At 41.8% G+C, this 72089-nt stretch overlaps 1 protein-coding gene across 2 annotated transcripts; it reads left to right on the top strand.

Moving 5' to 3' along the window:
* The first annotated feature begins 33219 nt into the window (after nt 1-33219).
* Nucleotides 33220-63310, top strand: TMEM196 (transmembrane protein 196). 2 transcript variants are annotated; one of them, XM_069960476.1, is made up of 4 exons: nt 33220-33366; nt 54286-54342; nt 58528-58770; nt 63223-63310. In XM_069960476.1, exons 1-4 carry the CDS (start codon nt 33220-33222, stop codon nt 63280-63282), a joined length of 507 nt encoding a protein of 168 aa, XP_069816577.1. In that variant the 3' UTR covers nt 63283-63310. The 2 variants fall into 2 exon arrangements, with proteins under 2 accessions (XP_069816577.1, XP_069816576.1); XM_069960475.1 differs by having other exon boundaries at nt 33220-33384.
* The last annotated feature ends 8779 nt before the right edge of the window (nt 63311-72089 follow it).

The raw sequence follows: 72089 nt of genomic DNA, 5'->3' as shown, positions 1-72089 counted from the left end.
TACCCCACATGTGGACATAATTTGCCATATGGGCACAGGGCAAGTCACTAAAAGGACAGAGCGCCATTTAGAGGCTGGAATGGGGGATGGAGGCCATGTCGCAATTACAAAGCTCCTGTGCTGCCAGAACAGTAGAAACCCCCCACAAGTGACCCAATTCTGGAAACTACACCCCATAAGGAATCTAACAAGGGGTGCAGTGAGCATATGGACCCCACTAGTGATGGGCACATGTGTAGAACATGTGCCGTGAAAATAAAAAATACCATTTTTTTCATTTTCACGTCCCAAATGTGGCCGTCACCAGGGGGCCATATACCCGCTGCCCCACTTGTTAGATTCCTTATGGGGTGTAGTTTCCAGAATGGGGTCACTTGTGGGGGGTTTCTACTGTCCTGGCCGCACAGAGGCTTTGTAATTGCATCATGGCATCCTCTAATGGGAATGGCGGCCATACCTACTTAGCTGGGGAAAAAGGGACAATTCTAATTTATTTGGGGGTATTAGGGCAATTATTAGTTTATAAGGTTGAAAATGACAGGTGTCCATCAAATTCAACCTGTGTTGATCCAGAGGAAGGCAAAAAACCCTCGTGAGGCAGACGACAGTAGCCTCATCACAGGGGAAAAATTCCTTCCCGACTCCATAATGGCGATCAGAACAATCCCTGGATCAACGTGACCCCTGAAATAGGAATAAGGGACAGAATTTAGATAATGTAGAACCCCAATGACGTGTGGTGCGCCTTGGAGCGATCCAGTATGCAGAGGCCGGGGGGATCAGGACAGGTGTCACACTGGAAAATGGTGTCCTTCCTGATCCCCCTGTTACCCCACACTCTGCACTTCTTCTGGGGTCTCCCTTTCTCCAGTGTGGGGGACGTCACCTGGAGAATGTTGTCCTGGTGCGATACGGGGTCCTTCATATCCAGAAGCGCTGGGTCCGCTCCATGGCTGCTAAATATTAGGGCTCTATTACTACTTCTGATATGTTCGGATCGTGCCGCAAGCTACAGTAGCTCAGGCAGCGAGGGACCGGAAGAGGGGGTGCTGGTATAAAAGTTATCCCCGTACAGGTGGTAACCTTTATCCAGCAGTGGGAAGATCAGTTCCCGGACGATCTCCCCACTAACTCCGAGGATGGGGGGGGAGTGGGCATCTGGGGGCTGGATTCGAGTGTCCCTTCCTTCATACACTCTAAGGGTACGTGCACACTGCGGAATCGCGAAGGATAACCCTTTGTGCATTCTGCAGTTGGCACCCGCTGGCGGACTGATGCAGGCGCACGTCTCCGTCCGTGTCGTAGACTCCATTCTATGCACGGGCGGATTCCGCTCTGCGTCCAACGTGTTGATGGAATGACGGATGATGGAATCCGCCCGTGCATAGGATAGAGTCTATGACACGGGCGGAGACGCACCCCTGCATCAGTCCGCCGGCGGGTGCCAGCTGCGGAATGCACGAAGGGTTATTCTTCGCCATTCCGCAGTGTGCACGTACCCGGGTAAGTCTGTAAGTGTACCCTGAGGTACTCTCACAGAGTTTGTAGAATTTCACGCCATACCGTCATCTCTTATTGGGACGGTACTGGCAGAAAAGACGTGTCTGGGGGGCAGCGTACGCTACGCTACTCCCAGACACGTCACTGGATGATGAGGAGGATGAGGATGAATGGAGGAACAAAGGACCCCCCATTCATCCTCACTGGCTGTTTCGGTGTCGGAGGCAATAATAACGTATGCGTCCGATACCGAAAACACCCTGGGGGTCATCTTTATATGGGGATTGGTATATGGGGTATGTAGTGGTGTAGTGTAAAACTTTATTCAATGTAGTGTGGTGTAATGTAGTGGTTTTTTTACGTGTTTTTTACAGTAAGTATACAAAAAAAACCTACGCCAAAAATGGTGTTGCTGACAAATGCCGCACTTATGTTCGGCACTTATCAGCAGACCGTGGCAGTAGGATATAAAAAAAAACCACCCTACGCCAAAAAGGAGGAGTTGCTGATTAGCAGCGCACTTTCGTGCGATGCTGATCAACACTCAGCGGCGATAGGGTGCGGAAAATAGAAAAAAAAAAAAATTGGGAAAATTTTTTTTTTTTTTACTACATTCTGAACATCCCTGTAGTGGCTGATACGTGTATTACACTTATCAGCCGCTAGGGGGCAGCAGAGCGCAAGATCCGAAAATAGACGACGCTGGAGCCGGAAAAAGACGAAAAAAGACGACGCTGGAGCCGGAAGAAGCCGATCGGGACTCACGGAAGAAGCCGAAGTCCCGACAAGATGGAGAGGACGCCGGGAACCCGGAAGACGCCGATCAGGACCCCGGGACAGGTGAGTAATGTACAAATACCTGCTCCGGACCCCTCAGCTACCTAGCTGAGGGGTCCGGAGCAGGTATTTATTACTTGTGGGGACTTTGATCGCCGTGAACGGCCGGCCGGCCGTTCACGGCGATCGGGACGGTGGTACCGTGACCACCATTACTTTTTACAGTAATGGCGGTCGGTGCCGTCCTCGGACAGCACCGACCGCCATTTTTTTTCGGGTCATCGGGCCACCGATGGCCCGGAAAGGTTCCGATCGCCGCTATGGGCTTATCAGCCAATAGCGGCGATCGTCGGCATGGGGGGGGTTAACAACCCTCCATGCCGACAGGGAGAGATGGCCTGCTATGTATTATAGCAGGCTATCTCCCCCGATCGGGACCCGGCCGGCCGCGGCGCCCGTTTAAAGGGCTGACGTACCGGTACGTCATGGGTCCTTAAGTGACAGTGATCCATGACGTGCCGGTACGTCATGGGTCCTTAAGAGGTTAAGAGGTTAACCCCTGAAAAATCTTCTTAGAAGTCTGGGGTCATCTTATACTTATACAGTTTAGTCGCCCCATACAGTGGGGGAGCTCAAAAATAGCCCCATCCCCACCGTATGGGGTGACCACTATAAAAAAAAAAACAAATATTTAACTCACCTGGGGCCCGTTCCCGGCACTTCCGGTGCCTTGTTCCGAAGCTCTCCTGGCAGCCGAGATAACCCTTTAAAGGGGTTATCTAGTGATATAAATCATTCATATCATTGAACTACTCCTTCAAAGAGGAAATCCATGATTACAAAAACACAGATACTTTCTTGCAAAAACAGCACCACCCCTGTCCTCAGGTTGTGAGTGGTATTACACTTTAGCTCTATTTACTTAATTGGAACTGTGCTGCAATACCACACCAAAAATGAGGACAGGCAAGGTGCTGTTTTTGGACAGCAGGCAGGTTTTTGTAAACCTCAATAGGGCCATGAAAGGGCAACTTTTTTCTCCATTTAAATCAACTGGTGTCAAAAAGTGTCAAGAGATTTGTAATTTACTTTGTAATCTCAAGTCTTCCAGCACTTATCAGCTGCTGTATGTCCTACATATCTATGTCTATTTCTATTACATACAGCAGCTGACAAGTACTAGAAGATTGAGATTTTTAATAGAAGTAAATAACAAATGTCTAGAACTTTCTGACACCAGTTGATCTGAAATAAAAAAAAATTTTTGCTGGAGTTGCCCTTTAAGTTTTCCGGAGATGACATGATTCTCAGCCTCTCATTCTGTATCACCCTGTAGCTAAGCTGTAGTTGTTTGCAGAATCCCACTCAGCAAAGTGGAGAAAGATACAAAGACAGAAAATGCAATTAAATATGATTTATATAACATAATACAGACGGAATTGCTGAATATGCAGAGAATTATTTTAATTTACATTTTTCATCATTTTATAATTTTAGTAAAAGTGCTAGAAATTATAAAAGTTAGGAAATAGATCTACAGTAAGAATGTTAATCACAAGTAAAATAATGTAAAGGAAAGGTAGGACAGATAGTTCTTTTTTTCTGTAAAAAGTTGTGGAATATCCTAATGCAATTAAAGCGGTTTCCGATTTAAACGTACTTGTCCCTTGTTCACAGAATAGGGGACAGGTATGAAATTGCAGGGGAGGTCCAATCCCTTTTCCCCCCAGGGTTCTCTAGATCAGCGCCCTGACTTCTTTGTTATGAATGGACCTGCGGATTGGCCTGTGACCCGCAGCTCCATTCATTCTCTTTGAAGCCACCAAAAGGAGCTGAGTGCTGTACACAGATATCTCTCTATAAAGAATGAATGGAGCTGCGGGTCACTCATACTTGGCCCCTATCCTGTGGATAGGGAAGAAGTAAATTTACATTGGGATATCCCTTTAAGAAATGCAATTAAATGTTTGGGAGAATAAAGCACATGACAGAAGCACCATATGGTGGAATATAGAGTAATTGTGTGCTGCCATAAGCGTCAATGTCCACGACTATGCCGTGTGTTGAAACCCTCAGATTAAGGACATTGAAGGGATTATCCCATAACCTTGGTCAATTCTGGGTAAATGGGCAAGCACAAGGCTCTGAACAACAGAGGTCCAATGTGGTCCAAGGAAAGATGGTCTTATTCTATAGATGATCTACCGTGGCACAAATGGCTAAATAACATTAGAGGGGGTATCCAAGTTACAGTGGTGCCCTGGATTATGAGCATAATTCATTCTGGGACGGTGCTTGTAATGCAAATCCACTCTTAAACCAAAGCAAATTTTCCCATAACAAATAATTGAAATGCAGACAATTGGTTCCACACTCCAAAAATAATGTTTTTTTTTTATTCTGAATAACAGGTAAAACAAATGAAACAAACATTTAGAAACAGCTGGATATGTCTTATTATAAGTTACTGTACAGTATAGCAATTGGCATGTGGAATATAATGTATAGTAAGTCCACAAACCTTAAAAAACAGCATCAATGGGGACGGGGCGTGTGTTCAGCATGGATTTATTAGGAAGTGAGCAATTAGGAAGTGAGAATCACAGAGCTGTGCAGGAGGACAGTAACAGAAACGTTTCTTTACAGCAGTGTGAATGGCTGAGTGTAAATGCAGGCACATTATAGCAGCAGTGTGTATAGCTGAGTGTAAGTTCAGGCACATTATAGCAGCAGTGTGTATAGCTGAGTGTAAGTGCAGGCACATTATAGTAGGAGTGGGAGTGGATGAAGAACACAAGGGCTGACAGAGACTGCAGGGAGGAGTGAACAGGGCATCTGTGGGCACAGTATAGCAGCACTCTCTGTCCAGGGAGAGAGGGGTTACAGCTAGAGATTACCTCCACAGTCCTATGCCCCGATGAAAGCCTGAAGTGGATCTGCCATGATTTGGAAGGTGAGGGAGACTTCCTGGGTCAGAGTACAGAGCTGTAGACCCTGCTATGCAGACCATGCCCCTCCCTAATCCCCCTCCCACCCAGTACTGGGAGCTCATAAAGAGGATGTACCACTAGGTACAGCCTCTTTAATCTGAACCCACAGATCAAATGGCACCGTCATGGGGAAGCCGGTGCCGCGGTCTGTTTTTGGACCGCGGCCCGGTTCCCGTGCACGGCGCCGTTCTATGCACCGGCCGGTGCTCAAGCACTGGGGGTAGGCCGGTCCGCCCCCAGTGGGAGGGAATTCCCTCTCCTGTATGATGCGGCTCCATTAGAATTAGAACGGCTTCCCCGTGACGGCGCCGTTCGATCCGTGGGTTCAGATTAAAGAGGATGCACCTGGTGGTACATCCTCTTTAAACCAAGTTACAATTTTGAAAAACTGTGAGCTCTTCTTGCAAAGCGCTGTCAATCCAAGTTACTCTTAAACCAAGGGACAACTGTATTTATAATTTTCTCAGCTCTTTGGATTACAAGAAAATATATTCACTAAAATAATCCTTACCTGGTCCAGCACCACCACTTTGGGGGGGGGGGGGGAAAGGCTCTACATTGCATCTGTGAATATATATATATATATATATATATATATATATGAGTCTTGCAATATGTAAAACGCTCTATAGGTCTATCCATTACAAAAATCCTAAGAATGCAAATATTAGTCAGCTTCTCTGTCGCTGGCTAAAAACGACACAGCAGTGGAGCAGCTGACTCGGCCTCCACAAGTAAGGGAGTAAGCATTTTTGACTTTTTGCAGCCCCAGGCGTCTTCTTTTTTCCATGAGATTTGTATAAATCAGCCACGTAAGGATCTGTCTGTTCTCTCTTTTTTTTTTTTTTTTTTTTTAGAAGCAGATGGTCAATTTTGCACTCTAAGCAATTGTATGTCCTTTTAATTGAATTGCCATTGATTGTGCCGGACGAGTTCAAAATGACAGCATACAGGATGTCCCAAAGGTCAGACAAGTGATAGACTTGATGGTTGATTTAGAATAATTCCGATGAATACAACATACTAGTATATGAACCAGAGGCCTAATGCACCTAGCTGAGCTGTGTACAGGACCTTGTACAACTGCACCCAGAAGCTCAGTGTCTTATTCCCACTTGCAAGGTTAAAGGACGCTAATACAAAATGGGCAGTATTTTCTGGGAGATGAGATGGTCATAAAATTTTCAAGTCACTTGACAGCAGTGAGGGAAGGGATTTAGTGAATTAAAGGGGTTATCCAGCGCTACAAAAACATGACATCTGGAGACAAGAGTGGGGCAAAAGTGGCCATATTTTTGAAGCATTGGATAACGCCTTTAATTCATGGATCACTCTCTGATAAAATTTCCTTTGGGTGCCCCTCCTATGTCAGAAGTCAATGCAATCTAAGGTCTAACAGCTTAGGTCCTTGGGTGGACATTTGGTTGTAGCAAAAGGCATACCAGGGGATGAGGAGAAGACCCTATTATATTCTTATTGTTATACAAATATAGCTATTATAGACTAGGGCTAACCACTTACTGAAATGTATCGCTGTATGGCAAGTGAATAAATTTGCAGTATGTACTGATCATTTTCCAGCAATCTCCCATTTATCCAGACAGGGCTACAGAGTAAGGTGTGTCGATAAGACAGGATCTTCACAATAGCTGATACTCAGCGCTCTAGGAGGAATGTTCTCTGCAAAGGTCACAGACCATACCCAGAAACCTTTTCATTTCATATAGATAGGGTATACCCCAGACCACTGTGTCTATGTTCATGAGGGGTAACTCTGAAGCATACTTCTAAATAGAGTTAAAAACAGCCCTCACTCTAATCAGTTGAAAAAGCAGTATATAAGGTATAGTCTTAAAGGGGTACTACATTCAAAAATAACTTTTCGTATGTTGCTGTCCATTGTGAGGCTAACAATTTATTCCATACTTGTTATTATCTATTCACTCTCCTTTCCCCAGTTCTAAGCTGCTGCTGAAGACACAGAAGACAAAAGTTTTCTCTCCCCCTCCCTTCTGAGATGGCTCATGTAAACCCTTTCTGCAACTTGGTAACAACTTTGCAATGCCGGAGGATTAAAAACAGTGAGTTCATCAGCAATTTGACCTCGGATTAACCTTCCCAGTATTACAAAGAAGCTACAAAGTTGCAGATACAGCCTGCCACAGACTTGTTTATATGAGCCAACTCAGAAGGGAGTGGGGCGATGGAGAGAAAAGTCCACACACAGTTTTTTGCCTCTTCAGCAGAAATCAGCTCAGAACTGGGGGAAGAAGTCTGAATAGATAATAACAAGTATGGAAGGAATTGTTAGTCTCACTATGGGCAGCAACACATGAAAAGTTATGTTTGAGTTGAATACCCCTTTAAAGGGGAACTACAGGTAGAAGTTAAAAAAAGGAAACTTCTGCAGAAGCATAGTGCCTTAGTGTCTGTCCCAGTTTTGAAACTACCAAAATTCCATTTGTTTCGGGGGGTGGGGTGGGGTGGGGGGGGGGTTGTTCTGTTCTGTGTTTCTGTCCTTCCCGGTTGATGAGTTCCCAGAATGCAATGCTTTCCCTCAGCTGATCATCACAGCCCCCGCCCCATCACAATCACTAAAATTAGTGCAGCACCTGCTTCTGGACGGACAGAGATGGTGAATCACTCAGGGGATTGGGGGATCCAGCCAAGCCTCCTGCGACATCACAACCTGCCCCCTGTCTGCATCATCAGCCTGTCCTCAGCAGACACACACAATGTGATTGCCTGAAACATTTGTCTCCTAAGGGGGTAGAACAAAAGGAACAGGAGACAATGTGGATTGGCACAGAGGCCATTTTTTTCACTTCCTGGATTTTTATCAGCTACCAGTGTGGCAGAACCGCACAGATACGGTAATACATTGTATAGACACATCTATATAACTTTTAATGTACTTTTAATAGAAAACAAGTTTTACTTATCCGGAGTTCCCCTTTAAATAGAAGAAGGATTGCTGCCCATGTATGAGTAGAAAACCTACCTACCTAGTCAGACAGATATCTGCCATAAATCTGCTGTACCTAAGTTGGGAAAAGTGTTATGAGTTATCTCCCTAATTGAGGTCTTGGGGTTAGCAGAATATCTTTAGGATAGAGCAGTTTAGAAGGATGTACTGTATATAATAGCCTTTTAATTAACAAAACTTATATCTGCATTTTTTATTTCTCCTTTTAATTTCTACTATTCTGTATATTATTTTCAGTAAATGATTATAAGGGTAGCCATCTTGCCTGAGCTCTATTAAGCTCTAGCTCTATTAAGATCATTTAGAGATATGCCTTACAGCAGCCACATGGCCCTGTAGTCTAAAATATGGAAAAAAACATAAAAGATTCTTGGCAGAAAAATTCCATCTTGGTCCGGCCTTCTATTATTTCCTTTCTTATTATCTTAGGATGGATATATGTGTGGTGGTGCTTGTGATCCCCAGTGATGTTGTGTCGGAGGATCGTCCGGTCACTTTCTAGGTGGTGGTTGGCCGAGATACAGCCAAACCTTAAGATGTTACTTCGTGACCCAAGTAGTACTGTACTCTGCCGGGATGTTGAACGATGAGGTAGAAGAATACTTAGAAGAAGAAGAAAATACTTGTGCCCGTGTATTGACTTTTTAGTCTTCACACCACCTAATGCCCACCAGTGTCGGGTGACCCATCCTATGAGGGTGACACAAGGCCCAGGCCTTGTTACCTGGGAAAAGGCGGAATGCTGAGGGTTCCATGCTGACAACCGCGCTGTTAGATAGAGTTCCTAGGCCTTAGCAACTTTGCTATATCCGGATCAGTTCCTAGCCCTCTGCTGTCTGTGGATACTATCCTGCTCTGTCACTCTCCTAGTCCACGGCGTGAGTTGAGGTTATCTCTGACCTGTCCTCTCTTGAAAGGGGTTAAACACTGCATAGTGTTGTGTAGCATTACTGAGAAGAAAACTGTTAGCTGTGTCCTGTGTTGCTTCCTACCCATATGAGGTTCTGACTAAGACTGACTTATACTTCCTGTCTCCCACGTGACTTCTTTCCTCAGCTTATCTAAGGTGCGCTGTGAGTGGGTGAAGAGTGCAACAGAAGAAGTAGAGAGAGAGGTGATAGGAGAGGAGAAGAACAGATTCCCATAGGTTCACAGATCCATGTGACATACAAATAAACAATAACCCTTTACATACTTCAGCCGTGCAGCATCTAAATACACATATCTAATACAGCGACATCTAGTGGCGAAACTTTATCACTTCCTTCATCACCACTTTTGCACAATAAGTACAGGCTTTTTTGAAGGGTGTAACCAATAGCAACACCCGTAGTAGGATACCACATATGTTTATCCTAGGCATGCTTAGATCTAGTTACTGGGGTTTTACCTATCACATCTGCTGAATATTTGTTCCAAATATCTGCTACTCTTTAAGTAATATTTTATCTTGCTCCTGATCTTTCCCCCAATTAAATCTAGATTGTGTCCCTGTTCTTGTGTTCAGTTTCTTATTTTAAACATTCCTCTCCTCAACTATATTTAGGTCATTAACAATGAAGAATACAAGATGAATATTTGGCTTCAACAGGAGAGTGTTGTGGGCATGCTTTATGACTTGTGCAGAGGTCTGTGTGCAGGGAGCAGGGGGTGAGCTTTAACCATCACCAACGATAAATGGTGAATTCGGTGATATCTGCCTCCAGTTTTATAACAAAGGGGTTACCTTGTATGAATAGGAGTGATCTTTACAGAACAGGATTTGTCATCCTATTATTAGGTTTAGTGGCCAAAATGAAAACTTCAAGTTTTCTGTCTGACTTAACACAGATATTGACATGATTCATGCAAAAAAATATGTTTTACATAAAAACTTTATAAAAGTATGGAACAAAGCATGTGTAACTTATGTCACCTGTAAATTTCTATAAACTGCAGATTTAGGCTATGTTCACACACTGTATCAGACCGGCCGTTCCGTGACCCCGGCCAAGTCACGGAACGGCCGGTCTGTGGCCGGATGATCCGTCCGGCCGCGGAGCTCTGATGCGGGCGCATCAGTGCGCGCCCACATCAGAGCTTCCCATAGCCCACAGTGAAACAAGCGGCCGGAGCCGGATGAATTTGTGGGCATCCGCTTTGATCCATTTTTCCATTGACTTTCATTTTTAACCCTTAGGGGACACAGCCAGTTTTCATTTTTGCGTTTTCGTTTCTCCCTCCTCGTGTCTATAAGGCCATAGCACCTGCATTTTTCCACCTAGAGACCCAAATGAGCCCTTATTTTTTGCGCAACTAATTGTACTTTGCTATGGCAGATGTAATTTTTGCCTAAAATGTGCCGGGAAACAAGAAAAAAATTATATGTGTGGTGAAATTGAAAAAAAAAATGTTTTTTTTTTTTATTTGAGGGGGTTTGTTTTTACTCCGTTCGCCCTAGGGTAAAAGTGACTTGTTATATATGTTCCTTAAGTTGTTACAATTACAACGATATGTAACATGTATAACTTTTATTTGATTTGATGGCGTGTAAAAAATTAAAACCTTTTAAAGAAAATATATGTTCCTTAAAATCGCTCCATTCCCAGGCTTATAGCGCTTTTATCCTTTGGTCTTTGGTCTATGAGGTGTCATTTTTTGCGCCATGATGTGATCTTTCTATTGGTACCTTGATTGCGCATATACGACTTTTTGATCGCTTTTTATTACAATTATTCTGGATTTGATGCGACCAAAAATGCGCAATTTTGCACTTTAGGATTTTTTTGTGCTGACGCTGTTTACCGTGTGAGATCAGGAATGTGATTAATTAATAGTTCGGGCGATTACGCACGCAGCGATAGCAAACATGTTTGTTTATTTATTTATTTATTTTTATTTATAAAATGGGGAAAGGGGGGTGATTCAGACTTTTATTAGGGGAGGGGATTTTGTGTTATTAAAAATACATTTTTCTTTTACTTTACACATATACTAGAAGCCCCCTGGGGGACTTCTAGTATATGCACTCTGATCTCTCATAGAGATCCATGCAGTATAGTTATACTGCATGAATCCATGAGATCGGTGTTCTATTGCTTTTGGCTGCTGCAGCCAAAAGTAATAGAATTCGAGCCGGGATCAGCGCCATTACGGCGCAGACCCCGGCCCGGGATGGATGCGGGGATCGCCCCCCCCCCCCCCCGCAATCGCGCCGCAGGGGGGCGATCCCCCCACTAGACCACCAGGTATGGAGATTAGCAAGTATTTAGAAGCAGCTGTCAACTTTGACAGCTGCTTCTAAGTACTTAATTAGCGGGCACGGCGATCGGACCGTGCCCGCTAATAGCCGCGATCCCGGGCTACATGCGGCACCCGGGATCGCGGCAGTTCAGAGGGGGGTCGCCGCGCGACCCCCCTCTGAACTCCCATAGCGGCACGAGGACGTTCAGTAACGTCCTGGTGCAGCTATGGGTTAAAAAAAAAAAAAAAAGGATCAAAACTGATTTTTATTATTATTATTTTTATCCATTTCTTTTTATAATGGAAGTCAATGGAGAAACGGATCAAAACAGATGCACACAAATGCATCAGTTTTTTTGCAAAAAACGGACTGCAAAAACACAGTGTGCACCAAACCTTACATGGAACTCAGTGAGGGTGTATTTTTGCAAAACATTATTTCAATGCAATTTTAATATCATTTTTAAATAATACAAATTAATATGTTAACCCATTTAATTTCTCCAAGCTATGTACTGTATTGTGCCGAGCTATGTGAGCCCACTGTCCTGCTTACTGAAACGCCACTATTACACCATCAGCACTTTTATTTTAGTCTGGCTTTTAAAACCTGATCATGTTCTGTCCTTCAGCGCTCTCCAGTAGTAATAAACACCATGATTGCTAAACAGTAGAACTGTAACCCTGAGTGGTTCAGGGCACGTACTAAAAAATAATATGAGAAACACTAAGCAAAGCTTGGGAGCACAGATTAGCGGCGTTCAAAGCTTTTGCAAGAGAAAAGTGTTTCATTGAGGCTCAAGATACAAAGCGATGTGAGGCCACGAGCGATTAGTAGTGACAGTACAATGATATAAAAATCATATGGAAGCAAAACATTATACAACCTGATAGTAACACTCTATTTCTACCACCATCATTATTAGTGGCAAAATGATGTACTGAGTATTTTCTTAACCACTGAATGACTCAAAATGTCCAACATATCTGCAAGTAATGTCCTGGAACATTGTAAAGTCTTCTGTAGTGCAGAAATGATAGAGGAGGAGTAAACAGCTCTACCCATTTAGAAGACAGGGATGTTTTGCCTTTCCAACTGCTGTATGCACAGCATTAGGCCCCGTTCCCACTGAGCAAAGCTAGCGGAATTCCGCGACGGAATTGTCCGCCGCGGAATGCCATTAGCCTCCCGCTCATAATGGGAGTCTATGGGAGGCGCGCGCTGCTGCTCTGTACGCGCTAAAGAATGAACATGTTCATTCTTCAGCGCGGACAGGGCAGGAGCGCGCGCCTCCCATAGAGTCCCATTATGAGCGGGAGGCTAACGGCATTCCGCGGCGGACAATTCCGTCGCGGAATTCCGCTACCTTTGCTCAGTGGGAACGGAGCCTTAGAGGGGTTATCAAGCAAAAATATTTTTCTTTCAAATCAACTGGTGTCAGAAAGTTATATAGGTTTGTAATATACTTCTATTTAAAAATCTCAAGTCTTCCATATCAGCTGCTGTATGTCCTGCAGGAAGTGGTGTATTGTTTCCAGTCTGACACACTGCCCCCTTTGTCTGTGTCAGGAGCTGTGCAGAGCAGGAGAGGTTTTCTATGGGGATTTGGTACTGCTCTGGATAGTTCCTGACACGGCCAGAGATGGCAGCAGAGAGCACTGTGTCAGAGTGGATAGAATATACCACTTAGGGGGACATTTATCAAACCAATTGCGCCTGTTTTTAGTCTAATATATCTAGTTTGCGCTCGAAATAAATCGAATACGAATGTATGAAGCTTTTTTAGACAAGACTATCCAAATTAGATGCGACTTTTTGAATTAGTTTTTTTGTTGTTAATTAGATCGAAAGTGCGCCAGAATTGTTTTTTAGCTAAATTTATTAACTGCGCAATTTTTTAAAAAGTCGCATATATTGGCGCATCGCTACGTCTGCTCCGAACCAGGTGAATTTATTAGACTAATTAAAAGACCATTATTTTTAAGACACATTTACTATGCTATTAGACTGTTTACAAAAATTTGACTAAACACATTAGACTGGAAATTATGCCAAAACATCTTTGACAAAATCATGTTTTTAGATTTGTTAGTAAATATCCCCCATAGTGCTCTCTGCTATGTTATACAGGTATGTATAACATTTAACAAATTATTATCCATTCATCAGCTGTCGGCCACGCATCGCTATTACACGTAGGGATGTGCGCCCGGTGGCCTCTGATTTATAGGCAGGATTAACACATGATCAGACGGTGATCATTTTCATTGCCTTTATTATTCAGAGCCATAATCTGCTGAATCGGCCCTTGCTGTATAAAACTGCTGAATTGTAAATATTAAGGAGGAGATTTAGCAAACTGGTATAAAGTATAAACTGGCTCAGTCGCCCCTAGCAACCAATCAGATTCCACTTTCCATTCCTCACAGAGTCTTTGAAAAGTGAAAGGTGGAATCTGATTGGTTGCTAGGGGCAACTGAACCCGAGTGTTTAGTACTGTGTAAAAAAATAAATAAATAAATAAATAAATAAATAAAAGATCACCTAACATTAGAAACATCGGTAACTATTTCCCCATCCCCATCTGAATCCTGAGAAGAGACAGAAAAAAAAACTAAAAAAAAATGAAGTAGGTCATAAATGTCATAGATAAAAACATGTTGCATTTTTGTTTTTCAAACATAAAAAAATCACAACTCACAATTGATAGCCTAAGTGTTACCAAATTAAAAAGGCCATAAAGACTTGTATAAAAAACACCATGAACAGAGCTTAACACACATGACTTTTCCTTACAAGTGTTTATAAACACTGTAAAATCTGTGAAGGAGGCCTAAATAAAATTCTCCACATATGAAATTAACTTTGTATTGCGCTTAAGTTGAGGCTGTAATTACGTACATGATAGTTAAATTTTTCATGACTCTTAGCCCTTAATTTCCACTTTAAGATCAAATATTTATGACTAGAATATTCAGCAAAGAAACTGCATTATCTAGAGAATTGTTAAGAAGGCTACAATAGCTTTAAGAAGCCATCTTAACATGACAACTGGTTTATGGATCTCGGCTTAGCTTCAGTAGAACAATAAAGAATGACTGCAAAACCAACAAATGTTCAGCCCTGGAAATAACTGTGTACTGAATCTTGTTGTTAGTAAATTTCATTAAAATAAACTTTATTTTATTGGTTTAAAATGTAATTATCAGTAATTTAAACCTGTATAACAGTCACTGAGATAATTACTGATTTAATGGACAATAATTTATAATACAGTTATTGACATGTACTGTATTGACTTGTGGTCTCTACTGATATGTTTATTTTCAGTCTATAGTATAAGGTAAAAAATAAAAATTATATATATATATATATATATATATATATATATATATATATATATATATTTATATATGAAAATTTCACCATAGCAATCCTAAACAAAACCCTCTATCCACAAACTGATAATACCACCATACATTGATCATCTAATGGTTGATACTAGTCCTACACAGGCTTTCTGCAGACTGTATAAGTTAACTTGTATACATTGACTCGATGTTCTAAGGCTATGTTCAAACATAGTATTTAAAGGAGAAGTCCAGCGAGGAAGTAAGAAATTATTTAGGGCTGGGCGTTGAGGGAAAATAAAAAACAAGTTATAGTCACCTGCGCAGAGCCGCGTCCCGCTCCTGGACCCCACCAGCTGTCTTCTGAGGTCCTACCGGCTATGTCAAGACTTGGCTGACGGATGCCCCGCTCAGCCAGTCATTGACTGAGGTGGGACACCACTACAGTGACTGATTGGCTGAGCAGGCTAAATCCCACCCGTCTATGACATGGAAACCAGGTCATGAAGTATCCGGAACCCAGGAGAACATGACAGCCGGCGGGGTTCGGGAACTCCGTGATGTAGCGCGCCATGGGCTCCTGGGATGGTAAGCTTAGTGTCTTTTTTATTTCCCCCCACCCCTTACCCGTAATGATTTTTTACTTTCCAGCTAAACTTCTCCTTTAATGCACATTTAATTAGCAGTAATTAGTGCTATTTTGACGCAAATTCCCAATTTCGCAGTAAAATGGTGCTATTTTTGCCGTGATTTTGAAGTGCGGCAAAAAATGTCTTCATTTTATTGTGAATTGTGCTAATAAAAGGAGCAATAAAAGCTATGTATGAACATAGCCTTATTAACATAATTTTTTCGTCAGGGTTCATGTTAACCATCGCTACATAGTTACATCCAGTTACATCCAGTCATTACAGTTGACGTCTTCTTCAAATCAATCTTTCCTTTTGTTCTCTATGTAGCCCAGAACACTATAAAGTCTTCCCCCAGTAATGACTTGTCTCTGCCGAATAGGCCAATCTTATCCTTCTCATTTTTAAAGCACCCTCCTCACCCCATCCATTGTACCCCAAAGGGTAATAATGGCCTTCCTTGGTGCTCTGCACAGTAAGAGCAGGGGAATGCCTGTTTTAAGATAGCGAGTGAGTTAGGAAGGTTGCTGTACCCACACCAACCCAGGTAGTTTCCCCTATGTAGGTGGCCCCTAGTAGGTAGACAGGTCCCCCGATTGTTAATTTCATCATTAAGTTGGTGTTTTTTCTAATTAAGCAGACAGATTTCGCCAGTAGGAAGGTAGGACTCCTAATAAACAGGTAGGTGCCCAGAGTAGATAGGTACTTTTCTCTATTATTTAGGCCCCTCCAGTGGATAGCTTCCCCCCCCCCCCCCCCCCCCCCAGTAGGCGGACAGTTTCCTCCATTAGGCAGGTAAGTCTACCCTCCCCAACATAAAAAAAAATGAAACTTATCTTACCCCTCACTCCCACACCAAGCAGCAGGGTTTGCTTCCCCTCCACTCTGAAACAGATGTGATTCAGGGTCCAGTTACACAGAAAGATTATCTGACATATTATCTGCCAAAGAATTGAAGCCAAAGCCAGAAACAGACTATATACAGAGATCAGGTCATAAAGTAAAGCCTGAGATTTCTCCTCTTTTCAAATCCATTCCTGGTTTTGGCTTCAAATCTTTGGCAGATAATCTGTCAGATAATCTTTCTGTGTAAATTGACCCTAATGCTACACTTACACGGAACGATTATCGGGCGAATTTTCGAATTCGAACGATAATCGTACGTGTAAACGTGGCGAACGATCAAAAAATCGTTTATTTTGATCTTTTAACATGTTCTTAAATCGTCGTTCGCAAAAAATTCGCCGATCGTTCCGTGTAAACAGTCGTTCACTGATTTTACCTATGTGTGAGATAGGCTTAAGCGATCGCAAAACGATCGCAAAACGAATTTTCTGTACGATATATCGTTCCATCTAAACGCTGATCGTTATAAAAAAAATCGTTACTTCGAAATCGTTAATCGTACGATCGGGCCAATAATCGCCTCGTGTAAACGTAGCATTATGGTGCGTTCACACAGGCAGATTTATCTGACAGATTTTGGAAGCCAAAGCCAGGAATGGATTTGAAAAGAGAAGAAATCTCAGTCTTTCCTTTATGACCCATTCCCTGTTTATGGTCTGTTCCTGTCTTTGGCTTCCAAAATCTGTCAGATAAATCTGCCTGTGTAAACACACCATAAGTCATGCCACTGTGTACTGTGTATTTTCCATAAAACACCAATTCTGGAGAATCTTTTCTCACACCTTTGTGTTACCCCCTGTTATTTATCTACCTGATTAAGGGAATGGAAATAAACACAGTGGTATATACAAAAATATTCTATACAATTGTTATATTATGAGGATTGCAAGTTTTTACAAGTATAGACATATCAGGGGAGCTGACAGGGTGTAGAACAGATGGAACAGAAGATGAATTATCCACCAGCATATGTTAGGCTAAATTCACTTGAAGCTGTCCAGCTTGTGCTTTTAAATACAGTTGTGGCTGCAGGATCCTAAAGTACACTGATTGAACATATGCCAAAAGGTCTTTTTGAACTTGTACTTAGATATGATTCCATTACTCATATAACATTTGAAGACAAAAAGAACAAGTATATCCACCAAATACTGTAGCCATTTCAAAAAACCTTGGAGGTGCTGGAAAAACAGGTCTGTTTTTTTTGTCCAAAAACAACTTTTTGTTAAACAATTCTTATGACAATGAAGCTCAACAATATACAGTTTTTATCATCTATAATACACTCTGCTATTAGAAAGTTTTGTAATGGTAATTAAAGGCAATGGTATGGACACCTTTTGAAAGCATTTTATTTTACTTTCTTGCGTTTCTTTTTTATTTTCGTTTTCAAATTAAAAAAAACAAAAAACTTTCCCTATAGGTTTTTATGACAGATAAGCGAACTTTTCACAAACCCGCATTTGAATCCTATAGGCCTAAAGAAGATGGATATAGCCCTAGGGCTGTCTGGGAAAAATGGATAAAGCCTTACTGTAAATCTTTTTTTTTTTTTTTTGCTTAGCTTCTCTTCTACAACCGCTATGGTTTGTTCAATTTTTTTCCGCAGCTCATGTGCTTTCCTCCCTATGTACAGCCAGAGCTGCCCTACAAGATCAGAAAAAAAAACTTTGTAAAAACCTTGCATTTATACTTTATGGTTTTGTGACGCAGTGTATTTATGGCACAGCTTTTTTTAATTTTATTTTTAATTTTTTTTTTTTATTATACACATTAAAACCATGCTGGCAATAACTGCAGTACATTGCAAAATTGGAGAGGTTCACAGCAAAAGTGCAATTTTTTTCAAGCACGCTCAAGTTCGTCCGAAGCAAACGCTCTGGATTTGATTACTGGTGGCTAAAGTTGGATGCAGTCCTAGGGAGTCCCGGAAATGGCCTATGGCCGTATCCATGTTTTTCAGGCAGTGTTAGAGCTTCATCCAACTTCTTCAGCCACCGGTAATTAAATCCAGAGTGTTTGCCTGAGGTTCCTTCTTCTCTAATCATGATCCTTTATATGTTCTTTCATTGTTGTGACATGTGTAGTACATGCTTTACAGTGAAAGGGATAGTAGTGTTTACTAACCCTAGACCCAAGGCTTTTTACTACTCCTGTGAAAAAGACATATTGGTGATAGAAGGATCAGGAAGCATCTTGTTAACTGCATTCAGCATCTCATTTTCACCAGGCATTATGTCAGTGCTCACCACTAAAGAGTCAGTTCCTATATTGTCAGAAGAGACATAATTGCTGTCTGTCATAGTTCTTAGCCCGGTCTATGTAATGGAAACACTTAACAAAACAATTTCACTTACTCTGCTTTGTATACACAGAACGCAGTGACAACATAATGATGTATATATGAACAATTATTTTTATTCTAAATGTATTAAGAAAGGAATGAGTCAATCTATATTGTCAGGTTTGGAATGCATACAGAATTGCGGATTTGAAAGATGTATATACAAATAGGATAAGTAGAGGGATATATGTTAAAAATATATACTAAAAACTATAAGAGGAAGGCATGATGTCAAGAGTGCAATATGTGTGGTTCATATATAACATACTCATACTTTTCCGAATAAGATATTGTGTGTGTCTAGATGAGGAGTTAGACTATATATGCCCATTATACAATTTGCACTTGCCCTTTTACCAGGCTCCTTCTCTAAGAGACAGATAGGAGGAAAGTTTGCCCACACTTAGAAGCAGTCACTGTCAGGAGCTGGCAATCCTGGCTCCTGACATGAGCATGCTGCAGTGGTGGAGAACGTCCTTAGCTACCAGCCCCATTGGCTGGAGGACGTGTCGACGACATCCTTAGTAACGGGGCCGCATCATTTCCTGACCACAGCGCTCAGCTGTTTCTCCTCAGTGTTATGGCTGACTGACAGATGTCGCTGCCAGTAAGCTCTGGTCCAGAAGGAGGGGCTGGAGTCCCTGCCCCAATGCTGTCCTGGGGCTTGGACTACTACCCCCACAATGTATCAGTGCCTGCTATAAAGCCTTCTCCGGAGTGCCTTCACTAGCTATTCCCTGTTACCTTATATTTGCGGGTATCTGAATCTTGGCTTAGTTTCCTAGACTTCCTCTCTGCTTTCTGACTTGGTACCTCGTAGCCCAACTGTTATTGACCCGGATTGCTGACTCTTCTTTTATTGTGTTCTGTCTGTCTTGTCTTTGTCTTGTGTGTTGCACTTAGCCAGTGTAGCTTGTAGTCTTCAGGTTGGGGCTGGCCTGTTAGGGATTCAGGTGTTCCAAACGGAAGGGACAGTTTGTCTGGAGCAGCGTCTGGGTCTCACCTTGTCCTTGTGTCTGTGGGTGCCTGAGCTATCATCACAGCCACATTATGGATGACATTATAGAACAGTATCGAGCAGTGTAGATTGTCCATTAAGCACTGGGATGTCTATTTCTACCCCTGTCACAAGTTTATTTCTATATACTTATATTATTGATTTATAAAAAAAAAAGTTTGTTGAAGGGTTAGTGACCATTTAAAGCCTTACTTGGTAGGATTCTGAACAATCCCCAAGTTAATACAATCCCCAAGTTAATCCCCAATAATACAGCACTCATACCATGTTATCACGAAAATAAGACAGATTTTTATTTTTTACTCTGAAGAAAAGGTTAAGGCTGTTTTCAGGCTAGGTCATATTTTCCAAAGAAACACAGTATGCCCCTCCCTACACTGCAGCCCTAATCTATGCGCTAGTTAGCTGCCATACTCTTTCTCACTGCTGTTAAGCTCATATACTTTAAGTTCCCCTGTAGTTAGGCCTCCACACTATATACTTCTCTACCACCTCTGTATTTCTTCCGCCATACTGTATACATCTCTTTTGCAGCATGGCTCCCATACTGTATACCTCCTTCCTCTGCAGGTAGTCCACATACTGTATATCTTCCTCCCCCTTTATAGTTGGCCCATGTAACCTTTTTCATCCATATTAAATGTCCCCTACTGTGCATCTTCTTACCCCTCCTGCCTCCTCTGTAGCTTGTGTTGAGCAGGTGGGGACGGACCATAACAAGTCTGGCTCTGATTGGCTGATGCTCAACCACTTAGTGTCAGGAATCTGGTCAGCTGACTGTAACTAAGGTTTATATTTGGAGTAGGGCTTATATTTTAAGCCTACTCCATAAAGCCTGAAAATGAAGCTAGCTTGTGTTCGGGTAGGTCTTATTTTTCTAGAAACGTGTGGGTCTCTATTATACCTTAATATGTGTCTGATTTCACATAGCAGCATAAGGAAGCCTTTCCTGATGGAATAATTCAAAATAAAAAAGAATATATAAATCATAAATAGAATGAAATGGCTCCATGCACAGGGGGACAACACTGAGAATTATTCTGGCCTAGAGGCATTGCTTCTATGGCAGGATATCTCTCTGCTACTGCACCATACAGTGGCACCATACGGCCTACTTGTTATGCTTACACGCCAGGCAACAAACAGTTACTGGCCTCTGTAATGACTTATTTACATACTGTAACACCTTTATATATTTACATATAATAACTCAGATGCCCCAAGCCATTTTTTTCCAGACTAGGTGCTTTTTTTTTTTCTTCACACAAAGCTATTTTTGTTACAAATGATTGAAATGGTAATTGTCAAGTCAATCGTGTTGTTTATCATTTATGAATACTGAATGTTCTTGCTTATAAAATATTATTGTGGGACATAGGCAGTGAATAGTTTTTTATGTTTCTCATACAATGTTGTATATTTGCCTGGGATAGGTCTAACATAGTTACATATAGTTACATAGTTAGTAAGATTTAAAAAAAAAAAAGAGGAGGGGGGTAAAGGATACAGGGGAAGGGTATGAATGACGGATAAATTCTCTATATTCTATGCTATGCATTCTATACATATGCATTTTAGCTCTAAGAACTTGTCTTGTTGTGAAGCCCTCCCCTGATTTTGCTGTGACGGTTCCTGAGGGGACGGCTCCACAGATTCACAGTTCCCATGGTAAAGAAGGCTTGTCACCTCCGGAGAGGAGGCAGTGCCCCCTTGTCTATCGAGGGGGGTTTACCTGGAACATCTTTACCCCATATTTCTTATACTGGCCATTTATATACTTGAATAAGTTAGTCATATCTCCTCTTTAACTCCTGAAGACTAAAAATTTTTTAGTCTAGACTATCTATGGGAATCACAATCTCTTCCCCTCTTTTTCCTCAGTTTAATCTAGTCTGGTTGTGACACCTGGAGGTGGTCAGAAACCTAAAAAAACAGCGGAGCTAGTTGTATTCACTTTGTGTAACTTCCATTAAGGATAATGGGAGTTGCCTAAACAGTATAATATATAATAAACAGTTCACATTCCTCCATAGATACAAAAACAACATAGATCATTCTACTACACCCAGACTTATTACCGCATCAGTGCAAATACACCAACACTGCAAACATTTACACAACGTCCATTGCCTTAAGTGTGGTGGAAAAAATGATGACACTCTGGTTCTATGTTGTCCATAGCGTCATTACTATTTAATGCTTTCTGCTTGAAGAATACTGATTATATTAACAATGCGTAATGAGTAATTGTCTACTGAGAGTTTCTTAGTCTTTTATACTGAATCCGGTCTATTCTCCTCGGTTGTTTGTGTAAAAGTAGAAGAACCTAAAAACTGCCAAATGTACACATTAACAATCGTTCCCTTTATTTGCTATGTAGCAGAGCTAAAAATTAATTTAAAGTTAAATTAAGAAGAAATCTCAAGGCTGTCACTTTAGGGAAATGGACTGAAACATAGTCAATATTAGACAATGTTCATCCTATTAATTGGGCCACTGGGAGCACATTGGGCTATATGTTGGCATCCCTTTTTAACAGGCTGACGCTATAACATTTTTGAATAATCTGTCATGTATTGGCACAAGTAGAGTAGTGATGTATATTTCAAATTTTTAGTTGTCCTTAAGCTAGTTGGTGGAGTCAAGTTTTTATAATGTTTCTCAAACTCTACACACACACAGTAGAAGGGACCCTGCCCCCTAGATCAAGACATAAGACATAAACAGCATAGCTCATTCTTCTACACCTAGACTTGTTATCGCTCACAATATATATATATATATATATATATATATATATATATATAAAATCGCAAAAATACAAAGAAATGTAATGAGAAGGAAAATCTCATTAAAAAGCAATTAAAAATATAATAGTTACTATTTTCCTCCAGAAAGTAAAATTAAAATATCTTGAATATTTCTTGAAAATTTTTTGTTTTCCAACCTTTAAATAGATTATTTATTCATTCATTTATTTATTTATTTAATCAATCAATCAGTAACATTTAAGACACTAACTAATATGCTTCCTATTTGGTAGATGCTTATGGATGGACAGGGCCAGAGCAGCAGCTGACTGGTGGGTGGAGAAGCTGGAGCAGCAGCTGACTGGGGCACAGAGGAGCCTGAGCAGCAGCTGACTGGTGGGTGGAGAAGCTGGAGCAGCAGCTGACTGGTGGGTTGAGGAGCTGGAGCAGCAGCTGGCTGGTGGGTGGAGGAGCTGGAGCAGCAGCTGACTGGGGCACAGAGGAGCCTGAGCAGCAGCTCATTGGTGGTTGGAGGAACTGGAGCAGCAGCTCATTGGTGGGCGGAGAAACTGGAGCAGCAGCTCATTGGTGGGTGCACAGGCCGGAACAGTGGCTCAAAGGTAGGTGAACTGGCCAGAGCAGGAGCTCACTGGTGGGCAGATGAGCCTGAGTAGTAGCTCACCGGTGGGAGGAAAGGCAGGAGTAACAGATCACTGGTGGTTGAAGAGGCTGGACTAGCAGCTCACTGGTTGGAAGAAAAGCTGAAGCAGCAGTCCATGAATATCACAGTCTACAGTGCTCATGCACACTCTATGATCTGCAGTACAAAACAGTGAAACCTTAAAAATCAAACAAAAAATACCAGCTAGATCAGGGTCTCTGTCTCATATTTATGCTGTGCTCAGATAAGTACATAAATATGGTGACATCGTTAAAGGCAAAACTGCAAAAACAACAACAAAAAATAAAAACTAAGTTGCCATCTGCATCTCCATAGAAATGGTGAACATCCTCGAATCAAAAATAGTGATTGTGATGACTATGATTATTCCCCATAAGGGAGATAAGTGAGCAGAAATGCAAAATAGGATGTCAATCTATATGATTCTTATCCTCCACTAATTCCTAATTACCTCTGGAAAGCGAGCCAAGTTTCTCACCATGTCATTCCGCATTTTACTTTTGAGCCATCGGATGTCAGAGTTTAATGAATAGGTCCCTTAGTATGCTACAGAAGGAAATGTTCAACTGGGATTTTTCCTGTTGTATAACCAGTCTACAACCCAGTTCTACATTCCCTAACAGCTGTCAGATCAACTGATCTCCAGCTGGGAAACCACTTTTACAGCAGTTTCCTTCCTCTTAGTCTCTGACAGCTTATTATGACTCAAGTGGAAATGTTATAGAAAGGAATCTGCTTATGGTATCACATAGTCACTCTCTTGGTTTTAAAGTATTGATATAAGAGGAGCGTGGACACCAAAAATAATGCAGCACAAGCTAAAACAATCTTCCACCTTAAAAAATTCATGTACGGTTGGTCCATTTAGTTGTTCCTTTGTTATGAATCAATATACAATATCAATATACATTAAATGCTATGGGGAGACAACACTGGATGAGACAGGTATCGTTTGGGTCTGACAGGTTTCAGTCTCCGTCCACCCTGGAAATCAATCTAAGTCCATTTCTATTTTTCAGGGACATTGTAAGACTTCTGTCTCCAGTTTGAAAGCTCAAAAATAGAACATCCATTGCAACACGTCGAGCATTAGCTGCTTATTCATCCCAATGCTACTGACCAATTACATAGTCCGCCTAGTTGTATTGATTGTTGGTGGTAACTACTAGGAATCAATGAAGAGCCTCAATTTTAATGTCCTTGACTGTAGATTCAGTAAATGTGTATTTTCTCTTTTTTTGAGCTTAGATGCATCAATGTAAATACTCCAACATGACGTCCATTCCCCTAAGTGTGGTGGAAAAAATGATGAGACTCTGGTTCTACGTTGTCCATAGCGTCATTACTATTTAATGCTTTCTGCTTGAAGAATACTGATTATATTAACAATGCTGGAGTGATTGTCTACTGAGAGGTTTTTTATTTTGCCTTTGTCACCTTTTATAATGAAGCTGTTCCTTCTGTAAGAGTAGAAGAACCTACAGACTGCCAAATGTACAAATTTACAATAGTTCCCTATAGTTGCTATGTTGCAGAGGTAAGAATGAAATCTGGAGGCTATCACGTTTGGAAAATGGACTGAAACATAGTCAATATTAGACTACAGTATGTTCATCCTATTAATTGGGCCCACTGGGAGCACATCAGGCTATACTGTATGTTGACATCCCTTTTTATCAGGCTGACGCTATATATCTCAATGTGTGACCATCAGAGTGATATAAATGTGGCCTTAAATTAGACAATTTCCTTAGGTTTGTTTTTTTGTAAATGTGTCAGGCTCAGGTTACTAGGGCCGCAAGAAGAAACAATTCTTTTACTTATATAGCACATGTTCACTTTTACTTGCATCATAGGAATTATAGTTAATGAACAAACAGGAAACATCAATCAATAAGGTCAAATAGGTTATTTGTGAATTAACTCTAGTGCCGAATGCCTGGCCCCAAAGTCAGCTACAAATCTGGTTGTGTGCTGCTGAGGCTTTGTAGTCCGACTAGATCAGAGAGGACCCATTGTATAATCAGCTGGTGGGGCAATGCAACCCTGACTGTACGGGGAAGATTTATCAAACTTGTGTAAAGTAGAATTGTCTTAGTTGCCCCTAGCAACCAATCAGATTCCACTTTTCATTTTCCAAAGAGTCTGGGAGGAATAAAAGGTGGAATCTGATTGGTTGCTAGGGGCAACTGAGACAATTCTATTTTACACCAGTTTGATAAATCTCCCCCTAAGTTTTTACAAGAAAGTTTACACCTTAAGGCCATGTTCACATGGCGTAGGAGACCGGCCGTTCCGTGACCCGGCCGGGTCACAGAGCGGCCAGTGTCTGCAAAGATCAGTAACAACCGGATGGCAGTACGGGCCTGATGATCTTTCCCGCCACAGAGTTCTGATGCGGGCGCATCAGCGGACGCCCGCATCAGAACTCCCCACAGCACACTATGAAGCAAGCGGCCGGAGCCGCTCGCTTCAAATTGTGCACTGACATGGTTTCCTACGGCCGCTATTCACTGAATAGCAGCTGCAGAAAACTGACATGTCAGTTGTTTGCGTCGCCACGAGGGAATCCCATAGATACCCGGCTGAGGTATTTTTTCGTATTTACTACGGCCATTGTTGCATTCGGCAACAACGGTCGTATAAATACGATAAAATACATTGTGTGAACATAGCCTAAGGTACAGTCAGTCAGTGTTTATACAGGTGATGAGTGAGGTTGAAATCCTGAGCAAATTTCTTTCAAATCAAAAGAGATTTGTTATTTACTTCTATTTAAAAACCTCCAGTCGTCTAGTACTTATCAGCTACTGTATGCCCTGCGTGAAGTGGTATTCTTTATAGTCTGGAGAGCAGGAGAGGCTTTCTAAAGGGGTTTGCTATTGCTCTGGAAAGTTACTGTCATGGACATAGGTGGCAGCAGAGTGTATTGTGGCAGACTGGAAAGAATACACCACTTCCTGCAGCACATACAGCAGCTGATAAGTACTGGAAGACTGAAAAATATTTTTTAATAGAAGTAAATTACAAATCTCTGGCACTTCCTGGCTACAGTTGATTTTAAAGATTTGTTTTCCGCTGGAATATCCCAGGGGCGTAGCTAGGATTCATGGGACCCCATAGCAAAAAACTGTACAGGGCCCCATGAATCCTGTATGCTCCCCTCATCCCCCCCTTCCAAGCACAGACAATGGCGCGCATATACACACACAGGGGCACCATTAACATATATACAGATACGCCACTGACATACACACATATATAAGCTGTAATGTGATAGCACTAGTGCTGATGTATACACCAAGAGTAGACTGTACACAGGGAAATCATCTCAGTGTAATAAGAAATACTCAACCAGAAATAAAAGAAAATGCAACAGATATTAATGGTGGGTTCTTTTATTAGAGCCCAGCATTAATAGAAGCTGCTGCAGAACATCTTTGGGAGCAAACCTGTCAATCACTTCAGACACTACTGACATACACAAACACACACATATACACCAGTGTTACAGACACTACTGACATACATACACACACACACACACACACACACACACACGCACACATATAGCCACTGACACATACAAATACTGACATATAAATATATACACACACTGACATATACATATATACCCACAGATACACAACATACACTCACTGACACACATACACAGCACTTACAGCTCCCAGGCTTCCCCCCCCTTCCTCCTGTAGTCCGGGCTGATCTTCACATAGAAGTATTCAGAACCTTTGGGTCATGTGATCATAAGGTCCTTCATCCTTCTCCTGTGCCGTGCAGGACCTGGCAGGTCCTGCTCCTCTGTTCCTCTCCTTTTGATGTTCAGCCCGCTCACCCGGCTTTACAGTGAGGGGGCTGAACAGTGCAGTGGCGGATCCCTCTTCCTCTCTAGACCCCTGGGGGAGCGGGGTTCAGTGGTCGGCTGTCAGTGGCATACAGTACCTACCATGAAGGCAGAGCAGGCTTCCTTGGGCCCCCTTCCTGCAGGGGCCCCATAGCGGTCGCCTTCCCTGCCTTCATGGTAGGAACGCCACTGGAGTATCCCTTTAATTCTGCTACAATACAAAAAGTGCTGTAACTCACTGCACCTCACAGTATGTGGTCCGGATCTCCCGACACCACTTCCCCTAGACTAGATCCACCTCCTCAATGACAAGATTCTATCAGCAGGTAGCTTTTCTTGTGTCCAATCGCTTGCTGACCTGCCTACTCTCAATCCATCCTTTTGTATAGTAAGGCCAGGTTCACACTATGTAAAAACAACGGCCGTATTTCATAACAACGGCCATTGCTGTGCAAACAATGGCTGTTATTTTTCAAATTCTGGTCCCTTCTTTATACATTTTAACATAAATCTAACAAAAATCTGCTCCACCACAATATCATTTATCCCACAAGATGTCATTTAGTCAGAATACAATCCTGATACTTCACCTTCACTACTTGTACTCTTTTATCAGTTCTGTCTCATGGCAAAAGGTATTGATGTGGATAGAAAAGAATGGACCTGTACTCTTATCTGGAAAGCTCTATTGGAAAAATGACATGTAAGCCATAATGTATACTTCTCTTTGAAAAATGGAGAATCTTATATTGCATCATATCATAGATTATATTCTAAGTTTTTATGTTTTTTACCAGTGTACCCCAAGAATCCATCATGAAGGTCGCATTCTATACACCCTACAGCCATTTTTCTTTTTAATTGTATTTTTTGCTCAAGGATATAAGAAACTTCAGTGAAGGTTACTAAGGTTTCCATCAAAGCATAAAAACAACTGGAGTTCGAAATGTTCAGTGGTGCAATGAACAAAGTATAGTACACTACAACAATTGTACTGGGCTGGGCGAAGATTTCCAAGTAAATGACCTGTTTCAGATCGCTTCGAAACTAGCTAGGAAAGCATAACTGTACTACGGCGTATGTTCGCGGTTCGTACGCATCCGGCCGCATGTCAATTTTTCCCACGCCCGTAGTTTCAGCCGCACATGTACGGCGGCGTACGAAATGCGGCCTGACTCATACGCAGTGTGAACATAGCCTAATAATTAAAAATTAGGTAAAGGGGGTGATTTAAACTTTTAGTATTGGATAGATTTATTTATATTTTAAAGTGACACTGTCACCTCCTTTTTGCATTCTGACATCTCTCCACAGGTGTAAAGGGTAAATTTAGCGGTTTTCATACCGTATTTTATATCATATGTCATGCTGCTTGTTCAAGTAGAAAGTGATCTTTTATAAACTGCAAATTGTGTTAAGTGTGCGGGGCCTCGTGGCATTAGCGCCACTTAGCCCCGCCCACCGCGCCAACATTGTCCCCGCCCCCTCCCTCATCAGCCATTGGAACAGGCTGGCCTAAAGAACTAGGCCCCACCCCCTCTAGGTCAGGCCACCAATAGGTGTCAAGGGGGCCAATTGTGTGTGTGTGTGTGGTGGGCGTGGCTAAGTGGCGCTATTGCCGCGAGGCCCCGTCCACTTAATCTGCAGTTGATAGATCACTTTTTACTTGAACAAGCACTGTGACGTATGATATAAAATAAGGTATGAAAACGCTAAATTTACCCTTTACACCTATGTAGAGATGTCAGAATGCAAAAAGGGGGTGACAGTGTCACTTTAAATAACATTTTTTACATACTTTTGTAGTCCCCCTTTTATGAACAATATCTTGTTTGCTCATAGAGATCAATGCAGTACCTATGTACCGCATTGATCCATAATTCAGCAATTGATTGCTACAGCTTGCCAAACCACAAATGATAAGCATTTATAACATTTAAATGCCACTGTCCGAATTGACCACAGCATTTAAACAGTTAAAATGGCCAGCAATGGAGCTGATAGAAGCCTGGAGTCACCAGGTATAGAGTGGGCTTGAGTCGTGAGCCCTTTCTATTCCTCCAAGATGTACTGGTATGTTAAGCAGTTTCAGGACTTTTTTTTTATTCTGTTTATTTGACTGTGCCGCAAACATAGTCTTACAGTTGGTCATAAACAGGTTTTCCCATACCGACAACTTTACACCTATCCACAGGATTGGTAAAAATTGTCTGATTGTTGGGGACCTGATGATTGGGACCCCAGACGAATCACAATAATGGAGGTTCCCAGTTCTTTTCTGTCTTCAGAAGTCACATAGGGGGACATTTATCAATGGGTTTGCACCTATTTTTTGTGAATAATTGCATTTTTTACCCATTTTTGGTCTAAGTTCTATTTATGAACCAGTATTCGACAGGTGAATATTTTTAGATGCGACTTTTTCTAAATCTACCCGTTTTAAGCATTTACCCAAAAATTAGCATAATCCGGGATTAGAGCCCAATTTACCATTTGCGACTTTTTAAAAAGTCCCATAAACAGGCGCAGGCTTATGTCTGGTCAGAACCAGGTGAATAAAACTGCGCACTTTTTACATACAGTAGTTGCGCCTTTTTTGCGCCTTTTTATTTAGATGCATTTACTATGGCGTTGCTACATGCTAATGAATCAGTCACAAGATATTAGAACAAAATACACACCAATCCCCATTAGAATAGTTGCACTTATTAGACTCCTTAGTAAATGTCCCACATAGAGTTTGAATAGAATGGCAGTATGCATATGTTTTCCTGGAGAGTGGAGGTTCCAGTGGATCTAAGAGACATTAACAAGGGCTAAACTGTGATGGCTAATTGACCTGTTTACTGTATACCCAATAGAGCAGGTCTTGTTGGGTGCTCCCAGAATGTAGTAGCTAATAGGCCTCAAAAGTGGTCCAAGAAAAGAAAACCAGTGAATCTGCAACATATGTAACTCACTGAACCATAGAGAAAGAGAAAAAAATCTCCTGCAAAAGAGCATCTGTAACACAAACCGTCAACTACTGTAGTAAGGAGTAACAAGATAAAAAGTTTAGGATGTTTACTTGGCCTTAAAGTCCTCTAGTAGACCCCCAGACGATTAACCCTTAGAGGACCGAGCCAATTTAAATTTTTGTGTTTTCGTTTTTTTCCTCCTTGTGCTTAAAAGGCCACGGCACTTTTTTCACCTAGAAACCCACATGAGATGTTATTTTTTTAGATCTATGCTGTATAGTTATACAGCAAAGATCAATGAGATAGGCACTCGATTGCTTCCGGCTGCAGCCGGAAGCAATCGAGTGCCGAGCCGGGATCAGCGCCATTACGGCGCAGACCCCGGCATGGGCCGGACGTGTGAATCGCTCCTCCGGGACAATGGAGGAGCGATCCACCCCACTAGACACCAGGGAAGGGCTGCATTTGACTTTGACAGCTGCATCCGATTACTCAATTAGCGGGTACGGCGATCGGATGGTGCCTGCTAATAGCCGCAGTCCTTCAAAGCCTACAAAGTGAAACTCGAATGGGTAGTCGACAGATTTCAGACCTCTAAGAAATTATAGATTTAAGTATACAATAACATTTAGCTGACCTTTGAATCAGGGGTCCAATTTTTCACAGAGTAATAACACATATATTGAGTACAGCAGATAGAGAACAAAAGACGGATCTTTGCTTTAGGTCAGATACTTCTGTCTCAGCAGTTTGAGTATCTAGCCAAATTACAGTGAAATATTGACTCCATAATCTGCTACTTGCAGATATTTTAATGCCAAATGATTTTTTGCATGAGGAATGATACATAGTGAAACTCTCCTTAGCTTGAGGCAGCTCCTATAGGGGCATTTAAGGTAAAAATAAGGTGGATCTTTGCTCTCTGTATGTAACATATAGCTAAAAATTAAGAATTTGCAGGGCTTTATTTAGGACTGGCGTATGCCCATCTTGATAAATGTTCCCCACTTGTTTTATCCATTTTGGCCATCCATTGAGCAGTAGAGACCCCATTTGCTACTCAACCTGTATAACTTTGTTAACTTTCTTAGATTTGGAGTATTATTATCCTCTGGGTTTTTACTCTTTATCTTGCTCCAGGATGCAGAAGTTGGACTTTTGCTGCTCTTAGTGCACTGATCCCCCTGCCAATCCCCCCCCCCCCATCATGAATATCCATTCAGCCCACAGCAGTGATGAGCAGCCATAGTGACATTACTGTAGAGCAACACTTTAAGTGATAACTGCACTCCTGCCCCAGAGAGAGCTGTACTCCTGCCCCAGTGCACAATCTTCATTCTCAGCATCCTCTGCCCTATGGGAACATAACAGCAGAATAGAGACTTGTAATCTGCTGTGTGTTTCCCTTTGAGATGACTTGTTGCAAATGACATCTTTTATACCCTTAGGGAAAGGAGCATCCATATATAATATGTATAATATACACTGTGCCAAATGACCATAAAGAAGTTGTAAACAAACTGTTATCTTCACAGTAAGGGCGATATTCTATCACATATGGAAAAAAGTTAGGCACACGCATCTGAGAAAATGATATCCTACAATGCATTCTTCTCCAAAGACTTAAGTGCATCCCCGGACGCAACAGCAGTCTCACCCACAGCTGCCAACCTCTATACAGTGGGTACAATATACCTAATGTGTAAGTCAGAACAGTACCTTTAAGACGAGGTGTCTGCTCATATTTTAAAATCTATGCATTTTAACACAAAACATAGATTCTTGATAGGAAGGGAAAAAAATTACATTATAAATGTTCATTTATCCTCCTAAAAAAATGTAAATTATGGATATTATAATTATGGATAAAATATTAGGATATTTTTAAAAGGGGTCATCCTTACTGGAAAATATTTCTGTAGATGTTACATATATGGAAATTGTATATGAGATCACTGTATATAATACATTGCATTTCCATAACATAATGCTACTATCAGATACACTTCATATTACCATGGAGATGTTTATATGATGACTAATAGAACCTTTCTTTTAACACATATTGTTGTCGAGAGGTCATTCTACTGGGGGATCTGCAAGGCAATGATGTGAAGCTGAAAATTTACTGCATCCTATCACTAAGACAGAATGTAACAATGTTAACTATTACGGAGTTGCCATTTGCTCTATTTCCTATTATAGTCTGTAATATATTCCTTGTATATATTGTAATATATTCCTTGCAGCTTCACTTCAGTTTATGGTATTTGGTAATGGTAGAGAGTCCTGCTCTGTTTGCTCGGATTCTGTATAGCCCATAGTAATTCTGGTTTCTGTGCTGTCCATCAGCTGCTGTCCATGTGCTCTTCTGATCAATACCCAGGAAGCAAATTCATGTAACATTCATCATGTGTCTGGCTGTTTTTAGAACATGCATTATAGTCAGTTTGTTATGGGATCTACCCTTTTAACTCAGCACATATACAGCAGCTCAGAAACTGTACAGTTTCTGTCTTACCAGCGAATGTCTGTGATAAAGGCAGAGGTGATAAATCTCCTGCCCCCTGCTGCTGCTGCTGCTGCTAACACCGAGGCTCTGCAATTCCAAGAGGAACAGCTCTTTAAATTGCTTGTGTCTCCTCATACTGCTGGAGACACCCACCTCTTTATGCTGCCTTAGGCAGTGCCTAATCTTACCTAATGGAATAGCCCTTCCTGCCTGGTACATAAAACCTCAGTCTGCAATAGTGACACGAGACAAACTAGGAATGACTCCTGTGTAGGTTATACGTGATAGATGTAGTCGACGGGAGATTTAATGAAGGCAACTGAACGGGAGAGCTTCATATGTGAAAGAGAAGTGGATGGTTCAGCACTCTGGACAGCTGCTCAATGTGAACGGAATGAATTAGAGGGTTCAGCACTCTGGACAGCAACTCTATCGGAAGGAATAGCTACAGAGTGAATTGAAAGCTTCAGCACTTTAGACAGCGGCTATTCATACGATGAAGATTCTATGGTTGCTACGATGATTGCCTGTTCACTTGTAATATCACGCTGAAGTTTAAATCCTTCACTAGGAGTTTTCCTTCTTTCTGTCTGATTATTGGTCATCCATCAACATGTCTTGCAGGAAAAGTTTGGATAAAGTCAGAGAAGAAGAACCAAAGAAGAAGCTCCTCTAAAGGTTGATACTTGGTTTTCTTGCTCGATCTGAAAGGAATGATGACTGGAGAAGCATGTGCACCAGTAGCCAAATCATTGGAAGCCTCTTGGTGCTCTCTGTGTTGGAGATAGGACTGGGCTTATCCAGTGTGGCTGTGGGAGCTGTCACTTTTGCAAGAGTCAGGACAGATCCACCACCACAGCTGGGAGACTCTTCTCCGGTATGGAGCGGGGCGTGTGTACGTTAGTCATTTCACTATCTTTTCACTATTATGAATTGCAGTTTTGCTTTGGATAATTTTCCTTCATATTTGCAAAAAATGCTATAGTGTAGTTTTTCATTGCCAATGAGTGTGAATGCAAGTAATCCTCGGGTCAATATTGTTTAGATGATGAGGAGGATTACTATAACATTGTGCCATAATTAACACCTATTTCATTTCAATGTGACCTTTGCATCTTGTATGGTAACTGAGCTGCTGCGAGAAGGGGGCATTGTATGACTGTATCTACTGTAGTGTATCATGTACTGTGCATTCTGTCTGATAATAGAAGCATTGTTTAAATGATATATTATATATTCTATTATTTAAAGATTTTTTTTTAGAAGTTACAGTAAACATACATCATTGCCAGGTATATATAGATAATTCAATACATCCAAAGATATTTTTAGTTCACCCATTTTTCTTTTAAATACCGGTGTTCTGAAAGAACTAGATGTCATGACTGGTTTGCTGGGTGTAAGACAAGTGAGAGAAGTAATGGGAATGCAATATGTTAGAGTTTATATGTAGAGTGCCATCTGGTTATTACTCTGGATACATATGTCAGGCAATATGTTGCCACTGCGATACACTTGGGTCCAGAAGTATTTGGGCAGTGACACAATTGTCATCATTAGATTCTGTGCCTCTATGGATTTGAAATAAAGTCATTAACATGTCAGTAAAGTATGGATTTTCAGTTTTAATTTATGGGGGGGTAAGCAAAACTAATGTATTAACCATTTATGAATTACAGACGTTTTTATATAGTCCTTTACTTTTCAAAAGCTTAAAAGTGGACAATTTACAAAAAATTGGCTTTCTGGTTCAGTATGATCAGTTTCCTTAGTATTCCTGGATATATAGATCTGGAGTTGATTCCCTGTGTTAAATTATTTGCACATGTGTTCTGGGACAAAAGGGTGTCAGTGCAAGTAAACTTTAGGGATAACCAAATCACCCAAGGAGTACAGAAGGAGGTCAAAGTGGATGATGGAAGACTATAGCAAACAGGGTGAAGCATCAGCTCCACTGCAAGTCTTCCAAATGTGCTAATGAGTGCTGGCCAAAGCAAAATCCAGCAAAATAGGAAATTCAGAATCTATTTAGAAAGCACGTTTTTTAATTCATCTCTTTAAAAAAATATAGAAAGCCAAATACAGCTACAATGACAACAGGAGTACAAATGTCCTACATGTATCAGACATACCCCTTAAAGGGAATGTCTCATCTAGATTTTTTCTTTTTTTTTTTTTACAGATCAGAGCCAAATGCTGAAACATGTTCTATTTTCTTTTTCTATTTTCTGTTTTTATTTATCTGTACATTATTATGGGGGCTGCCATCTTACATGAGTTGTTTTAACAGCATTTATTGATATGCTTTACAGCAAGCCCCATGGACCATAGGACAAATAAGAAAGTACCCATCCCATTTAGAAAAATGAGAGGCTTATTTCCATACTCAGTGACCTTTATAGAGGTTATTCTAGAGGGAGGGGGCAGTGAATTGAGAGAAGTAGTTATTGTGATGTACCTCTGTTATCTGTATGCTGGTATGACCCATCTTTGTAATTATATCTGTGTTTATAAGGAGGACACTGCTGGAAAATGATCTCTACAGAACAGAAAGTCTCATCTAAGTTCTAGGCCTATTGGCCAGAACTGAAACAAGATATCAGAATTATTTTAAAATATAGATAGTTAGGGTATGTTCAGAGTAAATTATGCAGAATTATTTTAGCGCTCAATTCTTTGAGCCGAGAGCGGAGGGAGCGGAGGCGCGCAAGCCCTCCCATAGACATGCTATGGCACACTGAAACAGGCAGGATTCCATGGTGGATAGTTCCGCCGTGAAAATTCCGCCTGATTTACTCAGTGTAAATTGGCCCTAAAACTTACCCTAAAATGGCAAAACATTTTTAAACATGGTCCTTAAGAATTATTTCCTTGGTAAAGAAAAACCCTGTTACGAAATTTAGCCAAGCTAAGAACACTCTAAAGTTGGTCAGAATATCAATGTCAAAGCCTACAATCCATGTTTTCCAGGCAGTCCTAAGGCTGTATCCACTTTCTCCAGGCAGTGGGATTCAAATGCCCATCGTTTCGATTTACAAGAACTCGAACTTTCAGCAAGTTTGCTCATCTCTTATGGGCACATAAGGCTGTCAATGGAACTGTTACCATCCATATACTTTTGGAACCAACTGTATCTTTTAGAGTTAGAGCCTACAGTAAGGTACTCAGTTGAGTACTGCAATATAGGAAACATGACAGTTTTATGATGGCATTTACTAATTAGATCTCAGGCTCTATGCTGAATCACCTGATTATGACGTGCAAACTGATAGGGAGGAGAGCCAAAGAAAAGTGATACCACTCGTCATGACTACACAATATTTAATCCTGGCAATGCTGATTTTATCGGGCAATGCTATATGGAAAGAAATGGTGATCATTTGTGCTTGTGCATCGCTTTGTGCTTAGGTGGGTCTGAGTAAACAATGAGATTGTTGCTTTGTACAAAATAGCTGAGATGAAATTTTGTATATTAGGAAATCAATAAATAAGTAGACTGTTGTCTTAAACGACTTTTCTCCATTTAATTCCTAACATATTTGCAAATCATTCATTCATTTACCAAATGTGACCAGCTCTAAAGTCTTGGCCACTAGGTGTAGAGGTGAGACTATGCAAGCCTGGGCTGTATACCTGCATGCTGAGTCAGTTTCCCTGCTGGCTTCTCTCTTATCTCTGAACACCAATAAAGCTCTGGGCAGATTTCCCTTGTCAAAATACCAGTGCAGTTACTGCTATATGTCAACTGTGCTGCAGTGTAATATATATGTCTATTTCTATATTGTCTAAATCTTTAGCCCAGAACATTGCCAGTATGTCCAATCCAGTGCACTTGCTGCAGCACTATGCTATGTCATAGCAGGGAGAAGTGCATGCTGTGCTGTGATTGGCCAGAGAAGCCAGAGAAATGAAGCCCTGTGTGTGCACTACGGGCAGACATCCGAACTCTGGTCTCGCCCCTGCACCATGCAGTCCTTGATAAAACATTTTTTCAGGATGACATACATGGAGCACTTTTCATGTATTATTCTAGTCAATTGTTACAATAAAGGGTTTAGATAGATCTCTGTAGGTAACAGCAATCAGACATCTAGACAGATAAGTATTGTGTTTTTCCATAATAAACTCCAGATCAAATCCATGGCAATATGTAACCCCGAAGTGAGTATGTTAGCAGGGGTGCCCTCTTGATAGCTCCTACTGTATAGTTTGCAGACTTGGTATCTCCGGTCACTCACAGTAAATGCAGGGTTTGTGATCAAAAAGTGGGATCCCATGTATTGCTATGTTGTGGTCTACTGTTTCTGTAGGTTCACATACATGTAATGCAGCACATGCACCTTTTTACTGGGTAAAAGGTTTTCATCATGTATCCATGTGTATAATCCGTGTCCTGCAATTGTAGACAAAAAAAAACATACTAAAGCACAATCGCACTTTCTATATTTGTCATACAATACATTGTAACAGAGGCAGAATAAACAATTGCCCGGGGGTTATTGGCAATTCCCACCTATGATGCTGTTCTTTTGCTGTTAATTTACAGTTTTCAGGATTTTTTTTTTTTGCATTACAAAAGCCTCGCAACATTTTAGTGATTCTGCATCCATAGGAATGTCATGTCACAGTCCTGAGGTTGCCTTGGGGTTCTACAGTTTTAAAGTGTCACTGTCATTAAAAAATTTTTTTGCAGAAATCAATAGTACAGGCGATTTTAAGAAACTTTGTAATTGGTTTTATCAGCCAAAAAATGAATTTTTATCATGAAGAAGCAGTTTGAAGCTCTCCCCCTGTCTTCATGATTTTCCTATGGAGAGAGGGAAATGAGGCACCAAAACAGGACAACAAAGAGTTAATTTACAGCTACATCACCAGGTTCTCTCCTCTGAAGTCACCACTGACCTCTCTGACCTCTGAATAGCACTCTGAATAGCTCCCCCCTGTGTAATACTTTGTTCTCTGCTCTCTGCTGCCCGCTAATCTCGCTCCTCCCTCCTCCTCCCCCCTTCCCTCTCCAGAGCACAGACAGGATCCGACTGATGAAAAACATTCGAGATTTCCTGATTCTGAGCAGTGGATGACAGACAGGAGAGGAGGGGGGACCTGGGAAAAGGCTTTTTAAATGCAGATAATGGCATATTTGCCTAATAAACCCAGTTACAAAGTTGCTTAAAATCGCCTGTGCTATTGATTTCTGCAAAAAAAAATAAAAAATTATTATGGCAAACGTCATCAAAGGCTATACGATTGGTTGACAAATAACGTGACAGACCTGTGAATGTCACCTAGTCATCCCTCAGCAATTTGGAAATTATTATAATCTTATAATTTATTTTACTCTATATTTTTATAGGGACTGGAGCATTGTTTTTCATTGTTCTCCATCTCCTGCATCTCTTCACACTGACAATTCTATGATGACAATGAGGATTACAACAACTCATAAGAAAACTTGTGCAGAACCTAGTTGGAGACGTAAGGGCCCCTCTAATGCTCCAGACACCCAGGCTGTCCCTGACTGCCAAAATAGTCATATTATGGAAAGTGAGACAGCAATAGCACCACATTAGGTAAGGGGCAAATAGCAATTTACATAGAAGATATAGTCTTCCTCACACTGCATAAAACAAATCGTAGTGTATTGCAATGAATTCTAGAAAACCTGTGAACAGAAATCCCTTTTTATATGGAGATATATGCTACGACCTTTGCTTGTCCTTTGTGGATTTTGTAGATAAGGTTTTAGAAGTAGTGAACTGTTACTTTTATTCTGCACATATTTTCAGCTGAAGTCTAAACGTCCCTGTAGATAATGATTTGTTTTTGTCCACGGCCTTAATATAAGCTGGAATTCTGTCTTCAGCTGTTCATGTAAATACAGAAGAAAAGCTTTGAAAAAAAAATCTGGACTGTAAGATTCCTCTTAATGCTGTGTGGTTTGAATAGAAGCGTATAATTTAATGAGTAAAGTACTCCAGTATTAGCAGTCAAGGCATCGCTCCCACCTCTAATTGATTTACAATGTGGGATGATGACTGAGCAATAACTTTACTGTTGTGCTGCTTCTTGTCTTTCTTGTCTACTGCCTTTCATCTTACCCAATATCTTATCATAAAGTGCCCATTCCTTATATCTACATATAAAAATGCACTGGTTAAAAGTATAGACATCTTAAGGCAAATGACTTAACAGAAAGCAAACAAAAGGTTTAATTTTACTTTTCTATTAAAAAAAACAACATTTTTTTTTACCTCACACTCTCTGTTATTTCCTTTATTACTTGCCTCCATTCGCTCTCACTCTCTGCTATTTCTTGCATTCCCTCTCACCCTCTGCTATTTCCTTCCTTCTTTCCTTCCATTTGCTCCCACCCTTTGTCATTTCCTTCATTTCTTTCTTCCATTCCTTCCCACCCTCTGTTATTTTCTTTATTCCTTCCTTCCATTTCCTCCCACACTCTGTTCCTTCCTTCTCTCACTCTTATCTCCACCCCCCCTACATACACATACACATCCTTTCTTCCTTCCTTCTTTCCATCCCTCCTTCCTTGATTCCTTAAAAGAGAAGTCCGGTGAAATTTTTTAATAAAGTATTGTATTGCCCTCCAAAAGTTATACAAATTATTACGGGAAATGCTTATGAAGTGCTTTTTTCCCTGCACTTTCACAACACGACTCCCAGAGCTGTGCGGGCTGTGGCTGCTGGAGAGGATGATGGCAGGGGGATGCTCAGTGTCCCTCCAGTGCCCTGTGTCCCTCAGTGTCCCCCTGCCAACATCCTCTCCAGGAGCCACAGCCACAGTTCTGGGAGTCAGGTCGTGACTTTTATCCAGGAAGTGACATCACCATGTTATCCAGGAAGTGACATCACCATTTTATCCAGGAAGTGACATCACCATTTTATCCAGGTAGTGAAGCCTTGATGTAGTAGTAAGTGCAGGGAAAAAAGCACTTTATAAGCATTTCCTGTAATAAGTGTATATTGGGGATTTGTATAACTTTTGGGGGCAATACAATACTTTAATAAAAACTTTCACTGGACTTCTCCTCTAATTTAATCCATTCACCCATCCCTCCCTCTGTTCCTTCCTTCCATCTTCTTTGCTTCATTCCATTTACTCCCACCTCTCCCTCCCATCTGTTCCTTCCTTCCTTCCTTCCTTCCTTCCCCTATCACCCTCTGTTATTTCCTTCATTCCTTCCATATTCTCTCTCAACCTCTGTTTCTCCCTTCTGTCCCTCAGTTCTTTTTTCCCTTCCTTCTTTCGCTCCCTTCTTCCTTAATTCCTTCATTTCCTCCTTACCCATCTATCCTTCCTTCTTTCCCAGCACTGTTGCCTTGCATTGCTGGGGATTGGGAGACATCTGCACTTAGTTTGTGTTTGTGTGCCATCCCTCTAAGTTTCCTCCCACACTCTAAAAGCCTACTGATAGCGTCATTAATTTACGTGCAGACAAAGAAAAATATGCCATGCTTTATGACAATTTAGATTGAGAGATGAACAAATTAGATTGTGATAGAGAACCTTATATGAGTGATGACAACCTCTGTACACTGCTGCAGAATGAGTTGGTGCTACGTGTGAATAATCTGGAAATAAATCACATCAATATATCAACAACGCAATAAACTCAGAAAGAGGTGGGATCTTTGTTTACTTATATGAATGGCTACATTGCTGGGATAATAGATCTGTGCCCCGAGGTCTATAATATGCCTTTTTCTATCTACATCTGTAGCATCCACCAAAGCTAGTTTTGTTTTCACCCGAGGCAAAGATTTGTACTAAACCCCCCCCCCCATATTTATGTAGTGTTTTTATTGGCTTTATCCAGCCATTGAAACTTAATCGATATTCTCAGGACAGGACATCAATATTAGATCAGTATGACTCTCAGCACTCTGTCGATCAGCTGGCTGAAGATTTGTGGTGTGCCTATGAGTGCTATAGTCTGGTCACTGTTTACACTGCCTACAAGCTGGATAGTATGCACCTACATACCATGCACCACTGCTACAAACAGCATGCTCATTGCAAGTATGAATATACTTGGAGCTGGTGTATACATTGAGGAGGACTAATACAGGCACCTCTTCATACAGCTGGTTGCTGGAGGTGCTGGGAACCGGATCCCTCTAAATGTGACAGCTGCAGCCCAGGGCAAAGCTGGTGACTAGGACCACCACTCTGCAGGCGGCAGCGCTATACCAGAACTGAGGCCCCTTCAATCTTAGGATTGGTGGGTTCCCACAAGCAACTGGACCCCACCAATCAGAAAGTGATGGTAATCACTTGTTAGATGATAGATAGACAGACAGATTCTACTACAAAAAAATATCAGCATAGCATTAGCCTAACTTGTGCACCACCAGGAAAGATCATCAGGGCTTCTCTGCTATCAGTGTCCGGAGGCCTTGGAACCAAGAACATACTAATAAATCACCTTGGATGAAAAAATCCTCATAGTGATGTGAAGAAACCCTCTGAAGTGAAGCTCCACTTATAGATGCCAGGAACCTCACTAATATATAGTCCAAATCTGTATATTATTTTTTTCATTTTGAAATCTCTTTACTACATTTATATCATATACATAGAAAACATGTTTCAACCACCATATAGAATAACGTTTTTAGAAATGTTATCATAGAAGTAGTGCATCCAATATTTCAAGTGAAATATTGGTGTGGCAGTGTTTTTCGGCACCAGCTGATGATAATACTGGTTGTTGTGTCAGCTCAGCCAAAGGCGTTGTGTTGTGACGCCAGTGCTTGTCCAGAACACAGGTCTGATGTTGGTACCTGCTTTTCTGTAGTATGGCTGCTTGTGTTCCCCAAATAGTTACTACCCTGCTGAGTTGTAGTGGATCCCTTGGGCTCTTGTCATGGCAATCCTGAGTGGCAACTGACTCACTGTGACTGTCGGTACTGCCACCAACAGAAAGGGGAAATATAACCCAAGGTGTGCGGTTTGTGTCTTTATAAGTGCTGGTGCGTATAGAATATGAGTCCCAGTGAAAATAAAACAACTTTACTGTCAAGTTCTTCAATAATACAATACATTTTTACAGAATAGATAAATCTTCACATAGACTTTTAGTGCTTGACTTTGTTGTGCTTGAGGAGGTGCTTGAGAGTAGAGTAGAGAAGAGGTAGTTGAAGCGGTGCTTGAAGAGTAGAGGAGAGGAGTGATTCAGAGAAGCCCCAACCCAATGTAGCTGTGTACTCTGCCAGAACCTGAAAATATACTTTTCAGTGAAGTGTTTACTTGTAGTTGGGTTTAGACTTTGGTCTGACCACCTTTAGTTTCGCGCTACCCATCCTGTCAGGGTACTACAAGCCCCAGTCGTGGTTATCTGGGTGTAGTTAAGTGTCCCAGTTTCCATAGAACTTTGTCATTAATGCTGGAGCGACGAGTTTGCCTTTCTCTTTTCTTTTAATCCGGGGCCCTGTTTCAGATATTTCTCACAGTTTTATACTTATGCTAATATGGTCTTCTGGTACACTGGAAGCGGCTTAAAACCTCCAATGCATAGGTATGTTCTCTCCTGGTAATGCTCGCCTTCTGTATTCCCTCAGGCCCTGGTCTGCGTCAGCTCCTGTCCTGGATGACTTGTAGGGAGCATGAGATGATGCACAGGCCTGGGCTGGAGACAAAGAGACCCGCCCCAGTCACTGACTGGCTGAGAGGGGCATCCGTCGCGATGTAGCTGTAGTGCAGCTAAGAGGACAGCCGAGTGGGGTCCAGGAGTGGACGCAGCACTGTGCAGGCACCGGGACAGGTGAATATAACTTCCTTTTTATGTTCCCTCCCCCCCCGCCCTGAAATATTTTTTTTGCCTCCCATCTGACTTCTCCCTTGATTCTCTATTTCCTAGTTGTGAAGTAGCTACAGTAGGTATTACAATTCCCTGAATGCATTGCTTTCCCTTAGCTATTCATTAAAGTTCCTCACCTACTTCTGCTAGTTCTCCGTCCAAAGCTGATGCAGAACATCTCATTTCACAGCAGATTAATGTACAATTGTTGAGTTTGCAGCACCTGCTGCATTTATTCCCTGTCTGCTCTGTAGCATTATTCATCACAAGGCAGCATGCTGTAATCACACCTCACTCTCCCTAAATGTCCCAATAAAGATATATCTGTATCTGTGTACATGACAGGGAGCTGATGATTTGGGCTGTGGGGCTGGTCAGAGGTGATGACATTACTCAGGGGCCTGGGGCTAGAGCTCGGAGACAATATCCAGCCAAGCTGTGTAATAAGTAGATGATGCATTGTCTACAGAGAATTGGAGGAGACAGGGAGCTGTAGACAACGCACATTTTGTAGTTCTTTTTTTTTTTTTTTACTTCCTTTCAGAAGTGAAACATACAAAACCATGCTGAAGCCAGTAGTATTAGTGATAACACTATATTATTTAAACTATAAGTTATATGTCTTAGGTGAGTGTTATTCTTCAATTCCAAGGCTATGTTCACACAACGTATGTTTTGCAATTTGCAACAACAGCTGTGATTTACACAAAACATATGTTGCATTGTGAATGAATGAAATCCGCTATAGTATAGTATACGCTCTGGCCGGGATTCCATCTGGCTGCACGAAAAACTGACATGTCAGTTTTCTGCGACCACTGTTCATTGAATAGCGGCCGCAGAGAACCTGTCAGTTCACACAAAGGAGCGTGCGGCTCTGGCCACACACTCCATTGTGTGCAGCGGTGAATTCAGATGCGAGCACAGCAAAAATGAAGTTCATCTGGCCGATCCTGCAGTACCGGGCGGGATGATCTTCAGTAACACCGGCCAGGACACAGAACGGCCGGAGTTATACATAGTGCGAACCCAGCCCAAATCTGTATATTATGCAATTTTCTTTGAGAGTAACTACTACTTAAAGGGATTATCCAAAATTTGTGGTTAATAGCAATTTTTACTACCCAATTGTATAGTAAATTGCTTTCTAATTGCTTCTAATGTAAAGATCTAATCTTAAAGCGCAACTATAAATTTCATTTGCCAAAAAATGAAATTCCTCAAATAAAAAGCCCGCGTGTTACCTTTTAAAAATTGCCCTAAACTGCGTTGATAGCATGTATGCTCGCTGAGATATCACCAGTTGTTTGGCTCAGAGGAATAAATGAATTTTTCTTCTGGCTGACTAAATGTGGGCGTGGCCTATCCCTCATCTCCCTGGCTGCGTCCCTCCATTCACTGAGCAGCACCTTAGCAGATGTATCACACATAGCAGGATTATCTACAGCCCCAACATGCAGTATCACAATGTAAGATTAGATACAGAGCCCCAGCAGATGGTATCACACACAGTGGGATTAGATACAGTCATCTGCTCTCATTACACTGTAGGATAATGTTAGCCAGACAGGGGGGGACCTGTTGCAGACATCTGATAGTGAATGTTCTATGTACTATGGAAGGACTACAGCTGTGTTGTGCTGGGACTTGTAGTCCTCCCCTCAGTGACTCACCCACTCTCCCTCATGCAGTACATTGGAGTGATGGTGGCACTGGAAACACTTGTCTCTCCATCCAGCTCTTCCCCTGCGCTGCTCCTCACACACAACACCCTCAGCTCTGCTTAGTCACCTCTGTGAGGGGAGGGGGGAGAACCTGCTGCTAGGAGGTGAGGGGAGGGGGGGAGGAGGTTTTGTTTATGTTTCTCTCTGTGTCAGGGCTGTTATCTCATCCTCCTGTCAGAGTCCATACACTCAGGACGGATCTGCAGGGAGGGGGCGTGTCCAGCAGCAATGCAGAAATAAGTCAGAGCCAGAGAGGGCTATAAGCGCATAGTCAGCCTTATGTATTTAAAAAACTGTTCATTTTAGGTTATTAATGTGTATTGCAAAAAGTCTTATCATGCCATAAGCTAACTAAAACTGAATGGTCAAAATATTTTATAGTTGCGCTTTAAATTCTTCAGCCACCGCTAATCAAATGCTGCACGCTCGAGTCTGGATTTTCACTTACAAACCCTGCCCCGATCTCTTCCTCCCAGATTTTTAACCTTTGCCCGGAGTACCTCTTTAAGGATTGTAAGCATCAAACTATGTATTACAATTACCCCATGTTCTATATCTGTGCCTGAACAGCTGTTGAGGTTTTTTATTATAGTGTAAATTGGAAATACATAGCAGCTGGAACTATTTGGAGTCTTTACCTCCTTCTATTATCAGATATGTGATTGATCTTGCTGAGCATAATGGGCTTTTTTGGCATTAGGTGGAGAATGACAAAGAAACACAAATAAGAACAGTCTGGAGGTAAAGAGGCTAAAGCTACTTGTTATTAGGTAGTTACAGTTCCAAAACGCTCAATACAGTGCAGTGGAGATTGGCAACAGGACTGATATAATGAAAAATATGTCAAGGACAATGGGCCTGCTTAGTCAAACCAGAGGTCATTTGAGTGTCCAAATAGTGATTGAATTGGTATAGTCCTTTTCCACTTCTTTATTGTGTGTGGTGTGTATTTTTATGAATATTTAACCTTTTTACTACCTCTAATGATCAACTGAGGAACACTTCTTATGTTCACCTCAATATGTGAATTTATCTTAAATGAGTGCTCTATTCTATTGTATTAGTTTTATTCATGTGCAGGCTACACAATCCAGCAGGCTGTAGTAGAGAAAAATAAAATAACTGGAAAAATCACAAGATCATCCCAACCGGTACTGCAGTACTGGCCTGATGAACTTCATTTATGTTGAATTAGAAATCTGTGTGTGCCCACATCCTGATCTACCATAGGACACAATGGAAAGTGCAGCCGGAGCTGCATTTTCCATTGTCAGAAATTCAATGAATATCGGCTGCACAAAACTGACATGTTATTTTTTGCCGCAACCACTAGGGATCCCAGCCAGAGTGTATACTATGTGTAAACACTCCGGCTGGGATCCTATTGACTGCAGTGCAATCAATGCATATGGGCAACAATGGCCGTGATAAATAGAAAATATACATTGTGTGAACTTAGCCTTCAAGGGAATCTGTCAGCTGGCACACCTCACAGAAAATTACCAAAAGGCACCATACTCACTAGGGGACTTCCAGCTACAACACATTGTCAGCACCTTAGGTAGGGCCCAGGTACTGACAGATTCCCTTTAAAGTGTACCTGTCGTTATAAGGGTATAAACCCACACACCGTATATGCAGCGTATTTACTGCTGCGATACGCAGCAAACTCGCAGCAAAATCGCAGCAGATTAGATCTAAATAACTGAACACAGCATCAAATCTGTACCAACAAATCTGCTGCGTATTTGTTGCATATCTGCTGCATATACTGTGTGTGGGTTTATACCCTAAAAAAACTTTTGACATGTCGTAGAGACATGTCAAAAGTTTTGATCGGTCCAGGTCTGAGTGTTGAGACCCATACCAGTCGGGAGATAGAGCGGGGAGAAGACGGGCTGCATTGTGTTGCTATACAGCATGACTCTTTTTTCACCCGCTCCCAATCACCTCTGCTCCTGTCACCCACTCCCATCTCCCACGCTTCCATCTCTCAGCACTCCTGTCTCTCACCGCTCCCATCTCCCCCCTCAAGTCACCTCTCCTGTCTCTCCCCCCTCCAGTCACCTCTCCTGTCTCTCCCCCCTCCAGTCACCTCTCCTGTCTCTCCCCCCTCCAGTCAACGCTCCTGTCTCTCCCCGCTCCTGTCACCTGCTCCCATCTCCCCCCACTCCCGTCACTGCTCCCGTATGCAATTAACAGACGTCTATCGTTTTTAACGGAGTGGAAAAAAATCACGCTCCTTGAAAAACAATGGACATGTGAATAAGGCCTAATGTTGAGGCCACATGAATGGGTGGCTGAACAATTTTGCTGCCTAAGTTTGCCGATTATTTATTCTTAACTATCTCATGGGTGCGGCTATATGGTAGCTGTTACCAAGTTGCCTATAATATGGTGAAAGGTACTAACTAGAGATGAGCGAACCGGGGTCAGGTTCGAGTCTATCCGAACCCGAACGTTCGGTATTTGATTAGCTGGGGCTGGTGAACTTGGGTAAAGCTCTAAGGTTGTATTGAAAACATGGATACAGCCAATGACTATATCCATGTTTTCCACATAGCCTTAGGGCTTTATCCAACTTCAGCAGCCACCGCTAATCAAATGCCGAAAGTTCGGGTTCGGATCGACTCGAGCATGCTCCAGGTTTGCTCATCTCTAGTACTAACACAATGAGATGACTAGTCAAAAACGAATGGAATAATTGTCCTTTGAATGGGTGGTGCTCACACAAAAGACGGTCATGGCCACAGATATGACGAATGTCACAAGAAATCTGATCTAGATTACGGAAGGTCTGAAGTGGTTTATTTATATTTAACAATGACTGAAAGGAACCAAATATCCTACAGCTTAGGACTGTTATATTTATGGTATTTGAAGGCAGCTTATCTATTTTGGAACATACATTTTTGGCCATAACAAAGACAAATAACATATATTGATCTCAATAAAGTAAAAATGGATCAATACACTCTAGGGACCCGTTTCACGCTTCAGTGGAAATGACCAACTTAATTTTAACCTATGTGACTACAATAAAAAGATAATATATTGCATCATTTCACTCCCCCAGTCTGTTAGTAGCTAAATCACTAATCGTGTATTATGTATAATGTAATGAACTAGACAACCCCAAAGGGATGAACATATTTGGCATCAAGAGTGACCCGTAGAGGCAAGTTATTGCATGTGTACAGAGATCTCTGTGTATAAACTAATAATGCCCAAGTGACTAAAGCAGTGACCCTCTGACATGGACTCCATCAGATCTGTTAAGGTGTCCTCTGGTATTTAGCAGCAGATATTAAAATCGGCATCTGCAACTTGTTTTTCCGGTAGATCGCACAGATGCTGGGAAACTTGGAGGCCAAGTTAAAAAAATTAAATTATTTGTCATGTTCCAAAAACCATTTGCATCATCAGTAAAAAGAGTAATGGTTTAAATCACGTTTTTAAGTTCAAAATGTTTTTTTTAAGAATTTTTGGTGAATTTTTTTTTTTTTTCATTTTACTGTCTATATTATAAAATATTCCTAAAATATTGCAGTTTCCATTCTCACCACTAGGTCTAAAACTGAGCTGCTGTAAACTTATCTATACAGAATTAGGCTATGTTCACACAACGTTGTCAAAAGGCAAAAGGCGTCCGCTTTTTGTGTTTAAAAAGACGTCCGTCATTGCATCATTTTAATATGCTTGACAAAAATGCATTAAAGTCTGTGTGTCTTTTTCACACATTGTATTGAATAACGGACGTCTTTTGAAGCGGACATATGCAGTACAATGTGTGAAAAAGACCTCCGTTATCCCATAGACTTAGATGCGTTTTTGTCAGGCATACTAAAATGATACAATAACGGACATCTTTTTAAACGCAAAAACGTACGTCTTTCCTTTTTTAGGCCATGTTCACACAACATTCTTTTTAAGTAAAGAACGGACGCTGATTGCAATTGCCTCAGCGTCCGTACTTTACTGCAGGGGCGGCATTGCATTGAAATCAATGAATTGTCGCCTGCTGTGTTCTCACGTCGTTATTCTAATGCCCGATCTTTAGAACGGGCGTTAGAAAAATGTGCGCGTCACCTGTTCACCAGAAACATCAGCTGTTCACACAACGCAATGTGCAGCGCTGCCGCACATTGCATTGGAGTGAATGGCTAATTGATTTGCGGGCACAGCCGCCGGTGCCCGCAAATCAATCGTGAAAAAAGAACGTGTCTGCAGCCGATACGAGGTATCGGCTGCAGGAACGGGCTGAGTGCAGCCCGACGGCCGGCTGTTTAATAGCGTCCATTGCTATGCAACGGACGCTGTTAAATGTTGTGTGAACATAGCCTCACAGTGAAAGATGACCCCAGTAGATAGATAGCACAAGTATAAAGGTCCCCTTACACTTTATAACTTTCGGTTGAACCCACCGCTCATGGCAGGTTCTGCCTTCAGTATAAAGTTTATAAGACTCTCCCCAGACCACCAGATGATGTCAGTGGAGATAGGGGTCGGGTGTGATGGAAAATCACTGTGCGACTCTTTTGTTTTCTCAGAGATAAACCGCCACCAGAGCTGTCTGGTTGTGACTTGCCCCTCACCTCCTCATAGAGAACACAGTTTTGCCATGCTGAATGTTCATGTGTATGGGGAGGATGGGAGGGATATTAAAGGTTTATGTCCACCTTTAGACAACAGCAGCTCCCTGTGGTCACAATGTATGCTCAGCAATGTTTCACATTCTTCTATTAGGGCAGTATAACATGACCCGATATTCCGGATAAGCGAGCGCCAATCTGCTAGATCAGAGCTTGCTTACTGAGCCTATTTCACGGCACAATAATTGTGCAAGTACTGCACAGACATAGTTAACAATGTCCAGCCCTTGCTGTATATAGTAAATAATAAAGTATATACATTACCTCTCCATGTTACCCTGTGTTCCTCCCGCTTCTCCCCGCAATTGTGCCTGGAACTTCAGAGACGGTTTCTGGCTCACTGGCAGTCACTGGCCGAAATGGGACAGCACCGCGGACAGTAATTGGCTGAGTGGGCTGTAACTTTAAAGACCAATGTAGAAGGGGGGCGGAGAGTTCGGAACACCAGGGAGCGTGAAGAGGTACTGTATATATAAAGTAAATTTTTTACACAGTCATAAGCTACCAGCCATGCATCACTATTATACATAGCAATGCACAGTCAGCGGCTAATGATTTTAGGCAGGACCAAAAGACACGATCAGCAGACGATCATTGTCAATGGCTGATCTTTGTCTTTATTACACTGAGCAATAATAGTTTATCGCTCTGTGTAATAAGGCCCTTAGGGACAGATCTTGTCTGTTTTTGTCGATGTCTACAAAGCTCGCTGTAAAGCATGTTACTAAATGCTTTTTAAACAGCTCAGGCAATATGACCCCCCCCCCCATAGCAAGGTATAAAAAATAACAATCAGGAAAAAAAACTGATTAAAAGAATAACATGTTTCAGTAACCGGCTCTAATCAAGGTGATACATGCTCTTTAAGGAATTTTATTACCTTGATGGGCTGTTCGCGGCTGGCATCAATGTATAGGTATATGGTGCATGGTACAGAAACCTCTATAAGAATATCTAGGTTTCTTAGCATTCCATTTACAATTAAAGGGGAACTCCACATAAGGAAAACTTGTTTTCTATTAAAAGTAGATTAAAAGTTACATAGATGTGTCTATACAATGTATTACCATATATGTGCGGTTCAGCCACTCTGGTAGCTGATCTAAATCCAGGAAGTGAAGAAAATGGCCTCTGTGCCAATTCGAATTGTCTCCTGCTCCCACTGCTCCCCCACCTTAGGAGAGAAATATTCCATGCCTCTGTCTCACATTGTGTGTGTTTGCTGAGCACAGGCTGATGACAGGGGGCAGGGTGTGATGTCACAGGAGGCTTGGCTGGATCCCCCAATCCCCTAAGTTATTCACCATTTCTGACCAGCCAGAAGCAGGTCCTGCAACTTTGCTGATTGTGCAGACGTCTGCAGGGAAATTAGGGCTGTGTTCACACATGTTGGAGTTTCATTGCAGTACTGCAGCGTATTCACAAAAATTATGCAGTAACACAAGTAAATTATGCTAAACGGCACAGAGTTTCAGAGCCGGCACTGCCAATCCCACCTGGAGAAAAAATGAGGCATACACAGTATATCCCATGTAAGATAATATCGGATAAAGTCCTTATTGTGGGTCTCAACCTCAAAGATAATAGATGCTTAATCATAATATGTGCGTGGAGATGAGAAGGAAAAAAAAATTTAAATTAAATTTAAAAAGTTCTTTACTTTATTCCAATATCAGCGTTACAGGTAGAGAATACAGTGCGCTGTGTGGTGTTACAGGTAGAGAATACAGCGTGATGTGTGGTGTTACAGGTAGAGAATACATCGTGCTGTGTGGTGTTACAGGTAGAGAATACAGCGTGCTGTGTGGTGTTACAGGTAGAGAATACAGCGTGCTGTGTGGTGTTACAGGTAGAGAATACAGTGTGCCGTGTGGTGTTACAGGGAGAGAATACAGCGTGCTGTGTGGTGTTACAGGTAGAGAATACAGCGTGCTGTGTGGTGTTACAGGTAGAGAAAACAGCGTGCTGTGTGGTGTTACTGGTAGAGAATACAACGTGCTGTATGGTGTTACAGGTAGAGAATACAGTGTGCTGTGTGGTGTTAAAGGTACAGAACACATTGTGCTGTCTGGTGTTACAGGTAGAGAATACAGTGTGCTGTGTGGTGTTACAGGTAGAGAATACAGTGTGCTGTGTGGTGTTACAGGTAGAGAATACAGAGTGCTGTGTGGTGTTACAGGTAGAGAATACAGTGTGCTGTGTGGTGTTACAGGTAGAGAATACAGCGTGCTGTGTGGTGTTACAGGTAGAGAATACAGTGTGCTGTGTGGTGTTACAGGTAGAGAATACAGCGTGCTGTGTGGTGTTACAGGTAGAGAATACAGTTCTGTGTGGTGTTACAGGTAGAGAATACAGCGTGTTGTGTGGTGTTACAGGTAGAGAATACAGCGTGCTGTGTGGTGTTACAGGTAGAGAATACAGTGTGCTGTGTGGTGTTACAGGTAAAGAATACAGCATGCTGTGTGGGTGGGACCACAATGAAATGATAAAGTACTGCAAATAATTCAGTAGCACAATGAAACTGCAATGTATGAACACAGCCTAGATGTTCTGCAACAGCCTTGGGTGGGGAATGGGCAGGGTGGAGGATTGTGATGAACAGCTGAGGGAAAGCATTGCATTCTGGAAGCTGTGGTCCTGTGTACAACTGATAAACCAGAAAGTACAACCACACAATACAGAACAAACCGCCCCAAAACAATAGATTTTTGGTAGTTTCAAAACGGCAAAAGATAGGTAAGTAATGTTATTTGCTTCTGCAGAAGTTTCATCCCCCCCCCTCTTTATCTGGAGTTTCCCTTTAAAGGGACTGCCAAAGATAGCAAAGAACATAGCTTGACTACCTTAAGTAGTCCCCGATAGTCTAAATGGACTTGTTGTCCACATACTCAACTTCATTCAAAAAGGGGCAGTCGGGACCTCCATTTTCGTGACTGGTTGAGGTTCCAGGGGCCAAACCCAACCGAACAGACAATATTCTTCACACTATGTGGATATTAGATAGATTGTAGTCTTGAATTAACCCTGTAGAAATGCTTTCTTTTTGTGTTGCCATATTCCAAGAGTGAGATTTATTTTTTATTTTTCTGTTTATGGAGCTGTGGGAGGGTTTGTTTTCACAGAACAAACTGTAGCTTTGATAGTATTGTAGTGTATATATGACATGTTTTTTATTATATTTTGAGGGAGGTGTGATGAAAAAACAACAATTCCATAATTTTTTTTAAAGCACTCACCATGCAATATAAATAATGTTTTCTTAATTCTGTGGCTCAATATGATTACAACTTTAAAAAATGTATCTAGTTTTTAATGTTTTACTAGTACAGTAATACCTTGGTTTCCGAACATCTCGGGTTTCCAAAACTCCTTTACAGTAAGAAGTGATGCAAGATGCATCGCTACTTAGTGCTAGTCTTTAAACTCTGTGGGCCTGGCACTCTGAACCTGACTCATGGAGTGTAAAAAATGATTAAACACAGTTAAATACATTGTTACTTATGGGAACACACAGTTCAGTTCTTGAACTGCTTGGTTCTAGAACAGCCGTCCAGAACCAATGGTGGTCAAGAACAGAGGTATTGCAGTTTTGCACAATAAAATCACTTAAATTTTTTTTAAGCTGTAATTTTTTTTAGGGTGGGGGGTGGGGTTGATCGGGCCACATATGGGTTGATTTTTGCATGGTTGGTTGTAATTTTTATTGGTAAATGTGACCTTTTAATTGCTTATTATTCAATGATTCTAGTGTCAATGTGACTAAAAACAGCAATCCTGGCAATGTGTTTTTTTATTTGCTGTATATTGCAGACATAAAGATTATAGCCTCATTCACACGTCAGTATTTTTCCTCAGCATTTGCTGATCAGAAAATACTGAATCTTTTGCAACCCATTAATTTCTATGTGAATGTGGCCTATGATGTGGTCTCTGACTATCATATTGGCCATTTGGGTCATCATGATTGCATGGGCCATACAGGGAGCAGCTTCTTCCTGTCCACCACCTGTCTGGACCCAAGCCGTATATTATAGCCAGCTTTCATTGCCAATCACACAGGCTCAGCCTCCTAACCATTTTTTGGCTGCACAGTGTATGGTCAAAAGTATTGCCTTTTATTTACAGCCCCTCTTTTGTTAAAAGGATTCCCTAGAAAATAAGATAAAGATAGGTTGTTCAGCTGCCAGAAGTACTTGTAGTCTAGACTGGAACCGGACAGCAAGTGAAAAATTATCCAACATTACATCATTTCCATTAAGCAGTAACCTGTCCTCCAGGGAAAGATACTCTTTGTAGCTACTCTATACTTTGGGTGGGGGAGCTCAAAAATCGTCCAGCTGGTAAACCCTGCTGTGGTCAGGCAGGGGTTAACATCTTCCGGTGTATAAGGTGAACCCCTAAGAATCGTCTTGAAAGTCAGGGGTCATCTTATACGCCCAGTTGTCTCATATGCTGAAAAATACGGTATTTAATCAAACCTATTAATTTTCATGACAGTAGGAGTTTGTTAGTCTTCATAAGTATAATGTAGTGGCATAGGTTTCTAATCCCACTTTGTTGTTGGTAACTTTTGTGATACATTGTGAAGCATTAGACTTTGCGGAGATTCAAAAAGTTTCCCCGCTGCCGGCATGATATTGATATGTCATTTTGAGGACAGGGGTTCACTCACCATAGGCCTACAAAATTTGCCGGGTGCGGCGATCAACTGATAGCCGCTAGGAGAGTGGTGGTTCAGAGCAGGGTCTCGGTATGACCCCTCTCTGAACTCCCCTAAGGGTGCGATGACATACGGGTATGTCATCGGTCCTTAAGGGGTTAAAGGGATCATCTCTTGAAGCAAACTCCTCTTCATACTTCCTATTAATCATATAGATATCATAGGGGGGGAATCTTACACTCAGGAACCTCCACTATGAGCCAGAACTGAGACCCATTCTGTAAGATTGGCTTCTGTATCAGCAGACTTGAGATGTCCACGTGGATGGTCACTGATCTGTATGACCATCATGTAATGTAAATGTGAGGCCAAAAAAATATACCAGAAAAGAGTTTTCTCATTGAAAAATACTAACGACCATTACCACTCAGTCTTGATGTTTCAACTTTATTCCTTTGCATTGTCATCTGTTTTGTCAAACCCAGCAATGGAATTTAAAGGGGCTTGAACCGGATTTTGTTTTTATGCTTTAAAAAGAAAAAATAAAGCATACTCGCCAGCTCCAATCCCTTACCTCTGCCATTCTGATGTGCCCTCTGCCTCTTCCTGCTTCAAAGAAGGCCGACCCTACAGGAACTGCCTGCTCAGCCAATCGCTGGCTCAGCTGGGTCAACACTGAAGCCAGTAATTGGCTGAGAGGGCATTCCTTGTGGGCTCAGCTTGTCATTGGAAGCATAAAGAAGCGGAGTGCACTGGGGACTAGAAGCTGTTGGAAAAGCAGTGACAGAGGATCAGGCCAGGTGATACTTTATTTTATATTTTTCCAGCACCCACATTTTTTTCCTCTGAAAATCCCATTAAGGACTAACAAATGCATAAATCCACATTATGTCCACAGAGTGTGTGATTATTCAGGTAACACTTTGTTTTTCTACATTGCAGTTTCTTATTTGTGGGGTTTGCGGAATCTTCTGCGCCAAAAAGAAATCGGGACTCATAGTAAGTGCCTATGTAAAGAATTTTCTATGTATTATGTTAAAATCTAAAAAAGCTTACAGGGGTATTCTCATATTAGCTAATATAGTTTTACTCGAAGGGCTCGTAGAGTAAAATATATTCAGAAATACTTTAGTTTACCAAACTTGTCTCCTCCTGATAAGCTGATCTTTCCCTAAAAGTGTTGACTGCACGTTGTCTAGGTTTCCGGCCACCACTCTGCTCTAAAAGCATTGGTCACGACACGCCAATATTTTTAGTATTAAAACACAAAATGACAGGTATGTGGGGTTTTTGGCTTTTGTGTCGCACACCATTAGTAAATAGGGCGTAACAGTAAGGGTATGTTCACACTGAGTAAAACGGGCGAAAAATCCAGCCTGCCTCAGTGTGTCAATAGGATGCCTTCCGCGCCTTCGCCGTTCTCCGCTCAAAGAATTGACTTGAAAATGGAGGTGCACAAGGCAGGCAGGATTCTGAGCGGAGCCCGCAGCAGAGGCTTTGCCGCAAAATTTCGCCTGTTTTACTCGCACCCATAAGCGTGCAGGAATAATGGACACAAAACTAACATTTTTCTAACCGAACCACATTAGTAAATCAGCCCCACAGGGTATATGTACTATATATATACTACAGCTATGTATACACCAGAGTGCTTTTAGAGCAGACCTAAACAATAATAAGGGAAAGAGCAGCATATCAGGAGAAGCACACGTTTCCTTAATGAATGTATTTGCAAAGACATTTAATAAATAAATGGTAGATACAAACTGGAGAAATGCTTAAGAGTATGTCATATCTGCAAGACAGCAGGAAAAGAAGCTCCTTAAGCAAACATTGCCCAAAGTAGTCCAAACATTGTCTTAGGACGTCTGTCATTTTGAATTCAAATAATGGCCGTTATTTCATAATGATTTTTATTATTATTTATTTAGTTATAAAGTGCCCTTAATTCCAGACGTGTGAATTCTTTCGGCGGAATGCGGAATCAGCCGACCCATAGAATGGTGAAGCCACCCTTAGGGTATGTTCACACTGAGTAAAAGGGGCGGAATTCTGTGGCGGAGCCCCACCGCAGAATTCCGCCTGTTTAACTCGCACCCATAAACGTGCAGGAATAATGGACACAAAACTAACATTTTTCTGACAGGAGCACCTTAGTAAATCAGCCCCACAGGGTATATGTACTATATGTATATACTACAGCTATGTATACATTGTCTTAGGACGTTTGTCATTTTAAATTCAAATAATGGCCATTATTTCATGATTTTTATTTTATTATTATTATTATTTATTTATTTATTTATTTATTTATGAAATGCCCTTATTCCAGAGCGCTATACAAGCAATAGGGTAAGGCTGGGTTCACACTACATTTTTGCAAAAAAAACAGATGAAAAAAAACGGATGCATTTGTGTGCATCCGTTTTTCCATTGACTTTTATTTAAAAAAAAAAAAAAAACAGATCAAAACGTATCCGTTTTTTTTAACATAGACAAAAACGTAGTTGACATCATTTTTGTGTCAGTTAAAAAAAAACGGATCCACACAAATGCATCCCTTTTTTTTTCATGAAAAAAACGTTTTGCAAAAACGTAGTGTGAATCCAGCCAAACGAACAGGAACATTACAAGATCAAAAACACATTATGTGACGGCAAATGGCAGACTGATACATGGGGGAAGAGGACCCTGCATTACAATCTGTAATGATGCCTGCTATTCGGACCTAAAATGATGGCCATCCAAAATGACGTCCAGAAAAAGACATTGTGGGAATATAGCTTTAGGCTAAAAATTTTGCTTTCAACTAAATGACAGGCATCTATCGTAAATGATGGCACTGGCCGCCAAAAATGTGCATGAACATTATTTGTGGCCGTCTATTGTCACTAACATGACGGCCGTCCGTAAAGGAGGGCATTATCTTTTTTTTGCCTGCCTGATGGCTGTCTATTGGTGTGGACAGTTTTTTTTATTTACATCAATGTTTTAAAGGGGTTATCCAGCGCTACAAAAACATGGCCACTTTCTTTCAGAGACAGCCCCACTCTTATCTCCAGCTTGGGCGGGGTTTTGCTGCTCAGTTCCATTGAAGTGAATGGAGCTTAATTGCAAACCGCACCTGAACTGGAGACAAGAGTCAGGCCCGCTTCTGCCATGAGGCGGACTGAGGCTTCCGCCTCAGGCGGCAGATTGTGCGGTCCTGTAGGGGGCGGCAGAATCTTCCCAGTCACTGTCATTTTAGTTAAGTTTAATTTAACTAAAATGACAGCTGCTCCTGCCTCCTAACAGTATTCCATCCCTGACCTGGTCGGCTCTTCACCGCCCCCCACAGGTACCAGCGGGCTGCATCTCTGCGAGTGATCAGTGTCGTCACCCGGAAGTCCTCCTATGTGAGTGAGTGACTGAGTGTGCAGCGGCCGGCCACTGTAGCACCATGCTGTAGTCCTTCCTCTGCCACAGACTCTCCTGTGCCTAGCGAGTGGGAATTTATGGGGAGGGCGGGGGTGCACGGGGCGGCTGCTGTGTGCTGGACAGGTCATCGGGACATAAATCAGTCGGCTGCGAAGTTCTCTGTACCGCAGGCCACTCTGTGCAGCGTCCACGATCTTTTGTCCCTGCTGTAAGCCTGCTGATTCTTCTCTCTCCTCTCTCTAAGTCAGGGCTGTGCAGTTAGAGACTGTCGGCTCTTCTCACAGGAAGCCAACAGGACAGGACAGGACAGTGCAGTGTGTGTTCACAATCGGCCCTGGGAGATAGGCTACAGCAGCCCTGACACACAGGGCTGAACTCTGCCTCAGGGGTCATCAGTCGGCTGTATGTGGGAGCAGCTGCATCTCTACACATGCCGTGCTTTCCTGTCAGTGTGGTGACCTGTGACCCCTGCACGGCCTGAGTGTGTCCTCCCTCCTCCTTCCTGTGCAGCGTCCTCTGGCTCCCTCCATGCCTACCTGTGTCCCTGCTAATTCTTGAAGTAAGCCTATGTCCTCTCCTCTGTCTGTTTGTCTGTGTCTGTCTATGTCCTCTTTTTTCTGTCTGTCGGTCTATCTCTCTTATCTATCTCCTTATCCATCTAAGTCATCTATCTATCTATCTCCTATCTATCCATCTATCTATCTTCTATCTATCTATCCATCTCCTATCTATCTATCCATCTCCTATCTATCTTATCTATCTATCCATCTATCTCCTATCTATCTATCTATCTATCTATCTATCTATCTATCTATCCATCTCCTATCTATCTATCTATCTATCTATCTATCCATCTCCTATCTATCTATCTATCTATCTATCTATCTATCCATCTCCTATCTATCTATCTATCTATCTATCTATCTATCTATCTATCTATCTATCTATCTATCTATCTATCCATCTCCTATCTATCTATCTCCTATCTATCCATCTATCTCCTATCTATCTATCTATCTCCTATCTATCTATCTATCTATCTATCTATCTATCTATCTATCTATCTATCCATCTCCTATCTATCTATCCATCTCCCTCCTATCTATCTATCTATCTATCTATCTATCTATCTATCTATCTCCTATCTATCTATCTATCTATCTATCTATCTATGTAACAGAAAATCTAAGCAGCACTTAGAGGATGGTAACGTGAGGTTACCGAAACGTCGTGTCTTGTTTTGGAATGCTGCAATAAATCACTTACTTTTTTCACCGTTTAACCCCGTGAGTGCCGTGGATTATCTATTTGCTATCTATTTATCTATCTATAGCTGAGGTGTATTAAGATGAGGCTCTGCAGCAGCTGAGGTGTGTAATGAACCTCCTAATACATCTCAGCTGCTGCAGAACCTCATAAAACACCTCAGTTGTTGCAGAACCTCTTAATACACAATGACAAAATATGTTTATTGATAGCAGGGAATAGCTGATACACAATTGATTCTGGTGTCAATCAAGAGTGCGGTGGGGGGGGGGGCATTTTTATTTTCGCCTCAGGCAGCAGAATAGTTAGAATCGGCCCTGACAAGAGTCGTGTTGTCTCTGAAAGAAAGTGGCCATGTTTTTGTAGCACTGTAAAAACCCTTTAACACTGATCCTGTTTGCTTCTATTGCCGGCATGTTACTGTTTTTATAAGGTGAGTGAATTCCATCTTGTCTTGCAGAAATTGACCAATTGATTTTGCTGTTTATTTCTTCCATGCAGATGATTCTTTTCTCGGCTTGCTGCATATGTGGACTCATTGGAGGCATCCTAAACATTCAGTTTCTTCGGGCCCTCACCAAAAGATCCTCATTGCACATTGCTTCATTGTCTCTTGCATGCATCGGAATCAGTGGGTGCACCATATCTACATGGCTAACGTGTCGCTTAGCCAGTTATGAGCAAAGGAGGATGTTTTTAGAAAGAGAACACTCACTTCATCACTCTCATGAAATGACAGAAAAGGTAAATGGGTTGGTTACATTTCTAATTCACTATTGAGTTACTTTCTATAATTTGTTTTAGATTTTAAACATTTTTAACGGTGTTATCTAGCGAAAATCTTTTTCTTTTAAATCAGCTGGTTTCAGAAAGTTATATAGATTTGTAATTTACATTTACAGTTTTCTTTTCCGTCTGACAGTGCTCGCTGCTGACACCTCTGTCCGAGACAGGAACTGTCCAGAGCAGAGGACATGGACAGAGGTGGCAGCAGAGAGCACCATGTTAGACAGGAAAGAATACACCACATCCTGCAGGACATACAGCAGCTGATAACTACTGGAAGACTTAAGATTTTTAAATAGAAGTAAATTACAAATCTATATAACTTTCTGAAACCAGTTGACTTGAAAGAAAAATATTTTACACTGGATAATCCCTTTAAGGGGTTTTCTGATAGAAAAAAATATCTTCAACTGTGTAATAAACAATATATTGTTAAAACTTTTTTTTTTTTTTTTTTTGTGGTCTTTCAGTCTTTCTCTGTCCTTGATGCAAACCATCTGCTCTGTTGTCTTCCTCCTGTAACAGCCTTTTTTTCCTGATGTACACTCAAGCTGGGACCTCGCCAAACTCTGTCTCCCTCCCACTATAACCTCAGTCACTACACCCAATGAAGCCTCCCCCATATCGGGAGGGAGATAAAGTTGCCTGAAACCCCAGGTAGAGTGTATAGTAAGAAAATGAAGTCTGTAACAGGGTGTAAATTAGGCCCCATGTGTCGGGAATTACTTTGCCACGTTTACACACCCTCCGTATCAACCTCTGCATGGTGCAGAAGACAGGATTCTAGTGCTAGTGATGCCCAGCCATTTCAAGTGACAGCCAGCCATCCAGGAGCGTGATAGACTGCTCAGGCCAAGGAAAGCCTATCAGGGACGTCTAAGTGTTTGGCCAATCACAGGCTTACCAACATTCCGAGTGATGTAAGATGCGAGAATTAAAGGGGAACTATCACCATGTCTCTTACCTTCCTCCGCTGCACTGTTCCCATGCTGTTAGCAATTTACTCCTCGTCCAGAGCACTGTTAGGAGCACGGTGCTATGGGGTCAGGGCAGTGCTCCGGACCAAAGGGTAAACTGCTAAAAGCACAGGACCAGCGCAGATGAGGAAGACATACCTTCCTCCTCGGCGCTCCATGCGCAATAGGGGGCTATAAGCAGCTTATTTTCGTCTAACCTGCTGATAATTGCCCTTTAAATGAGCTATCTCTGATAGCTGCCCGGGATAGTTTTTGGCTTGCCTTTACTTCACCAACGTTCCCTGTGTACCTGACCTTTGCTTGTGCTTTTTGACCTTGGCTTGTTTCAGTTTTCCCTTTGGTTCTGACTTGGGCTTGTTTCTTGCTGTGTCAGTTTTGAATCTTTTGGCTTGGCATCTGACGTCTCTTTTGGTTGTGATTTGTGGCTCATCCATTCCGGATCATTGCTGGCCTGGACTGCTATCTATTCTCGCTGACTGTTCCTGCACATAGCAAACTTGGAACCATCACCCAGTTAGGGACTGCCGCCTAGGGCAGGTCATCCGAGTAGATAGGGACAGAGGGCTGGGTTCTATTCCGGGCTCACTGAACCCCTATAGATGTGACAGGTAGTTAAATACTTTTTTTTATACTAATATATGTTAATTTATTACACAGTTTTACCAGTTAAGGTCTGGTTGTTCAGACCCCCATAGATTATTAAACAGAGCTAGGAGAGGCATACTGCTGAGTAATTCTCCCCTGACTTTGTTTTTTCTTTCTTGCTACAGAAAGCGGACCCCATAGACTTATATAGACAGTAGACTTAAAGGGTAAAACTATTGTCATCATTGATGTCAACAGTTTTATACTGCTGTCTTGAGAATATAAAAATTTGTAAATAAATGCGTTTGAAAATAACTATAATATTAATGAATCAATTATGAATATAAACTTTTTCCAGCAAGAATAATATATTTAGATGCATATTGACTATGGTAATGAATTTCGGAAATAAAATTGCTATTTTTTTTCCTGTAGAAATACTAATCTAGATGTCAACATCACAGGGGCAGCATTACCATTGCCAGTAGCAATGATTTATACATTGCACTATGCAGCATACCAATTAACCCCAACAGAAAAGAAATGGAAATTATATGACTAATATTTTTGCTATGGTACAGTATAAAGCTGAAAGTTGTCTATCAGAATGCTATGATTTTATTTTTACTGCGTTCTGGAAATTAAATTATATGCTACAAATAGTAATGTAAAAAGTACCTGGGGACAAGGACAAAAGCGTATGGCTGAGGGAGACTATTTCATGCATTCAACTCCCTTGCAAAATATTTCAAATGAGCAATGTAAGCTGTAAAAAATCAGGTGGCAGTATAAATTCTTCATAGCTTTCAAAATTAAAGAATGTGAAAACTAATCAGAGTAAATTTTTACTCTATATAAAGGGGATCTCTATAATTGCTATGTTAACAAATAGGAATGAAATTACCATTGGGCATTCAGTTTTGCAATTGCAATTAACTCAATGGGGTAGAAGCTTAAGCCATAGTGGCCAATGGTTTCATAAAATTTTTGCTAAACATTTTATTTTTACTAAAGCTCTATGGAACTCGTAATGGGGCTGTCCCACTATGAGCATTAATTCCCTATGCATAGGAGATTTGGTAGAAGGGCTAATCTGTTTCATTATAATAATGAGTTGGTTTGAACTAAATTTTGTAGATTTAAATTTTTATCTTTAGGCTGCTCCCACTCAGGGATTTGAACCAGAAATGGAACCAACATAGAGAAAAGTTATGGGCAGTTACTGGTCTGGGTAAAAATATTGAACAAAATAGGGTTCAAAAAGTCTCAAAAACGAGAGTGGAAACATAGCATAATACTATTAACAGAAGGTATTGCAGCTTTCCAGTACATTTCCAAAAAACTCAAAAAAAAAAAATACTACTCTTTTAGGTATAGCAAGTAGAGACATAAAATTGTTCAGTTACCTTCTATGAATTCATTGATGGCGTATAAAAAGAACAAAGGAATTGGCCAGTGATTTTCCATAACGCTCACCCTCCTATCATTTGTTGGTGGACCGTCAAGAGAGCCCCATACACCCTTTACCAATGGGCAAATCCATTGCGAGTGGTGGGTATGGCCAAAAGTATAAGTGTATGGGGACCTTAAGACATAAATCAGACCATTGAGGGGTTGGCATATAATCTCTTTAGCTATTGAAAGTAATGGTGCGTTCACACCTACAGGATCTGCAGCTGATTTTCTGCAGCAGATTTCATTTAAATAACTGAACACAGCATCAAATCTGCTGCAGATCCTGTAGGTGTGAACGCACCCTAAGGATTTTATTCCGGGGCATGAAACAGGCAGGGAGCAGGAACTAGTCATCTGGGCCTTAACTAGTCATGGCTCTCTGCATGTCAGCATGCTTTGCAGGATGATTGACAGGAAAAATGGCTTCTTACTGGCCTCTTTTCCTGTCAGTCACCCTGCAGAGTGTGCTGACAGGCAGAGAGCCATGACTAGTCACCGCCCAGATGACTAGTTCCCACTCCCTGCCTGTCTCGCGCGCCAAAATAAAAGGCTTAGTTTCAGCAGCTAAAGTCACTACAGAAGATGCAGAAGACATAATAAGGCAGTGTTTTGGCATGTCTTTTGGGTACTGCTTGTAGCTTTACATGGAAAATTGTCATGATTGATTCGCTTTAATGGAGAAGTCAGGCGAAAATTTTTATTAAAGTATTGTATTGCCCCCCAAAAGTTATACAAATCACCAATTTATACTTATTATGGGAAATGCTTATAAAGTGCTTTTTTCTCTGCACTTACTACTGCATCAAGGCTTCACTTCCTGGATAACATGGTGATGTCACTTCCTGGATAAAATGGTGATGTAACGACCCGACTCCCAGAGCTGTGCGGGCTGTAGCTGCTGGAGAGGATGATGGCAGAGGGATGCTCAGTGTCCCTCCAGTGCCCTGTGTCCCTCAGTGTCCCCCTGCCATCAGTCTCTCCAGCAGCCACAGCCCGCACAGCCCTGGGAGTCGGGTCGTGACATCATCATTTTATCCAGGAAGTGAGGCCTTGATGCAGTAGTAAGTGCAGGGAATAAACATGTTATGTGCATTTCCCGTAATAAGTGTATATTGGTAATTTGTATAACTTTTGGGAGGCAATACAATACTTAATAAAAATTTTCCCCAAACTCCTCCTTTACCCTCTAGGTTTCATCCAAATAATTTACTAGGGGAAGTCAATTATAAGCCAAATGTTTGGGAAAATTCTTCTGTGTGTATGTGTTCCATAATTATGCATATATCTGTTTACAGTTTTTATATATATATATATATATATATATATATATATATATATATATATATATATATGTCCATCAATAACTCATACATTTCTCTATTTCTTTTAACAGGAAACCATTGAAAACATTAGCAATGGAGGCGCACAGCTCGTTTTTAATGGACGCGTCTAGCTCTATTTTGATCAGATTATTTAGTACACTACCTATAATAAGACAACATTTTTTTACCAGTATTTTTGTCCTATGGTTGCTGTGACTTCCAGGACACGGCCTTCTAATTTTTCGAAAATGATTTTTAAGATATTGATCTTTTCTGCAGCAGAATGACTATGTTTAATATTATGCACAAAAAAATGTATTTCACAAGAATGTTACATAGACTCCGGCTCTTCTATAAATATACGTAAAGGGATTATCTGTAGACATTTCTTACTGTTTCAACAAGTGCAAATCTAAAACAGCTAATCATTTAGGTATTTTAAAGCAAAGTTTCCTGCCATTTGCATCAGATTAAGCTCAGTTTGACGTGTACCTTTCCACACGTTTACCCTACAATAGTTTGTTATCAGAATATTTCTCTATAACTGGGATACTAATGTATACACTCTGAATCCACATTGCTAGTAGAATTATTGCTTCAGAGACGGGTCCCATGTTAGCAATTCTTCATTTATCGAGAATGGACATCCTAATAACATAATAAATAATAATAATAATATATAATTAAATTTAATAATACTATAATAAATAAGTTATTTCTACCCATATACAAGAACTTCTGGGGTGGAAATTATCAAGACAATGTGAGGCTTATATACAATTGTGACTTGTATATGCCAGAAAACTGCCCTAAGTGTCTTATCTAAAGGGTTATTCCCATCTCAACTAACATAGTTGTACTTGTAGGACTCATCAAGTTGTTTTTTGTTTTTTTTTGCAAATACATTCATTTAGTAAACTTGCCTTCTTTTCTTGATATGCTGCTTTTTCCCTCTTATTGTTGACAACTTGTTGTCTAGGTTACCGACCAACACTCTGCTCTAAAAGCATTGGTGTGGCTAGTATACATATATTTATAGTATACATATTAATAAATTATATAGTATACTGTATATACACCATATCTCTATATTATACCTAAAAATATGCCAGCAGGGCCACTGCTTTTAGGGCAAAGTTGAGGTCGGTAACATAGACAATGAGCTGTCAACAATGAGAGGGAAAGAGCAGCATATCAGGACAAGTTTGCTAAATAATTATACTTGCGAAAATATTTAACTTGAGTCCTAAAAGTTCAACTATATTAGTTGAGATGGGAAAACCCTTTTAAATCCCCAACATGTATCTACTGTATCTACACTGGTTTTGCTTTGCCCCTATGTTTCTCTTGGAAAATCTCAGGCTGGCTGAGATGGTTGTCAGCCAAAAATTCCAAATGCTCCCTCAACCTCCCCAAATTTATTACTATAGTGTAGTGATACTATACTAAAGTATAGTAAAAGAAAAGTAAAACCCTGCCAGACACCTATAACAGTGTATTTTCTGCTTCGAAAACAGAGGTCACAGCTGTTGACATGGGGGGTAGTTCCTTTCACCTATCACAACTTGAGCATGCTTGCCTCCGATCATTTGGTATTTTATTACTGGGGACTGTTAGATGCAGTTAGATGCAGCCCTACCTGGAAAACAGGGATACAGCTATAGGCTATGTTCACACAATGTAAGTTTCCTAATAATCACGGCCGTTGTTGCTGGCTGTGATTAATAGGAAATTTATATTGTGCTGCCAGCTATGGAATCATGGCTGGAGTGTATACACATAGTATACACTCCGTCCGTGATGGCTAGTGGCAGCACAAAAAACGTATTTTTTCATTGAATAGCAGCACCACAACACTGACAGCTCACAAAATGGAGAGTGCGGCTCCGGCCACACTCTCCATTGTGTTCAATGTTGAATTGGGATGCGGGCGCACACGGATGCGCCTGCATCCAAATTCAGCACAAATTAAGATCATCCGTCCAGTACTACAGCACCGTCCGGGATGATCTTCACTAACACCAGCCATTCTGTGACCCGGCCGGACCGCAGAACAGCCGGTGTTTCACGTAGTGTGAACCTCGCCATAGGCTGTATCCATGTTTTCCTGGACTCCTTAGGGCTTCATCCAACTTCAGCAACAGTTTTCAAATACAGCGCTATCAGACTTGAACATGCTGCAGACTCGAGTTGTGCTCCACTTTCCATGCCATACACATGAAATATTTGGCCAGTGAAACTAAAAATTGTCATATTTGGCCAAGTCTATTATGAGATTTACTGTGATTTTGATTGCTTTAGAGAATATTAGTATTAATACAGTTGTAGGAGGTCCAAAAAGAATGGAAATTAATGGAACTGGATTCAATACTATTTCTACCAAACAAAACCAAAAGAATTACCTGTAATTATGTTAATTATATTATATGTTTAATATATATAAGACTTTCTTTACTGTGGGATCCTGAAGATCAATTCTATGGTCCATTATTGTTTACCAAAAACTGAGATATAACTCAGCAAACTTACAGGAAATCTGTAAGCTGCAATTCCCATTCCAAACTGCTATTAGATAACTATTAGGGCAAGGAGATATATGTTACCTTTCATTTATCCATCTGTGTTTCCAGAACATAGAAAAAATGTTTAAGGGTGCGTTCACACCTACAGGATCCGCAGCAGATCTGCAGCAGATTTGATGGTTCAGATTTGATGCTGTGTTCAGTTATTTAAATGAACTCAGCTGCGGATCCGGTAAGTGTGAACGTACCCTTATTCTCTGCTGCAAAGTGTCAAAGAGGAGCTCCCAGTGCTGTGGGCTGTAACACCTTCTGGCTCCCCCTCCCATCCCTATCCCTGCTTGATTCACAGTAAGCGGGAAGCCAAGCCGTGTTGAAAAACCTGCACACAATTTGTAGATACAGTGAAGGATCGAGATTTAGAAGCAGGGCTAGTCGCTGGAAGCCGGCTTTCAATAGGCAGGGAGGGGGGATAAGGAGTTATTTTAGCCTTCAGCAGTTCAGGAGCTTATAAGCGCTTACAAAACAGAATAAAGCCATTTTTGCATATTCTAGAAGCACAGACAGATATATCAAAGGTACCATGTGTCTCCTTTCCCTAACAGCTATCTATCAATGTTATCAGTCCGTGTATTTGGTGAATAATAGTGATGCGGAGAATAGATCTTCTACTAATGTAAATGAAGCTGGAACCTTTCGTTGTTATGGGAAAACTGTAGTGATATTATATAATGACATATGGAAGAAGGATATATAGCAAAGCTTGACTAGGCAGCTCTATCATTCAAATATGAATACAAGGGAATATCATAGCGTGACTAGACATATTTACCATTCGGGACTAGATAGCAGCTGCTATACGAGGATCTATTGTGACCGTTTCGTTTGTCAAACAGCTGTCTTAGAAACGGATGCGACTAAGAAGCAGGTGAATGTAGTGTTAACCTGATAGAGCATCCTAACATGTCTGCTTTAGGTCCCTATGAAAGAACAGGGCTGAGCACCTCTGAGCATCTCTGAATTGTGTTCTTCTAATGTTATTACTCATGGAAATATGTCATAAAATTGAAAACTGGATGTTAAAATTTTCCTTGACAATAGGATGTGTGCATACATTCTACTATACAATATTCCGCAAGCATCTCATGTGTCAATAGACTTTTTAAAGGCCGTGGGGGAGATTTATGAAACATGGTGTAAAGTGAAACTGGCTCAGTTGCCCCTAGCAACCAATCAGATTCCACCTTTCATTTTCCAAAGAGTCTGTGAGGAATGAAAGGTGGAATCTGATTGGTTGCCGGGGGCAACTGGGCCAGTTTCACTTTACACCATGTTTCATAAATCACCCCCATATGTGTTTACATGCGGCAGATTGGTTACAGAAATCTCGCCAACTGCACCATATATCTAAATGGGGATGGTAAAGAGCAATGCACATACTACATGAATGGTACAATTTGAGAAAATATTCTGCTCTAGGCATGCCAGATGTGAATGACATCTGCATATACCAAATACATTGTTATAATTCATCTATCCCATGTTCTGTAGGAATAGGGGGAGCCACACATTCTTGTTGCCTTCACAGACATATTATTACTGTTCTGTTGATAGAGTAACATGACATATAGCTGTGTATAAATGATAGATTATATTTTGCTAAAACTGCAGGAAAGCATGAATGATACATGAGAATAATCCAAAAGGTACACAAGATTTTTATTATATACATTTTCTGTACTAAAATAAAAGTTTACATCAGATGTCCACACATTTATCCACATACTGAAGCCTTACAGCAAGGATAGGGAACCTGCGGCCTTCCAGCTGTTGCAAAACTACAATTCCCATCATGCCAGGCTGTCCAGGCATGATGGAAATTGTAGTTTTGCAACAGCTGGAGGGCCGCAGGTTCCCCATCCCTACCTTACTGTAAGATGTTCCTATACTATATATCAACACCAAAATCTGAGTTTATTCTAAGAGGTCATAATAAATATGGCAAAGGTTCTGTCTTCTTTCTAAAGACACATATAGGGTGCCTTTACACCTACCGGATCCACAGCGGATCTCACTTCTGCGGATTCGAAGCGAGAACCGCTGCGAATCCGGTACTATTCACCCCTATAACAGCACATATTTGCAGCGGGATTAACATCCCGCTGTGAATATGTGCTTTAACCCCTCGCTGTCCGCAGCCCCGCCGCCGCATTAGCTCATCCTCGGCCGCATCCCCCATCTCCGGCCGCATCCCCCCATCCTCCGCCGCATTCAGCAGCCCGCATCCCCTATCACCAGCCGCATCCTGCAGCCTGCCACCGAGAGCATAAAGTACCTGCTCGGCGGCGCGGCTGCAGTGAGGCTCCCGACTCCGGTCCCGCTCATTAGCGGGACCGGAGCCGGGAGCCTCACTGCAGCCGCGCCGCTGAGCAGGTACTTTATGCTCTCGGCGGCGGGCTGCAGGATGCGGCGGGGGATGGGGGGATGAGGCCGAGGATGGGGGGATGCGGCCGAGGATGGGCTAATGCGGCGGTGGGGCTGCGGACAGCGAGGGGTTAAAGCACATATTCACAGCGGGATATTAATCCCGCTGCGAATATGTACTATCATAGGGGTGAATGGTACCAGATCCGCAGCGGTTCTCGCTTCGAATCCGCAGAAGTGAGATCCGCTGTGGATCCGGTAGGTGTGAAGGCACCCATATAGTGAGAGAGGTGTATTAGCAGTGTACAAATGACAAGTATTGTATACACCTTCAATTTGTGGATGAATTATTGTATATTTTATAAGATATTACAGCTACAGATCAAATATATTTCTTGATCTACAGGTTGATTCCTTTTGTTATGGAAGCAATACTTAGAGATGAATGCTTTTTATGTACAAAATAAATAAATGAAGATGAAATTTTGTCTGTGTATCCTTCTGTTCACAACACTTCTTACAGCATAAGGGACTTAGCCAATGAATTTGAATAATATGGACCAAATTAGAGATGAGCGCAACTGGAGCATGCTGGAGTCTGATCATTCTGCATTTGACTTCCGGTGGGTAAATATTTGGATGCAGCCATAGGGAGTCCGGGAAAACATGGATTCAATCTATGGCTGTGGCTGTATCCATGTTTTCCCAGACTCCCTAGGGCTGCATCCAACTTTTTCCGCCACCAGTGACGAACGATCGGACTCCAGCATGCTCCAGTTTTGCTCATCTCACACATCAAGAACATGATGGCCACCTGTTGGATATCACATGTCTATAGGATGCTTTGGATGACCTAAAATACTGATCCAATCAGCTTTCCTTCTAAGCAGTAAGGGCCTGTTCACGCTGAGCAAAACAGGCAGAAATTCCAAATGGAACCCGAGCCATAGACTCCACTCTCATTCCCGCCAGCCTCACTGTCTCAATAAGATGTCCTGCATGTTTCTACTCTAAATTCTTTGAGCGACAAGTTAAGGTGTGTGAGACATTCTACTGGGACAGTGAGGCAGGCGGGATTCTGAGCAGGGTGAGTCTGCTGCGCAGGTTCTGCTTGGAATTTCCGCCTGTTTTGCTCACATGTGAACAGGCCCTAAAATACAAACATCAGCTCATCAACAATTGTTAGGAATAAACATAGGGCGTATTTTGTTATGTGATCTAACTGATAATCTATACAGATGTTAAACTATGTTTTGGTAACATACACATACTGTATGGCTTTTCTTATGTGCCTAATAAGGAGCATAACTATAGGGATCCCCACCAATCGCTGAATTAAGTAGGCAGACCCGCTCAGCCAGGGGCGTAGCTAATGTCTCTTGGGCCCTGGTGCAAGAGGTCAACTTGGCCCCCCCCCCCCCTTTCTCGATGCTATTGGTAGATATATATCTCAAGACTGATATTACCAATAATACCAGTATACAGGAAATATTATCACCGTACATATTACCGCCATACTGTTACTAAACAAATCCTGTTTACTGAGACCCATATTACCAGTACACAAGGGGAAATATTACTGCCACACCACAACCATCACCACCATATTGTTACTGACCAAACCCAGTATACTAAATCCAATAAAACACAGTACCAGATAACAACAAATAATACCACCACATACTGACTAACACCACTGCTGCTACTGACTAATACCACCACATACTGACTAACACCACTGCTGCTACTGACTAATACCACCACATACTGACTAACACCACCACTGCTACTGAATATAATCCTCTGTACATAGACCAATATCACCTCATCCAGTCATATAGAGGTGGATGCAGCTCCACACATGCTCTATACACCATATACATTACAGTGCAGTTATATCAAGTGACTCACAGGGGACGTCTTCTCTGATCGGAGTTCTTCCCTTTTCATCTTCTTCTCCATCTGCCCTGGGCCATTATGAGAACGTCTGAGCCACGAATCCACAGAATCTGCCAGACAGACATATTAGTCTCCTCACACTGACACCATCCTCCTCTCTAAACACACTGCACATCTGTATTGGCCCCTTTACACCCTCATTTAGTAGCTAGCCCTGACACTATGTGATCCCCTTATAGTACATATCCCCCTCTGTGCATGCCCTATTGTATACACCCCCCATGTAGTCCACCTTATAGATGGCCCCCCAATGTTTCCCCCTTATAGATGCCCCCCCATGTTATCCCCCATATAGATGCCCCCCATGTTATCCCCCATATAGATGGCCCCCCATTTTATCCCCCTTACAGATGCCCCCCATGTTGTCCCCTCCTCCTGCCCCTTCATCACCATACTACTACCCCTTTCATCCTCCTGCCCTCCATCATCATACCACTACACCCTTCATCATCCTCTTGTTCCTTCATCATCATACCACTACACCCCCCATCATCCTCTTGTTCCATCATCATCATACCACTACACCCCCCATCATCCTCTTGTTCCATCATCATCATACCACTACACCCCCCATCATCCTCTTGTTCCATCATCATCATACCACTACACCCCCATCATCCTCTTGTTTCATCATCATACCACTACACCCCCATCATCATACCACTACACCCCTCATCATCCTCTTGTTCCATGATCATACCACTACACCCCCATCATCATACCACTACACCCCTCATCATCCTCTTGTTCCAGCATCATACAACTACACCCTCATCATCCTCTTGTTCCATGATCATACAACTACACCCCCTTCACCATACCACTACACCCCCATCATCCTCTTGTTTCATCATCATACCACTACACCCCCCATCATCCTCTTGTTCCATCATCATCATACCACTACACCCCCATCATCCTCTTGTTCCAGCATCATACAACTACACCCCCATCATCTTCTTGTTCCAGCATCATACAACTACACCCCCATCATCCTCTTGTTCCATCATCATACCACTACACCCCCATCATCCTCCTTTTCCATCCTCATCATACCACTACACCCCCATCATCCTCTTGTTCCTTCATCATACCACTACACCCCCATCATCCTCTTGTTCCTTCATCATACCACTACACCCCCATCATCCTCTTGTTCCATCATCATCATACCACTACACCCCCATCATCCTCTTGTTCCTTCATCATCATACCACTACACCCCCATCATCCTCTTGTTCCTTCATCATACCACTACACCCCCATCATCCTCTTGTTCCATCATCATCATACCACTACACCCCCCATCATCCTCTTGTTCCATCATCATCATACCACTACACCCCCCATCATCCTCTTGTTCCTTCATCATCATACCACTACACCCCCATCATCATACCACTATACCCCCCATCATCCTCTTGTTCCACCACCATACCACTACACCCCCATCATGTCCTTTAAAACAAAAAAATCTTTACTCACCTGAATGGTTCCTCTAGTCTTCTAGTCAGGCGCGCTGGCGGGCTTCTCGCGGCGGGGGCGGGGCTTCCCGCGGAGGGGGCGGAGCTTCGCGGGACCTGTCTTTTTGCCTACCTGATGCTCCCAGCCCCGCACGTCAGCCGGCCCAGTCCCAGCCGCCTCTTGTGATCGCAGGCAAAACATTGCTTGCGGTCACAAGAGGGAGTGGGAGGGGAGCAGTGCAGTGGCAAGGGGGGGCCTCGCGGGCCCCCCCTTGGTAGCGGCCCGGTCGCAGCGGCGACCGCCGCGACCGTGGTAGCTACGCCACTGCAAGCAGCTTCGGGGACACAGCAAGGTGGCATGGGGGGCCCAGCCGGGCCCCCCTGGCTGGCGGGCCGGGTCGCAACTGCGACCGTTGCGACCCCTGTAGCTACGCCACTGCGCTCAGCCCATTTGTTTCTGCTTGGCACCATTTGGCTTTGCTTAGATAGTGGTGTAAGGGGCCTACTAGAGATGAGCGAATACGATTCGATCGGGTAGGTATTCGATCGAATATTGTGGTATTCAAAAGATTC

Source organism: Dendropsophus ebraccatus, chromosome 2 (assembly GCF_027789765.1).
Source record: "Dendropsophus ebraccatus isolate aDenEbr1 chromosome 2, aDenEbr1.pat, whole genome shotgun sequence".
NCBI classification, from domain to species: domain Eukaryota; kingdom Metazoa; phylum Chordata; class Amphibia; order Anura; family Hylidae; genus Dendropsophus; species Dendropsophus ebraccatus.
Note: the sequence above shows the minus strand (reverse complement) of the source record. Positions and strands in the feature narration are given on the sequence as shown.

Bases quoted from the DNA above. Each gene is read 5' to 3' on its own strand.
- TMEM196 (XM_069960475.1), top strand. From the start codon at position 33,220: ATGTGCACCAGTAGCCAAATCATTGGAAGCCTCTTGGTGCTCTCTGTG. The intron at 54,343-58,527 runs GTAAGTGCCTAT...TCTTCCATGCAG, and splicing joins AAAAGAAATCGGGACTCATA to ATGATTCTTTTCTCGGCTTG. The intron at 58,771-63,222 runs GTAAATGGGTTG...TTCTTTTAACAG, and splicing joins CTCATGAAATGACAGAAAAG to GAAACCATTGAAAACATTAG.